The sequence below is a fragment of the Miniopterus schreibersii genome (genome assembly GCF_964146895.1).
Source record: "Miniopterus schreibersii genome assembly, chromosome: 1".
NCBI lineage: Eukaryota > Metazoa > Chordata > Mammalia > Chiroptera > Miniopteridae > Miniopterus > Miniopterus schreibersii.
The window spans coordinates 4,223,566-4,295,296 of record NC_138101.1 but is presented as its reverse complement, the minus strand read 5'-3'; the positions used below and the strand labels follow the sequence as shown (position 1 = coordinate 4,295,296).

The 71,731-nt window shown below is 50.0% G+C and overlaps 1 protein-coding gene across 1 annotated transcript; it reads left to right on the top strand.

Annotated features, from left to right (window-relative positions):
- Nucleotides 1-12,968: 12,968 nt before the first annotated feature.
- On the top strand, nt 12,969-68,678 carry CLNK (cytokine dependent hematopoietic cell linker; the record flags this gene model as incomplete). Its single annotated transcript, XM_081156742.1, has 16 exons — nt 12,969-12,996; nt 15,521-15,549; nt 26,631-26,772; nt 27,870-27,976; nt 30,009-30,054; nt 37,565-37,590; nt 37,802-37,821; nt 39,044-39,163; nt 47,867-47,894; nt 51,836-51,854; nt 53,643-53,724; nt 57,263-57,303; nt 60,884-61,014; nt 62,428-62,505; nt 64,665-64,820; nt 68,532-68,678. 16 exons carry the CDS (start codon nt 12,969-12,971, stop codon nt 68,676-68,678), a joined length of 1,200 nt encoding a protein of 399 aa, XP_081012868.1.
- Nucleotides 68,679-71,731: the final 3,053 nt, after the last annotated feature.

Here is a 71,731-nt window from a genome sequence, read left to right as displayed (position 1 = left end):
TGTATTGTAAATTTCCATATAGCTCATTGATTCTCACAAAATTATTGCATTGATTTTTGCTGAACTCTTACATCCCTAGCCAACCTCTGGTTGCAACTCACAAATGAGTACAGTTCTGATATCAATAGTGATTGATATTTTTCTGTACATTAGTGAGTAAAACAGAAGTAAAACAACAAAGAAGTGGGCCAGAACCTCACTAGTATGTCGGTGACGTGAGCAAATTCTTTGCTGATGCAGAAAACCTTTGAATCCTGGAAAAATGTTTTCTCTGTGTTTGTGCTAGTCACAATGTTACAGCTACAGACATAACACAATTTTAAATTAAATCTGCTTTATTAACATTCCCTCCATCATTTTCTTAAGTTAGTCTATCAACGAAGCAAAAAAATCACACCCTGATCTGTAGCATGTGCCAATTTCTATGGTGTAAATGTTCCCACACTGGCCAAACTCAATACCAGTGTGAGGTCATTGGATGTGGAGCCAGGAAGATGACAGTAGCATATTTCCATCATACAGACACATTAGACATAAACAGCACCCAGACAGTAGTTTAATGGCAAAGTGCAGTAAAATAATTAGGGAGTGGTGCCTGCGGAGTGTTTTATTGCCTTTAATTTTAATATAATTTATTCAATTGTAATTTTATATAATTTAATTCTTAACAACAGCTGTGTTTAACAACTGGCTTTCAATACTCCCGACATGTGAACCATCAGCTCTGCTGCGCAGTCTGAGCCACTCCAGCACACCGGTGACCCGGGGTCGACGGTCTCCCTCCCTCCCCTTGCAGGGATCGTGCTGAAGACCTGTCATAACTGACTTTCTGTTAAAAACCCCTGAGCTTTCCTGAGCACTGCCAGTTACCAGTTGACCTTGGAAAAGGTACTTGACCCCACGATTCATTTCCTTCTTTATAAAGCAGAGCTGGTCGTACCTTCGTCACAGCGTCACTGTGAGGACAGGCAGAATGATGACCACTGGGACTAGACGGTGCACCTGCTCAGTAACTACGAGCTCGCGCCCTGGTCCCCCATCATAAGTGCTGGGGCTCTACATCCGGGGCAGGTGCCCAGAACAGCACTGGCCCCTGTTCACTGCAGTTTCTGCCCTTACTGCACCCAGAGCTAACAGTGACCTGGTGGCCTCTCTGGTGAGCGAGCAGGTACCCAGGAGAAGCAGTTGTGAGTCACAGCTTTTCAGTGTTAACTCACCTCATTCTCACAGCAGCCTGAGAAGCGAGTGTTCTTACTGGTTTCATTTGGCTGACTGGAAAAATGAAGGAAATCAAGTGACTTCCCCAAGGTCATGTTAAACCTACCCCAGGTGACGTGCACACAGATCCCAGGGCCTCTGGCTCTGGTGCAGATTCCCGGCCTGCAGGGCTGAGGGGCTGCCTCAGAATCTGAATTTCTAACCAGTTCACAGATGATGATGCTGATCCAGGGACCACCCTTTAATGAGGCACTGGACTGCCTGGCAACTGTCAGTCTGACCTCTGTATCTGAGTCTGTTTCTGTTTTGTCTGTTCATTCATTTTGTTTTTTAGGTTCAACGTGTTAAGTGAAATCAGACGGCATTTGTCTTTTTCTGCCTGACTTGTTTTACTTAGCATAATGCCCTCTAGGTCCATCTATGTTGTCGCAAGTGACAAGATTTCAGTCCTTTTCCAGTTCAGTAACATCCCGTTGTGTATATGTACCACATCTTCTTTATCATTTAATGATTTCCACATTAAGCCGAGATTAATTCTGGGTAGCAGGGTCGGAAGAGGAATCAGCCCAAGCCTCAGCTGTTGTTACTGGGATAACAACGCCTCCCTGGTCGCCTCTCTCACTCCCCCACCCCAGGCCCCAGGCCCCAGCCAGCATCCACTCCTGCCTGGGTCAATTCAGAACCTCCCCAAAGGTCTCCCTGCTTCTGCTCATCCCCCAAGGGTCCCTCCATTCCCCACCCAGCAGTCGGGGAGATCCTGTGGGAACATCACCCATATGAGCATGTCCCTCCCCAAGACCGGGCCATGGCTTCGTGCTTCTGTGGAGTCCGTGGCCTCCCAGTAACTGCAAGACCTCACCCCATCTATCCCCACCCCCCCCAGTGCCCGCACTCTGCTGTTCAGCCATGCTGGCCCCCTCCCCTGACAGCTCCCCAGATGTGCTCCCACTTCCCAGCTTTGTCCACCCCACCCCCTAACCCCGACCCCACCATCCGCCCCCCTCCCCCCGTCCCTGGACCTGGGCGCTCTTCCTGCAGGCGCCCCATAGCTGGCCCCGCAGTGCCTCTCCCAGCTTTCGCTTGCTCCATGAGGCCCACCTGGACCACCCCATGGAACCGTCACCCCGCCGGCACGTTTTTCTGTTCATTCTGATTTGTCGGCTTCTCCTTCCCGAGCACCAAGATCCGTTCCTGTTTTATTCCAGGCAAGACTCTCTGTCTGTTCCCTGATGTACCCCAACCCCCAAGAACAATTCCTGACCCACCCTATGAACTCGGGGGGAGGGGGGGAATATATTGTTGAATTAACTGTGATTAAAAGTTGCAGCCCAGGTATTTATTGAGGACTTAGTATATTCCAAGCACTGTTCTTAGCATTTTGTACACATTATTTCATTTAATTCTCACAATGCTCTCAAAATACAGCAAAATCTCAACATCGCCAGGGTCTGGTGATGCTGTCAGAGACCCTGGGGAGCACAGAAGTGGGGGGGTGCTATAATGATTAGCTCTCCGGGTTTGATTTTGTTGTTGTTGATTATTTTATTGATCACCACACACTTTAAGAGAATATCTTCTAATTTCAAAATTATATTCTATTTTTTACTGACTTAAAGAAAATGCTTTGATAACTGCCTTGCAAATCGATGTCACCAGACAATATGTTAAGATAGTTCTGCTGTGGCTCAGAGCTCCTCATGGTGGGAAAGCAACTGGGTACCAAGAGCAGCATCTCAGCCCTGGGGGAAGCCTGGGATCCTGGCCAATCTCCGTTTCCATGACGCCCAGCATGATGCAGTAGAAAGAGGTGGACTTTGAGTCCAACAGGCCTGGTATTAAATTCTGGCTCCAGCACTTGCTATGTGGCCACAGGCAATGTATTTGGCCTCTCTGGGCTCCCTTTTCTTCATCTGTAAAGTATAACGTATCCACAGGAGTAACTGAGATGAGCGTTGACACCTAGTAGGATCTCAGATCACTGTGTCCATGACCCCTAGTTCTAGGGACCGATTTCAGACTCACACTCCTTCCTCAGACCATGGCATTGGACAGACCTGGTATGAAATATCAGCTCTGTCTCATCACATCTGTATTGAACCCTTCCCGTGGGCAGGGCCCAGTGCTAAGAGCTGGGAACACAGAAATACACGCATGTAATTTTTTCAATGAGGAACGTAGGCAGGATACCTGAGTTCTCCCAATCCCATTCAGTTGCTGGGAGGGGAAAACAAGATGCTCTGGAGTGAGAATGCTTGCGTTAGGTACTAATCTGTGGACCCCTTCATTGTAGGAACTCTGGGACATGGGGGGATATTCCTCGGCTGCCTTCTCTGCTTTCAGACACAGATCTGAGGGACCAGATCCACCCCAGGACAGGCCATTGGTGGTGGCTGCCATTGGAGTGCTAAGTGGGGGCCGTAGAGAGGGGACCAGGGGGAGAGGGACCAGACCATGGACAGCCTGTGGGCCATGGTCAGGACATGACTACGGCTGCGGGCAGTGGAAACGCCGGGTTTTAGAATGAGGCCTGGGCTGCAGCGTGGCAGGCAGGTGGGAGGAACTGAGACACGATGAGACTCCTGCCGATGGGGCTAGACGTTCCTGGAGGACGGACGGTGCAGCCGAGCCCGGGAGCTGGCCATTGCAGACCTGCCCCTGCCCCTCTTATTTCCCTTCCCTGCCTTGATTTCCCTTCCTTCCTTTGGACCTTCTGGAGGCAGAAAGTATTGGACCTGGAGATGGGGAAAAGGTTGTTGTCTCAGGGGCTTGTTCTCTGGAAGCCCCTCCTGCACATACACATGAGGCCCTCCCCAGGTCTCTGCAGACCATGGAGAAGGCCCACTGTCCCTTCACTCTTGTGTACCAGGCACGAACCAGGGTTTTTGTTTTGAGAGTTTTCTTAAAAATACGTATATGGCTTTTTCCATGTTGTTTTCCATCAGGCTTCCAGGATCTTTCAGGCATGACCATCTATAAATTAATTCCTCTTTGCGCACATCTATGGATCCATAAAAAAGTGGCTCACTGTTGTTATTATATTTTCTCGTCACATACACTGATGGTCCCTTAGAAGCTACATCCCTGACAGTCGGGACAGAGCAAAGGAAGGAGAAAGCATTTGAAAAGATGAATCATAAGGCTTCTGTTTCTTTGGTTCATTTGTTCTCTTTCACTGAATGAAAATTTAAACAGAAACATAAAGAGGAACGTGTGGTGGTGGAGAGTAACTAGACTTTGGGGGGCGACCACTTTGATGTGTATGTAGATGTCAAATTACAGTGCTGTCTGCCTGAAACTGTAATAAAGAAGAATATTAGGAAAGGGCAGAGGAAAGACGCTTTATGGGGCTTCTTGATGCCCGGACATAAAGGGTTCGGGGTTACTCTCTTGTTTTCTAAATTAGATTGTCGTTTGTCTTTCTTTCTCTCCTCAAGAAGATTAAAAGAAAAAGGAGAATTTATGTAGAAGGCCCATAAAAAGGCTCAATTAGAAGACGAGCACTGGGGAGGCCAAGGCCGAGTGACAGGGACCTGCAGCCCCACACGCGGAGGCTGGTCATTTCACTTCTCTGGGCCCAGGTTTTCTCACCTATGAAATTATCAGGCTCGGGCAGATGACGTCTATCTTTCCATCGAGCCCCGAGCTTGGGGGATCTTTAAAGCTCTAACTCTGGCAAAGGAAGGAGCTAAATTCAGACACCACCCTCCACTCTGCATCTGCAACCCGTGGGCAGAGCTGGTCTATTCTAGCATGTTCTGGATCCATTTTCTGTCTTGATAAACATGAGTCATCCCCTCAAGAGGTTCCTGACTCCACCTACAGATCTTCTCCTGCACAAACATGTCCTCGGCTGCCCTTCTGTGTGAGGGGGGGGTGAAAGGAACCCAGGGTTTGGGGGGACATGTGTACACCGAGGTTGACCATGTGGGTGGCAACCCCTGAAAACCGAAGCCTGATCCATTTCTATAGAGAAGCTGAGCCTCTCTCTGAGTCCAGCAAAGCTGGAGGAGGGACCTCAGAGGCCTGAGGGAGGGTCGGTGAGGGCTACCTCCCGGCCAGGTGTAAATCCAACAGGCAGCTGTCAGAGCTGTGCCCAAAAGAAGGCCAGCTCAGGGTCGGGTGGACGGGCCTGAAGCCTGGCAGCCATTGAAATTGGGAGTAAGCAAAGGTAGGACGCTGGGGGAAAGAAGCTGTGACAGAGGGGACGAGCCCCTTCTCGCTAGCGTTGTTCCCTCGCAGCTGGCTGCCGATTTCCTGAGAGTGGGACCTTTGTGCCCTGTCTACCTGTGTGCCCAGTCCTGGTACAATGTCCAGCGCATAGCAGCTACTCAACAACTATCTGACTTGAGGCTGGCACCAGGGTCTACTTCCCAATTTCATCTCAGGTCAGTAAAGGACTCAAGTCAGAGGCTTTGTTCCCAAGACCAGAGGCAGCCTTTCAGGGGCTGTTGACAAGGGCATGGAAGGAAAGGAGTCCAGGATGGGGCTGGGGGCTTAGAAAAGGGGCCATCACCCAAAACACCTGGGCACCACAGCCCAGCCAAGCTGACACATAGGATTAACCATCACGAAGGTGAGAATGGGTGAAGGGTGGTAATTAAAACATCTCATTGTGGTCAACTCATTTCTGAGTGGATGTTCCCCTGGGAAGAGTCACCAGCTCAAAACTTTGGGGCCAGTTAGCTCATATGAAAATGTAAGGCAGTAGGAGTAAGTGGTGGGGCTTTATGAGCTGGAGGAAATAAACCCTATGTGAATATATTCAAATTTAAACTTTTTTAAAAATGCATGAGGCAAGAAGACTGTGCATGCCCATCGATTTTTTCTGAGTTCAGCGGTGCAAACACATAGAAGGTACCCAGTATCCAGGCTCTGACACATCAAATTCCCAAGAAATTGAGCTCTGCTCAGGTGCTCTGGGAGAGTGCTAAGCATTTGCTACATTTTTAAAAAGCCCTGTACAGGAAAATAACCACTCATACCACTTAGGGACCAAACAGAATGAACCAAATGGATGTCAGTCACTTGGAGAAGTTGTTTGTGACAGCTGATGGGGTGACTATTTTAAGGGAGTTAGAAGTACAGCATTCGGCTGCAGAAATGATTATAATGGTCTCTCCTAGGCAAGAGTTGGAGAAACAGTTTATTCTGGTATTTGCTGGAATCTTCCAGAATTAGCTGAAAAACTTTCAAAAATTGGCCTGACATTTTTAGGAGTCATAGAAGGTTAAAAAATAGGCTGGAGAAAGGTTCCAGCTGATTTGGTTTGTAAATTTGTGCACACACACATACACAAAAATTTCTTAACCTCTGGATGTTGCAAAAGGATCATCTCTACTCATACTCCCAGTGAGTGTGTGGCAATGTGTGGCCCCCAATTATCTCACCTCCCAGTGCTCACATCCCTCCCTATGTAATCTCCTCCCCTACCTGTGAACTGAGACTGCTTCTAAACAATAGGCTATGGCAAAATTGGTGGGAAGTCGCATCCCTGATTGTTTTCCATAAGACTGCAACTTTACTCTTGTCTCCTTGGGGTGTGCATTTTGATGAAGCAAGTGCCCATGTTAAGGAGGCCTGTGTGACCAAACACAGGGCAGCCTGCAGCCAAGAGACAGCAAAGAACCGAGGCTTGCAGCTCAACAGGCCCTAAGAATCTGAATCCTACCAACGACTGAGGATTCTTAGAATCAGTCCTTCCCCAGGTGAGCTTTCAGATGAGAACCAAACCGTGCCCAACACCTTGACTGCAGCCCCCGCAGAAACCCTAAAACAGAGGACCCAGGAAAGCCTTCCCTATATTCCTGGACCCACAAGAACTAGGAGATGATAAATGTGTGTGGTTAAAGTTTGTGATAATATTGATACACTGCAATAGGTAACTAATACAGGATGGCTCAATATTTAGGGAAGAAACAAAAGGTAATGCGATGACTCTAAAGATGCTAAAATAACAATATATTCTTGTCCTTCTGAGGGTATGGTAACAGAAACTAAGAAAGTGGTAATCACAGGACTGATCAACCTGATCGTATCAGGGAGAAAAAATCCCGTGGATTTATAAAGAAGAAAATAATTCCATGAACTCTAAGTCTCATGGATTATATAAAGAAAAAAAAATCTCCTGGAGGCCCAACTTAAAGTTCATGGTGATGCTAACACAGAGAGTGACAGGTGGCAGCAGGTGGAGGACCATGCAGATGACCACGATACATGTTGGCTACGCTGGACTCAAACTGGAATCTCAGGAGACCCTTTAACACAGATGGTGCTGCCCCTTGTAAAATAAAGCTCTTACATTAAACAAAAAATGCAAAGTAATTGAATTACTTAAACCACAGATTTTTTTTAACTCTAATGGAAATGCAAAGACAAATGTGGAAATATGTATGAGATGTTAATTACTGAAATCTGACTAGGCAGTTGTTTTTATGAATGAAAGCACTTAATTTTTTACTCCTAGCTTCTATTTTCTGATTATAATCTATTTTCTTTCCTCCCAGGGGCAATAGAAGAGCAACGCCAGAAGGATCCAGTGACCTGAAATTCCAGAACTTCACTCTGCCCAAAAACAGGTGAGCATGTTTTCTTGTAGATTAATAGAGGAGGGGAGAATTGATTCGTGGCAAACAAGCTGACCATCTCTCTTGCACACACACATACACATACAAGGACACGCATGCATGCACACAGTCAATGTGATAGAACTGCATTGCTGACAGTGACCTTCGAGGTGACGTGAGGGGACTTGCTGTGGCTGACCTACCGGCACATGTATGATGCAGATGCAGGTGCAGGTTGAGAAGACCCCCAGCAATCATAGCATTTCAGACCAGGACTATTTCCATCACCCAGCCAGGGCTCTAAACAGCCCAAGAGGCGCCACCGAGAGGGAACCTTCCATTCTCCAGCCGATGAATGACTTAGATGATAGCTCATGGGTGGGTCAGGCCGAGAGTCCACTGCCAGGTCTCATGAGCAAGGAGACTAGAGCGAGCCGCCTGCCTATATGGTTCCTCTTCTTTGTCCAACTGAGCAAGACATTTACTGAGCGATTGTGATGTCAAGACCTGCACAGGCTACTGAAAATGCAGAGATGAAAGTAAGTCCTGGCTCCAAGGGGCTCACGGCCAAGTTAAAACTCGGAATGGAGGGCGAACGTGCTGAAACCATGGACAAGACACCGGTCCCGAAGTCAGGTCCAGCCCTGTCGTGGACCAGCCACCTGAGCCTGGACGCAGGGAGACCACAGCCCCTCAGCAGGGCTGCGGGAGCCGTCCGTGCCCAGAGCCGCCCGAGGCCTCCGTGTGCTCCACCAGTTCTCGAATCCTAACCTACCTCAATTCCAGTCAATCGCCAAACATGCGTTCATTCCCTACCGTGTGCTGGGCACAAGGAGCATTCTTGGGACCCTGAGATTTGCTGGAAGAAATGGTTTTCCAGAGCAGAGTGAATGGATGCCTGTGAGACTGAACAATGAAATATTTCCAGGACCACATTAGGCAAAGGAAAATTTGTGGCTGTTCTCAGACTTCAATGTTTACATTAAATCCATTTAAATAATGCATTTTAAGCCCATTTCTCTTATTCCTTGACAATAGCGAGAGGCAGGAGACGGGAGGGTTGGGAGCCATCCCTCAGTCGGAGATGGCTGCGGCGATTACATGCATCAAAGTAGTATTTACACTCGCATTCGGGAGGGGAAGGGAGAGCGGTGCTTTTTTCCGAAGCAGATTATTTCGGGATGTGTCACAGCACGCTCAAGATGTATTAAAAAGAGCAGCCGATGATGTTGCTGCAACCTGTTCCAAACCATTTATAAACCCAGTTTAAAAAAATCCCCCACATTCACACACATCTCTGTACTGCTGCGTATTTCATAATGAAAGTATCGTGTAAATACAAATTAGCATTTGAGGTACATAAATCAAATCAAAATGTCTGAAAACTATATATTTGGGTCTACAGTCTTACTTCAGTAACTGCTGAACCGATGTCCCCACCCTCCATACAGAGACTCATCCGTGTTTGATGGTGGCAACTGGCGGGGCAGGGGCCATGAGCCCAGGGCTTGGAGTAGGTGAGCAAAGAGAGCCTGGGGGAGGTGACATGTTTCAGTCCCAATCCCAGAGCAACAGAGAGGTTTGCATTCAGAGTCTAGCTCCATCGAGTCCCTTCCTGGGCTCTAAGCTATCCCAGCTCTATTCCGTGTCAGCGTGTCCCTGTGAATTTCGTTTTCTGTCCTGTGAGTCTCCCTGCGCTCGCGTCCACAGCCTCCACTCTGAAGGTGGGCAGGGGCCTTACACTCCAGAGGAGAGAGTCCACGCCCACGACAAGGAAGCCGCACAGAGGTGGCTCCTAGAGCGTGGTCCCTAAACCCGTGTCGGCGTCACCTGGGAACTTCTTAAAATCCGGATTCTCAGGCCCCGCCTGCCAATCATAATCTCGGGTGTTGGGGCCCAGGAGCCCTCCCATTTGCATTTGAGAACCTCGGCTTAGAGCATCGTTACCAAGAGTGCGGGCTTTGGAGCTAGAGGAGGAGGCCCCTGGACCCAGCGCTTGCTCTGTCCCCACCCTCTACATCACAGTACATGGGATGGACAGAGGAAGACAGAGGATGGGGACCAGGTGCGAGAGGGCAAGAGAGAGGTGGGGAGAGCATCCTCCCACCTGGGAGAGATCACTGTCCTGGGGACTGGAAGACTGGAGATGAAGACACAGCCCCTGCCATCAAGATACTCAGGCCAAGGCTTTGGGGGAGACATATAAAGAACATATAACAGCATGGATGGGCGTGGCTCAGCGGTTGAGCGTCGACCTAGCATCCAGGAGATCGTGGTTCAATTCCCGGTCAGGGCACAGGCCCGGGTTCGGGCTCAATCCCTAGTCGGGGGGCGTGCAGGAGGCAGCCGAGCAATGACTCTCTCATCATTGATGTTTCTATCTCTCTCTCACTTCTCCCTTCCTCTCTCTGAAATCAATAAAGATATATTTAAAAAAAAAAAAAAGAATATATAATGGATCAGAAGACACTGTGCGTGAGCAGTAACAGACCCAGACGCCGGCCCTGTGGGAGCCCAGGGGAGCTAAGGGCTGGCCCAAGTTCATGTGCTAGCGAGCAGCAGAGCCAGGGCTCAAGCCGAGTCTTCACATTCCAAGTGCGGGCCTCCCTCCTTTCCTGTTCTCCGCTGGCCGTGCCCTTGTCAACAGTATCACCCACACTTTGCACATTCAAATCCTTCCCAATGCATCACCTCATTGACTACTGATGTTTTCCTTCTGCCGCTAAGATCTGCACAAGAGTTCGTCCCAGGGGCACTAGGTGCAGGTGGCTGTAACTTCTCAGGGCCCACAGGGGCCAGTCCTCATCTTTTAGGAGCCTCGGCCCTGTTCTGTTCTGTGCACTAGGAGGCCCCCTGCCGGGCCTTCCAGAGACAAGCCGGTGGCCACGGCTGCTTGTCTGCTCTTGGCAGCTCTGGTTCTGCCCTGCCTGTCCTCCAGCTGCCCTGGGAATCCCTGGCACCGAGAGACCCATAAGAATCACCTCTGCTCCCTCTTGCCCCCCTCACTGTGCAGAAAGTAGTGTCCTCCTGAAGATCTCGCAAGCTGATGGCTCCTCAACTGGGATCGAACCCGCAACTTTTTGGTGGACAAGACGATGCTCCAACCAACTGAGCCACCCAGCAAGGGCCAAATATTTTTTTAATTAAATAGAAAAAAGGTTGTTGAAACAAAGGCAGGCTTCCTCTGACAAGGCATGAACCCAGCTGTTCACTTACGAAAGATGAGCCCTGACCCGATTCCACCTCGGTGTGAATTTCATCTGCCTCAGAGGAGCACGGGCTCAGAGACACTCTCCAATCTTGCATGTCACAAAAAACAAGGTAGAACCAATTTCTGGGGTATTTACGTGGGACGTGTGCACACATGTGGACCAGGCTCCTGCTGTGTGTGGACTGGAGGCCTTGTTGGGATAGGACAGGAACGTGCCAGACCCAGACTTGGTCTCCGACGCGCCTGTAGGCTCTCTTACTCTGGAGATGCCCCTCTTATCTTCGCTTCCCTGGACATGTGCATTCATTCATTCATTCATGCTCATAAAACATATTTCTGTGTAGGGGCCACATTCCAGACACTGTATTAGGTACCTGGTCTCCTTTTCAGGACCTGGGGGCCCAGGGCAGGAAGTTTAAGAAACCCCAATGTACTGTGTTCAGATTACGTGGGTGTGGGTTCCATTGGCCAGGTGCCAGATGGTCAGAGGAGGCTTTGGTGGCCACACTCACTGTCACTGGGCAGGCTGTCACTGCTTCTTACATAGACTGTTCCAGCCCTGCCCTCTCCAGGGCATCGCACCTGCCCCTACATTACTTTTCTGAGCTGCGGCTCTGAGCATCCCACACTGCCCACAGGCGGGCACAGTCCTCTGAGCTAATCCCTTCCGCTCCCTCCCCTCTGAGCACACCGCACATTCCCAAGCCTGAGCTCCCACAGCTCCCTGCTGCAACCCACCCCACCCCTGCCCGGTGGTGGAGAGGAAGGAGGGTGAGAAGGGACCCCATGGAGATCTCCTCCAGCAGGGAACCTGGGCCTCCATCCGTCCACCTGCAGAGGGAAAGGTTTAAGTCCTGGTCCCATTTGGTGCTGCATTTACTCCATAATGCCCTGAAATTGATACCACGATTCTGCCCACCACAAATCTCCAGGAGGGTCAGGTGGAATGGCTTCCGGTGCAGACATTCAGGGACAGAGATGAAGGTAATGGACTTATATTAAAACTGAGTTCGGCAACTCTCAAAAATATCCATTGTCTTCCAAACATTAGAAGCTCTTATTCTAAAGTAGTGTTTTTATGTCAGGGGCAGGACTGATGAATATTCTAGCAGATGAGACACGGAACTGAGCCAGTTCACCTGGGAGGCTCGGGAGAGGGAGACAGTGGCAGGGTGAAGTCACCCTGGCCATTTCCCGAGGGCTTTGCTGGCGCATCCTGGACCAGCATGGGTGCCTGGGGAGACCCAGAGGGACCCCACGCTCTACACTCAGGGGGCAATAAGAAATTGGTCCCCATGCTGGGACAGGGACCCTGGAGACAGGACCAAGTCCCGTCTCTATGGGGCTGGAACAACACACCATCCAACTTTGTTCCCTGGATAAGTAGAAGACACCTGCACCGGCCTGCTTCTGCAGAGTCAATTCTCCTAGGCAGCGGCGGGGCGGGGGGGGGCGGGTTAATTAAAAATAAAAATTATTGCCCGGCTGGTGTGGCTCAGTGATTGAGCATCAACCTACGATCCAGGAGATTGCGGTTCAATTCCTGGTCAGGGCACATGCCCGGGTTGAGGGCTCCATCCTCAGTAGGGGGTGTGTAGGAGGCAGCCGATCAATGACTCTCTCATCACTGATGTTTTTCTCTCTCTCTCTCCCTTTCCCTTCCTCTCTCTGAAATCAATAAAAACATATAAAAAAATTTAATGAAAAATTATTAAACATTAAATTACTATGAAATATTAAAAATTTTAAATAATTCAGAAATTAAAACTCTTTATTTGTAAGGAGCCTTAAATATTGAAAGCCACCAACCTCTGGAGGTCAGCTCTGTCATCTTATATCCTGTGAATTCCCTGCCAAAATGTGGACACGAGGAATACAGAGGAAGACCTGCCTCACTGAGGCCCAGATGTGGAGGGAGCAGGCGGGGAGAGAGCTTTAACACCGTCCAGCTGTGGCCCGTGGCACGTGACCGCGTGATGGATGCTGCTGAGGACAGCACCCAGGGTGCGCCCCTGCAGTTCCCGGGCAGGAGGCAGCCACTAACACATGGGCCTTGCTCGAGCACAGAGAAAACATCGAATGTCCATGACGTTTGCTAGCAGGATCTTTCATTAATCACCCCAGGCTGTCAAGCTGCAGAGTGTTAACACAGAGCCTCTTCAGAGAGTGTCAGCTGCACTCCAGCCAGATGCACCTGCGGAGCCCAGGCTGCCTCCGACCCCGCCCTGTCCTTCCCAGGCCTGGGTGCAGGTTCGGCCTCTCCTTCCCCTCCCACCTCCCGGGCTCAGCTGGGATAACACCGTCCTCCCGGCTTTGCTGACACATGGGCCTTGTGTCATTAGCTGCCTCTGCTAATTCTCTGGCTTGCACTGACGCACAGAGAGCCCTGGGGTGACAGTCCCCGAGGACTGACCTGTGGATGAGCGCCGTCGCTGGGGACCCCACCTCCTGCCACGCGGGCGGCAGAGTGGATCAGATAAGCCACTTTCCATCAGCCCTGACAATCGGAGTCTCTGGGACTCGGAGGCTGCTGCCTAAGTAACTGCTTGCTCTAGGCTTGTAAATAATAAGGGATTTAGGGTCGGACAAATCCCGCTCTGCCTGGAGCTCACTGTCCCACTTTAGGGAAGTCACTGCATTCTTTTAGCTTTAGCTCAGCTCCTTCTGCAGCGTGGGGTCCCCCCTGGAGGAGCCCAGCCTCCCCTCCTGTGGACAGCTCACTCCCCTCGAAGCCACTCCGTTTAGGGGTCAAAAGACCCCCCTTCTGCCTCCAAGAGCCTAAAACTGGGAAGAGGGAATGGAGCCGCATTGTCTCCAAGGTGCTTTCTAGCATAATGGTCTTTGATTCTAAACACCAGGTGAGGCCAAGATAAGAAACCGGACGGAATCCTGATTAAAGGCTGCGGTTCTCTAGGGCCTGAGAAGACCTGGGCATGGCTCACACCAGGCTCCCGCCCCCTGTCCCCAGCCCCCCCACATTAGGCTCACTGCACACTCACAACCTCATCATTTCTGTTTCACATGCATGAGTTGCAGGTCTGGGGGCCTTCTGAGGCCTTAATCAAAGACCAGGATGTCCCGGACAGGCCATGTGTTGAAAGCGTCAGAGAGCGCTCCCAGGCCCCGGGTGAATGACCGGCTCCTCGCTGGCCGGTTTGCTGTTCACTTCTGCAGAATCTCAGGCGCCTTGGAAGGGGGCCAAGAGTGGACCACAAGGGCCCCAGCCCCGTGGCTGCGGGGTTCCCAGGAAGCCAGACTCCCCACTGCCTGCAGGCCGGGGAGGGGAGGGGGCGAGATTCGGGGCTGGCGTCAAATCCCCCACTCTCCCCGGGAAGGGGCAGATCGTGGGGCCTCCGAATCCCCTGTCCCCTTGTCTGTGACCTTGGGACAGTCCTGGCTACCCGGCAGGTCGTTCTGAGTATAAATGGTGAATGGAGGGCAACCGCGTGAGCTGGAGGTTGGACTCGGGCTGAGGTCTCCTGGTTACCAACACCTCCCGGCTTCGCTGTTCTGTGCCCAGTGTCCCCGCCGCCAACCAGGCCTCATAAATATTTACACCGCGTGCGTTGCGATGCTCAGTTAATTGCTCCTGTGACGCACTCTGGGATCCTCGGAGGACAGGAGGATGCCAGGGCCCGTTGTTAAAGGCACAAAGGCGCTCACAGAAGCCGAGTCCTTCCAGCTTCCCAGCCCCCGAGTCGGGGAAAAGTGCCGCCAAAGCACACTGTCCAAGGCAGGGGTGGCGGCCCCGCAAAGAGCTCCCTGGAAAACGGCAAAGACGCGCCCATGTGACTTGTCACAGAGGAAGTGCAAATGGCTCAAAACCGTTTCAAAGTTATAACGGTAATAATAATAATGATAATGGTAATGATACTAATTCAGCCTCACTGGTCATCAAAGAAGTGAGACAGGAACGAAGTGCCAAGTGCGCGAGGCCGTTTTAAAGACGGGTTTCACGGGGTGAGGTGCGGGAGGCCCCTTCCCACCTGTGGACTGGGGTAGGACCCGCGCGGCCCCGTAGAAGGCACCTGGCGGGTGATGCGAACGAGGGGTTAGCAGGCCCACAGCACCGTCCCCTTCGTTGCACTTGACAGGGTGTCTCCGTGGAAATACTCAGCAATGAGGTTAAACACGCAGGCGCGGACGCACGTGGCAACCATGTTCACAATAGTGAAAACTAGCCAGGCCCTAGCTGCCCCTCCAGATACAACAGTTAAAGATACACATGTTTGTAACACCGGGACCCTGCACGTCCTGGTGTGTGCTCACACGTCGGCATATTTGAGGGTGTGTGCCACCCTCGTATGCGCGGGCACCTGTGAAAATTCGCCCAATCACTACCCATGCTGCCGATTGCTTTCCTCCACGTGCGTTTTCTACTTTCTGTGTTCTCTGTCATGAGCTGTTCCTTTAGGTCTAGAGCAAGGCAGATATTGAGAAATCGCTCCTTGATAACCGGCCCCCTCTCGGGAAGGTCTGTGAACCTGCAGCTGACTGACACTCACCCTGCTTCTCTGTTCTGCCCTAGGTCCTGGCCTCAAGTCAGAAGTGCCCCAGGTGAGTCAGGGGCCCGTGGTCCCCGAGGCGGTGGGAATGTCAGCACCAGCCTGTCCAACTCTTCCTGTCTTCCTTGTCTTTCTGTCTGGTAAAAACCACTGGCCTGTTCGATGGCTGTTATGGCCTTTCCCTGGGCCTGCTCCCAGGGGGCAGCCTGGCTGTGACTTCCACAGCGCTGGGCCCTGGCCGAGCCGGTGAGAGCCCTGTCTCTCCACCTGGCAGCTGTGTAGCCTGGGGTGGGGCACACATCCCTCCAGGCCTGAGTTCCTTGTCTGTAGAGTGGGTAGGAGTCTAAGTGCCAGTATTGCAGCTACTCGTGAGTGTTCGCTCAACTGGACTCGGTGTGATGGGTTCTCCCCAGAATACGTGTCAGGTGGGTGAATGGGTCAGAAACCACACTTTATGCTCCTCTGGTGTCTTCTCAGAGCCTCGCTCCTGGTACTTGGCACCTACAGGAGCTCCTGCAAGTGTGACTAAGAGGATATACTGTTCCCCTTGGAGCATTACAATTTCAAGGAGCCTGGCTGGAGTGGCTCAGCTAGTTGAGCGTTGTCCTGTCCACCAAAAGGCTGCAGTTCGATTCCCAGGTACATACCTGGGTTGCAGGTTCAATCCCTGATCGGGGCTCGTATGTAAAGCAACCGATCTATGTTTCTCTCTCACATCGATGTCTCTCTCTCTCTTTCTCTCTCTCTTCCTCTCTCTAAGCGTGTCCTCAGGTGAGGATTTGTAAACAATGAAACATGTGTGTATATAATTTCAAGGAAAGTCCCATAGAACTTCCCTAGAAAGCTGGTGGCCAGAAATGACGACTGGCATGAGACAGGAAAAAAGAGAAACCGACGTGAGGAAGTGTGTGAAGCCGAGATGGGATGACAGGGAGTGATGCAATCAGGGACTGAATTCGAAAGGCTGCTTATGGTGCACGTTGAGGCATTTTACCGGCACTCAGCATGTCCCACGTAGCAGTGGGGAGAACAGGGGAAAGTAAAATAAAAATTGCAAGTGTGAATTTACATGAAAAACCGGCACCCAGCTCTGAGCCCTCCCACAGAACATGCTCTTATCAAGCTTCCCAGCCAGGGCCTAACAGAGGTTACATTTTCTCAGGTCAATGCTTCCAAATTGTACTGGAGTTTTGGTCTCAAATATGCCCCATCCCACCATCTACTTGGAGTCCTGGGGCGGGGGGAGCTGTAGAAAATGCTAAAGGGGGTGGCTCCTGCTGTGGCTGCTGAATTATAAACGCGGGGCCTGCACGCCTCTCCCTTTGACCTTGCTGTTCACCTGCACTAGGTAGACAGAAACTGGCAGGTGGCTATTCCATCTCATCAACAACCTTCTAGAGACACGAACAGGGAAAAGAAAACCAATCTAAACCCCCAAAATGTCCACTAAAATACAGCTGCTCACCCTGCCCACATGCACTGGAGTCCATGCCCTGCCCAAGGCACTCCGCCCCGCCCCGCATGCTTGCCAAGCACCGCGGGTGTCTACTCAACTCTAGCAGGACTCATACAGCTAGGATGCACATACGACTGACATGAGAGACTGCTCGTCACGGGGATATTTATGACGTTCCCAGGTTCTTTTAAATTGTCTGTGATTTTTTTTGCCATGGGATTACTTGAAAATATCGTGGGGCATCGATATGAGAGAATACTGTGTTTTCATTTTTTGCTTACCTATATCTTAATTCTTCTACTGAAAGCGATCTATCTAGCATATATGTTTACATACTAAAAACCATCTATGCAAATATGAAGAATGCTCCAGGCCCGGAGCAGACAGACACGTACTCAGACTTGACGACCTGTCGATGCGGATCCCTCTGTGAGGCTGACATACAGAGGACAGTGCCACGTGTTTCCATAAAGCCAACTCAGGGGCTTCCTCCTCCGGCTGAATAAAGAATGAAATCGGAGAAGATGCCCTACTTAGAAACTGGGCCGTCCTGTCTTCAGTCGCCAAACACAATAAAAACGCTGATGACGTGGACTCACACAGAGGAGAGGCTCCGTTTTGTCCAGAAACACTTGTTTTGTTTTGCTTTTGGTTTTCTGAAGAAAGCGGTCTTGAAGGTTGGGGGTTTTTTTCCCACTTTTAAAAGAAAAATGAGTAGGTTTTGGAACTAGGGGAAGAAAGGGCAGGTCGGGAATATGTGAGCAGCTGGTGCCTCCTGCTGGTCCTTCCTGGATATCGCAGGCCCTGCTTTAATGGGCAGAGGCCTGTTCCCAGCAGAAACCGGTGGGCAAACAAACTGAGAAGCTGACGGTTGGAATCCTGGGCAAAGGTGTTTCCCCAGTTCTGGTGAGCACAGGAAAAGATTGCAAATCGTGCAAGATTGCCAAACCCAAGGATTAAGAATGGTATTCAAAATTCAGTGTGTATCCGAATCACAACCGTTAAAAACACATGTTCTCGCCCCGCCCTGGCTCCTGCTTCGGCAGGCTTATTCCAAGATCAGGAATCTCTCATTTTAACAAGATCATTCCAATTCAGGTGGTTCTAGGGTGGTCTTTTAAGAACCACTGCTTGAAGCAAAAAGAAAGTGTCAAGGCTGTCCCCACCAAGTAGCTGCGGTCAGTTCTCCAGGCAACAACTGTCTCGGAAAATCTCACTTGAATTTCTGGAGATCTCCCATGAACAAGAATGACAAGCAGCTGCCTTACCTCTCGCCATTCATGCATTTATCTGTCATCCATCCATTCATTCAAGCAGTCGGTAGTAGTTCTTCCTGTGACAGATACTATAACCAGCTTTGGGTACAGGTGTATGTGGGGGTTTTTGTTGTTGTTTTTTTCAAATATATAGATTTCAGAGAGAGGAAGGGAGAGAGATATAGAAACATCAGTGATGAGAGAGTCATCATTGATTGGCTGCCTCCTGCACGCCCCCGACTGGGGATCAAGCCCACAACCGGGGCATGTGCCCTGACCTAGAATCAAACCACAGTCTCCTGGATCCTAGGTCGATGCTCAACCGCTGAGCCGCGCCTGGCCGGGCTAGGTGTGTGTTTTTAAAATGAAGATAAAAGGTCCCGAGGACTCGGCAAGTCTGAGATTCTAAGACCACTCTTTCCAGGCAAGGGGATTAAGAACTAGAGAAGGGAATTGAATTCTCAAGGGCCACCCAATGAGAACATTAATACTGTTCCCCCAACTCACCAATAAATGTCTCCCATCTAGCTATTTCTGTGAGTTTGGACTGTTAGTGCTTGAAATTCACAACTCACAATCTTCAGATCAGGAGACTGTGGTTCAGTGAATGAAAGTGAAATACCAAAAAGAGCTAAATGACTAAGCTGGTAGAGATGGATGACAGATAGATAGATGATAGATACATAGACAGATGATAGATAGATAGATAGATAGATAGATAGATAGATAGATAGATAGATAGATAGATGATAGAGAGATAGAGAGATAGATATAGATAGATGAGATGATAGATAGATAGATATAGATAGATGAGATGATAGATAGATAGATAGATAGATAGATAGATAGATAGATAGATAGATAGATAGATAGATAATAGATAGATAGATATAGATAGGCAGATAGATGATAGATAGATGATAGATAGATAGATATAGATGTAGATATAGATAGATAGAGATAGATAGATATAGATGATAGATAGAGAGATGATAGATGATTGATTGATAGATAGATAGATGATAGATAGATGATGATGATAGATAGATAGATAGATAGATAGATAGATAGATAGATAGATGATTGATAGATGACAGACAGATGGAAGACACAAACAGATATGTAGATGCGCGTGTATCGTAACAGGCATATGGAACAGACACACGGATGTGTATAACCCGCAGCATCTCTACTTCTGTCTCCTCTCCCCCCTTCCTTCGCTTCCCTGCTCTCATTTCTCTCTTCCCGAGTACAAGTCATGCTGCCAGGGCTCATGGACACTATAACCTTTTACTCAGAGACAGCGAAGATGAACATAAAGGAGTTCATTCCTGCCTCTACCTATAGCCATAGACTGATGGCCTAGGGCTTGGGACCTGCCAGGGTACAGGGTGTGAACGATCCCAGTTCTCATCATGGTGAGAGGAGATCAGGTTGATGCCTCTGTCCCCAAATACCTTTGATTCCTAAAAGGTAAAAAGCAAGAAAGTCCGCACAGTGTGACTTGAAAGAACCAAGTCACATGAAAGAACCAAGGCTGTGAGTCCAGAGTCCAGAATTTGAATGCTGGTCCTCTCATGACATCAGCAAGTTCTAGGGCCTGAGATGGAGAGGAAATGGAAAGCAGCTAACATCTTTCGAGTCAGGTCCCTAGCGTGGGCCAGGCGTTTGACACCCTGGTGTCATTTAGCTGCCGGGAGGTGATTTTACCAAGCTCACTGCATAGATCAGGTAAACAGAGGAGAAGCCAAATCCATCACAGCACACGTGGTGCTGTGCACCAAACATCTGGCCTCCCTTCTGTTCATCTTTAAAATGAGAAGATCGCCCTGGCCAGTGTGGCCCAGTGGTAGAGCGTAGGCACAGGCATCGAAGGGTCTTGGGTTCGATTCCTGATTGAGAGCATGCATCTGGGTTGCAAGTTCAATCCCCGGCCCTGGTCAGGGCCCATGCTGGAGGCAGCCAGTCGATGTGTCTCTCTCACATCGATGTTTCTCTCTCTCTCTTTGACACCCTCCCTTCCACTCTCCCTAAAATAAATTTTAAAAAATAAGGCCAACCAGATGGTGATGGTCCCTGACTCTCTGAGCCCCACAGCTGGAAGGGGCCCCAGCCTGAAGAACCCGTGCAAAGAACGCAACAGGTGCATGTCCACAAAGTTCAACGTTGAAAAGGATTCATGTTTTGTTTTAAAATGAGCATTAAATCGCAAACAGTTTCCTACCACAGATACGAAAGCCGAGAGAACTAAGAATCTGGACTGCGTGAAAAAGACTTGGTCGTGAAGGTGACCTGAAAAGACGTGAAACACAGAGCACAGCAGTTCATTGGCGGGGCACTGAGCCAGGGACTTCCATTTTTAAACTTCTGCACAGCTATTTGGGGTAGAGACTGTCATCCCCATTCCACAGGGTAATGTTAGTTGACCGAGGCTCCTAAGCTTGCCCGAGGCCCCACAGCCAGAAAGGGACACGCTTGGGATTCGAACCTGGAACTTCTCACTCAGCTTCCCTGAAACGTGGGCTCCTGCCTTGGATCAGAGGCCCTGCCACGCTCTTGGTGAACTCCAAAGCTGGTAAAGCGCGAACGGCGGCAAGACACTTTAGAAAGGAAACCGCGAGGCCTCAACGTGGCGGGTGTTTATTTTTGTTCGCGTGTAAGTCGGCTCTAGCGGTTTGCAGTCCGAGGCTGTTGGGCGGTTCTGCTCCTTGAAGTCCTCAGAGCTCTCGCTCCCGCCCTTGCATTGTCCTGCAATGGGATTGTGTCCCATGGCCTCCAATAGTGACATCCGTGACCCGGACAGCAGGAGAGACAGGGGAGAAAAGGAAGGACTGGACAGCACACAGCTTCCCTTAGGGACGCTTCCTGGAAGCTGAGTTGATGCCCCACCTCTAACATGCACCCCAGCTGGACCCGCGGCCACGCGTAGCTGCCGGGGCATCTGACGTGTGAGACCTGCGACTCCAGGCAGCATGCGCCCAGCCGGCCTCGGGGGCCTGGTGCTGAGAAGAAAGGGGAGCGGGTGGGGGCTCGGCTGTCGGCCGCGGAGCGCTCGCGGCGGGCACCTGGAACTCACGGCCTTTTGCTTTCACCACCTATTTGAGTAGATCCAGCTGGGGGCGTCTGGAGTTGGGGGGCCGGAACCCTCCCGCACTCTCTCCCACCCCTCCCTCAGAAGCCTTGTGAAGAGAGGAAACGAAAGTTGGTTCTGCTTGGGGCATTTCCCCCAGTGTGACCGTCCCATAGCTCCCTGGCCCTGACCGGGTAGCAAATGGGCGTGGAGGAGGCACCGGCCCTGCGCCTCGGGGGCTCAGGTTCACGGAGTGTTGACGGTCCGAGAGTCTCTCTCTTCATGGCCCATCTTCCAGTGGGAGGGACTCGGAGCTTCCACCTCAGTAGTTTTCAAACTACAGTGTGACTATCACGTAGGAACGTGGGTAGAAAGCAGTTTATACCAGGGATCCGCTTCTTCTCATTTCCTTTTTTTTTAAGCACCCAAGATGAAAATGGTCAGGGGCCTTAACTGGACCGGCACTGACCATGCGCCTCTGTGGGCATGAGACGGGGCGTCCAGGTTGACGGCCGAAGCCTGGGCCCCGTGCTTCCTGCCCGTCGGGAAAGCCCTGAGCCTCACAGGACACGCATTCATCTTCGTGTCCCTCTTAACAATACCGCTCAAGGGGACGCTGTCGTTTGTAGAGAGGCGCTTCCTGGAGGGGCACGCGGGGGCCGCTGGTGTCGCGGTGATGGATGGCCCTGCGCAGCCACAGCCTGAGCGTAACTTCTCCAGGAGGGCGACGTGAAAGCAGCTCCATTCATCTTGCTGGGAAACGGCTCTCTGGGAAGCCAGCCTGTCCTTCACTTCCGGGGAGACTCGGAGACTTGGGGGCGTTTGGGGGTGCCCATTCGGTGGGACCTGGGGTCGGGCAGGAGGAAGGGTCAAGCTCCAGTTGATGCGGCAAGGGGGGGAGGCAGGTTGGGCCTGAAGCTTTGCGGCTGGTTCCAGCTCGGGGGTGTTCCCGCCGCACCCCTCCCTACAATTCCCAGCCGACTGTTCATTTGTCCTGCGCTTAACGATGCGTAGGAGCCATCAAGAGCCGGAGACCTCCCCCCCCCCCCCCCCCCGCCTTGGGAGGCAGGCCCCCGGGGCCGGGAATGACGTATTTATTGGCTCTCTCGGTCCCTGCTAGGGAGAAACTGAAAGGCCTGCACGAATCGGCGGGGCTCGCGTCTATCACGCAGAATCTACAACGCTAGTCGCCTTAATAAAAGAAAGGCTTCTTTCTGGCCCACGTCACAGTCCAATGTGGATTAAAGGAGGTCATTTTCCAAACACTCTCCTTTAGCCCAGTGGCTTGCGTTAGCACTAAGGGCTTTGGGGTCCTCTGTCTCTGGCCAGCCCCTGAGGCCAGAGCGAGAGCGTGGAGTGTCCAGAGGGCCAGCCTATTTCGATTCAGGGGACAGTACAAACTGCTACTCCGAAGGGCCTGAGAAACCTGTAGGTTTCTTTTCCAGGGACCTCAGTGGGGGCGTGATCCTGCTGGGACAGATGTCATTAGTGCCCCAGGGTGGTGATAGCTGCTAGTCCTACCACCAGGGGGCGCTGCACCTCCCATCTCATCAACTCCAGGAGACTCGCTTTGGCTCATTTACACTCCCCCGCGCAGGGTCCTCCAAACCAGAGAGCTGCGTTTCCACTGAGCCCAACTTTCCCCAATTTACACATTCCGCCCCCCCAGAGACTGGGGAGTGGTGACACAGGCACAGCTCTGAGTTTCATCCTTTGGTTTGGCAGGAGAATTCAAGGTAAAAGGACAGAGTTTTTTAAAAATGATGAAGCCAGACCCAGATGTAGAAGTACGTCATACCCCAGTCCCTTACAGCCCCTGGACGCAGGCCAGACATTTGCCCTGAGGTTTTTAGCAGCCAAGGAGGAGGGGAAATAGAATCTCTCACAGGGCTGGTGTTTTCCATTAAATCAAAGCAAACCAGTTGCTAAGAAGCGCGCAGCTTCTGGTCCTGACACCTGCTAGAAACTTCTCACACGTGCGCTAATAAAAAGACTGTGATAAGAACATTTTCCGCATATAATGTTCCTAAAGCAGACTAACAGCATGAAGCTGGAGTGTGATTTAGGAAAATGAAGTCTATGAGGAAGCAAAAAAAAAAAAGCCTGCAGGCCCTGTGAGCACTGGGTGGTTTTGCACAGACTGAGGGTAAAATGTAAACCACAGGACACTGCGTGCACCGGGCGACCTTCAGGCACCTTTCATAAAACAAGTCCAAGTGAGGGAGTGGCCTGTCGAGAAGCTTCCACTGAACAATATTCATTCAGCAAACGCCTATCAGGAACCCACCTGGTCAGTATTGAGCCTTGTGCCTGGGGCTGGAGACGCATACATATGACCAGGCCCTCAAAGCATTCGGGTGCAGTCTGTCTAAGGGGACCGACGTGTGGACAGATAACTGCAAATGCATCGCGTTGTGCCTTCAGGGGAGGGGGGAAGGGGAGACAGCCCCTCAGTGGGCTGAGATGCTACTTCAGGGGCCCTCGATGGGGGGAGGGTCCGCCTCCTTCCCTGAGGATGGGAACCTGCTGTGGATGGAAAGGGGGAGGCCCCTTTGTTTGGGTCTGATTTCCTTTCCTCCTTTCCCATCGCCCCTGTTTTGCAAGAGCAGCACAAAGAGTGAGGACAGTAGGCGCTTCATTGTGAGCAATTACAGTCGAGGAAGATTAATTGGAATGAGCACTGGGTTTGTGGGGGAACCAGGGGTTTCACGCTAACGTCGCCGCTCTGTTCTTGCAGGCCCACCGCTGACTGCTAACGAGCCTCCCCTGGACTGCGTAAGTCGGCTTCCCTTGCCTCCTCTCTGCCTTTGATATTCACAAAGTAACTGGCTTTCTTCAAGGTGCTGGGTGGATTAAAAACAAAGGAAAGAAATTTCAAAATGTCTCATTTCCAGTCAGGGAAAATTGTATTTCCATTCTTGGGTATAAAACTGTATGCCGACTTCTCAGCTATAAAAGGGAGATAAAATTAATTCATGGGGCCACTGTGAAGACGGACAGGTAAAAATACCAACACCCGGTGCTGGCAAGTGTGCGATGAGAAAAACGCTGCCTTGCCCGTGGAACGAACTTTCTGGAAAGCAATTTCTTAATATTCACCAAGCAATGGAAGAATGTCCATTTCCTTTGGCCCAGTAGTTCCGTGGTCGGGAATTTAAACCAAGAATCTAAGCTCGAATTCGGATTAATATTTAAACACACTCATTTATATTTCATAATGATATATCTTAAATGGTAGCACAGTGGAATCGTGCTAAATATGCAATAATATAACAGTAGTTAAATATATTATATTCACAGGATGAAGCCATTAATAATATTTGCAAAGAATGGTAATGACTAAAGAAAATTTATAACAGAACTCAGATAGCTAATATTTATAAGTGATTTTATTGTAGAATTATATATGTGTATTATTTAAATAGTTTTAACTAGCATATCTGTAGATGATGTATGGAATAGATTGGATGGATGGATGGATGGATGGATAGATAGAAACATAGGCAGATAGACAGACAGAATCTACCTGTAAAATCATCGCTTCTTTCCTGTTTGAAAGACTTCTTTAAAAATCTAATTCAGATGGAACATCACACCAGGACACACACACATAAAAGCAATCAATCAATCATTCAATCACAAACTATTAATTTTGAGTTTTATGGATAAAGAATCCTGGATTTTTAGTGAAAAACCCCTGAGATGGACAGTAGATAATAAATAGGTTAATAGATAAATAGATGTAAATTTTATAATTAAAACAAAACTCTGTCTCTTTCCCTTCCTGGAAAGAAATAAACCAAAATATTTCTATGCAGTCCTGTGGGCAAGACTCGAGGGGTCTGGTGCAGATTCTCCTTAGATGGGGGGGGGGGTTTGCTGTTCCTCCAGTGTCCCCACATGCCCTCCCCGTGACCCAGCAAGGCAGCTGGACAGAGGTGGGCTATTGACTATAAAACAATAGTCAGCGAGTCCAGAGAAAGAGTTGGCGTGTCCCCCCCGCCTCTGTGGCTCGGCTGTGATCGGCTGAGAAGAAATGAAATTCTCTCTGCAGAGAAACAATTCAGGGCCCAAGCCCAGCCTCGCACTGTCTGCCACTGCCATCTGATTAAAAGCCCAGATTACGGATGCTGCACACGGAGCACCCAGAATCCCCTGCCCTCCATTCTTAGGGTCCAGAACAACTTTAAATATATATTTAATCCCAGTCGAGGTGTGGCGGGAAGACCTGGGTCTGCCCTCCTGTGGCACCTAGAACCTGCGTGGCTTTCAGAAGTCACCAGTCCCAGTTCCTATACTTGTAAAAGAAGGCTAGAAGCTCTTGCTTTTGAAGGCCAGGTCAGGGAACATGCATAAAAATCTCTTGTACCTGGGCCTGTTATTTCTGGCCGTGGCCATTTGACACCTTAGGAGAAACTTGAAGACGTCAGAGATTTTCCGAGTGTGTGTCACAGGCTTCTCCAACCGCCAGCCCCCCCAGCCCAACAGTGTCACCTGAAGCCACCCGCATCCCACCTTCCCCCTCCGCCTGGAGAGGACTCTGTCTCCTCCCCCTGAGCCCTTGACATCACAGGACACTCTGCTCAGATCTCTCAGAACTTCAGCGTCCCTGACCAGTGTGACGCTTGGGTTCTCTCTCGTACCCAAACAAACACAAAAACCATTTTTATAAACGAGGCCAGAGGTGAGCATTCTGAGACCCAGGAAGGAAAAGGGATCGTTGATGTGCAGACGATCACTCGGAGGAGTCTGCCTGCTTAGACGTGGCACAGCACCTACTCCGGATCCCAGCACACGGGTGCAGACCCAGAATTTCCATGACGATCGTGGCCGTTGTTCACGGCTGCCCAATCCTGGTGCTCCTGGTGCTCAGACCCGGAGCTCATTACTAGTATCTAGAAATGTAACTGAACTTTGTATAGTGATTCTGTATCTTGCCACCTTGCCACATTGTTTATTAGTTTTCATTAGAACTAATAAGTGGTTTCCTTGGGATTTCTGCACACAAGATCCTGCCGCCTGCAAATAGATCCCCTTTCTGCGTTTAAGGGCTTAGCTAATCCAGGATGATCTCTCCATTTCAAAGGCAGCTCATTAGTCATCTTAATCACATCTGCAATGTCCCCTCACAGCGGCACCTAGATAATTATGCGACTGAATGACAGAGGATGGGAGTATTTGGGGACAGTGTTAGAACTCCACCTACCACGAGAGTTTCACTGCCCCAGCACCCAGGCTCTGAACTCGCCCCTAAGAGAGCCTGCCCCACTCCGCCAGCCGGCCCTGTAGCCTGGGATCTTTATCGCCGCTGTGCGCTCCCTTGACTCGCTCGACTGTCCCCTCCTGCTCAGGAAAGGAACCTTGCCGAGGGCCTGGATGGAGCCCAAGACCCCGCGAATGACGACTATGAAGACCCCACGCTTCACGTGGCAGAGGCTTGGCAGCAGATGAAAATCCTGCCAGCCAGGCCTATAAAGGAATCTGAATATGCAGGTAAGGGTGGGGCCTAGCGCCCCAAAAGGCTCCATCAAAGCTGCGGGTTCTGCTTAACTAGCTCCCGGGGGAATCCTGCCTCCGTGGCTTTCCAGAGGCGTGACCTCGGGCAGGCCTCTAAAACTCCGCTTTCCTGCTTGAACTAGGGGTCATCACAGAACTGATCCCAGAGGGTTCTGAGGAGGGGCCGCGCATGCCGGGTGTCGAGTCCCCACGACAGGACCTGGCGGAGTCGGGCTCCGTAGCTGTCGGTTATAATCGCGGTGCTCGTCCTGGCCCTGGGAATGGCCGGCGAGCAGGGCAGAGGGGCGCAGGCAGAGATGTGGGCACCACGGGACAGCTGAGAGGGTTGGTTTAGAGGCGGGGAGTGAAAGGAAGGCTTTCCCCTGGGCCAGTGCATCTCGGGAGCCAGCGTGGGAGCAGCGGGGAGCGTAGCGGAAAAGCCCAGCTTGTTCCGAGGAAGGACCCAGGTTCCAGCCGGGGCCTGCCTCCAGCTGGGGCCCACACACCCTCTGAGCCCCGGGGGCGGCAGCTGTGATTTCGGGGGACCCGGCCCCAAAATGAACCTACATAAGTTCTTCCAAAGAGAACCACCCTGGAAAGAAGGGCGCCATTCCTTGGCTCACTCACCGGGCATTCGCTGAGGCCTGCCCTGTGCCAGCTACCGTGCCAGGACCGACCGAGGGGCGCGAAGACAGACAGGGCACACCCAGGGTCCCAGGAGGGCACAGGCTAGAGGCAGAAGCAGAAGATCAACAGATACACGTGCTAGAATGTGCTGCATGTATAAAACAGAACGGAGCGGGTGGGATCTAGGAAGATCTTCACGGGGTGTGCCACAGCCGGGCCTCGAAGGCTGCGAACCCCGGGGCCCAGAAGCCAGATGGGCCAGTCCTGCCCCCGGCGTTCGCGTGTCCGGGCGGAGGGGGGACTTCTCCTCTGCGTGCCTCAGTCTCCGCATCTGTAAAGTAGGAGCACGATTGCTGGCCCCACGCTTTTGTTCTGGGGACTCTGAGCTTGCAGATGTGCGGGAACTGTATGAGTTGCAATGTGCTGAGTCCGTGTAAGGTGTGACTTCAGTTTTTCTCTGTTCGCAGATACGCGCTATTTCACGGGCATGGTGGACACGCCCCTTCCCTTGGGTGCCGAGGTGCCGGTCCCTGCGGAGGGGCAGAGGTGGGCCGCACAGACCGGGCAGGAAGAGGTGAGTGAAGGCTCGCCCCTGTGAGCCAGACACGTGTGGGGCACTGCCTGGCAGCCAGGAGCACCCCTCTCTCATTCCCGGGCACCTTGTTGGGAACGAGCCTGTCTAGCTCCCGTGACTGGTGGGACCATGGTCCCATGGAAGGGAGGAGAGCTGACGTCTGTTGAGGGTTTTCCGCGACTATCTGCCATCACTGAGGCCTGCATCAGGGCCCGCCCGGGGGCCAAGGACACTCAGGGCACCGTCACTGGAGCACAAAGCATATCCAGGCAAAGATAAGAGCTCCAGAGTGACGGGATCAGAGGCTCAGGACGGAGGCTGTGGTCTGGTGACCAAGCAGCAGAGAATGCTGACCCCAAAAGACCAGTTTTTCTTTCCCTAGAAATCACTGTTCATCAACACTTTACATGTAAGTCAGCCGTCAGGAGAATTTTTTAGATAATTCTCATTTGATTTTTTTCAATAACTAGGCCAGAATGTAAGCCTCCATTCTTATTGTTTTCCATTCCTTCAAAATACCTTTGTAGCTTTTGTTACAACACAGATTTTCTTCGGCTAGACCCTTAGCAAGCGGAACTATGATCTCGGCACATGAAGTCCATGAAATATTGTGAGGGAAAGGGCATGGGGGCGTGAGCACAGCTCTGGCCGGGAGGGAAACTGTCCGTAAACTGGAGAAGGAGGCGGCCTCGGCGCGGATGGACAGGGAGATCCACTTGTATAATCAGTGTTTGAATAACCAAGTTTCATGAGAAGCAGGTTACATTTTCACTGTCACCTCATTCTCAGGGGCTAATTCCTGTTAGTTCTGCACATTTATGTTGAGACGAAGCGATCTGTGAAATGGGTCTTCAGGAATCCTCACAGAGGCCAGATTTTATCTAGACTCCTTGGCTGGTTACAATCGTCCTAAACCACGAATCTACTGCCCGGGTTTCCGTTTATTGAGCACTGACTGCGTGCCCGCACTGTGCTCAGCGCTGGAGATGAAAAGGGGAGGCAGCAGCCAGTCCGATGGAGGAGGCAGTGGCCCAACCTGGCAGCTTCAGAGTCACGGGAAATGCTCAGACAGGGCACAGAGAGAGAGAGATCTAAGCCATGTCACTCAGCCCAGCCACGGCTTTGGAGGAGCCTCTGGAGGAAGCAGGCTCTGACACCAGCAACACAGTGCTTTAATCCCTGGTTCTCATGCAGGGTGACTTGCTCCCTAGGGGACACTTGGCAATGTCTGGAGGCATTTTTTGGTTGTTAGAACTGGGGGCATTACTGCCATCTAGTGGGTGGAGGACAAAGATGCCACCGCGCATGCTACAAGGCACCGGCAGCCAGCCCCCCACCCCAAAGAATTCTCCAGCCCCGGCTCCGACAGTGAGTTCTCCGAGACTGAGAACCCTGGGTTATAGTGACACCTGGGTTATAATTGTATAATGTGTTGGAAACTCAGAGCTGTGTACGTGCCTGAATCCTCTTGAGACTCCAATATGCCCCTCGTTTCCTCATAGTCCAGCATCATTGCAGGTGTGCTATAATAGGTTCTAATAAATATTTATTTGATAGAAGATGGGAGTCGCTAGCACACCATGGAGGTGAAACCCCAACCCAGGCCTCTGAGAGGCACACGCTGATCTGCCTGCTCACTTGCCTCCGGTGTACTTGATCCTGTACAATGGTCTTCGTAATAACAGCGACAGGAACGGACCGAGTGTTGTCCCTGGAATAAAGACGGAAAAGCAAAGGCTTTCAACATGCTAACCGCCTTTCCTAAGTTTCACGGCAACAAGAGTCAGGGTTGGATCTCAGACCCAAGTAGTTTTATGACCAATACCACCCACAGTCGCCACACTCGTCGCTGGCCCAGCGGGACACATATTGACACTCACTGACTGACTGCGAACCGTACACAGTGGTGACCTCTGAGAGTGACGAGTCCTATGCCCTGATGCTTGGGAATCTAACCATGCGGAGTGGCAGGACATGAGACGGCATCATAGCCACAATTTAAGAGATAATGGTGCCCCATTGTCTTCTACAGGTGGACAAACCCATTTCCAAGAACATCAGAGGCCAACCTGTTCAAGGTAAGGTCAAACCTGAACATTTGACATCTAAGCATAGTTCTTTGCTTCCAAAATCTTCTCGCATTTTTGTTTGTGGCCACGGATTTTCTCAAACAAGGTGATCTAGGAACTTTCACCCTTCGCGAAATAACTAACTTTAGAAAGATTCTCACACATCTTATGCCTTTTTATCACCTTACTTTATTGATGAAGAGATTGTGAAAATTTCAGAAAGAAATTGTTTTAAACCATATGGCTCGTGGCAAGCATATAACTAAGTTATTTTTCTAAGCATACTCCCAATAAAATCATGACAAGATAGAAATCTAATTTTAAAATGTTGATTAATTAATATGAAAACAGATATCAAAGCTTTAGGCAAAGCAACTCAATTTGGAGATGAAGATGCAGGTGGGAGGCAGAAGGGAAGTAATTTTGGTAGCGCTCGAAGCAGAGGGCAGCAGAGAAATTTAATAGGATCGAGTCCATTGTAACCTCTCCCATTATTTTCCCCGCACCCCTGTCTTCTCTTACAATGTCCGACTGGAAAAGATGGCAATCCCATGATTTACATTCCCCACCAGCGAGACATAGCAGATTCACCTTTTATGTGTCTGCTGCTCTAGTCTCACATATCACTAATACCACACATTCTCTAACGGGACAGTGTAACAGCGAGGGTCCTAACAGGAAACGGGGGGCACGCCCCAATCAGGGTAATTTAAGGAAGTTTACTTACAAAGGAACCACTTACTGAGGCACGTGGGCGCAGGGGAAGAACCAGGGACGGTGCCAGAACTGGGGCTAAAGGCAGGGGCACTGTCACCACCCCCCGGCCCAGAGCGATGAGGGGACAGTCGCTGAAGACCAGGAGGAGCACGATGCCTTCAGAAGAGCAGCGACCGCCGGTCGAGGGACAGCACCAGCCCAGGTGGACCTCATGAGGTGGCAGCCAAGCTTCCCTCTGGTCTCCTGGGGCTTCCCAGGGGCTGAGCCCAACCAGAAACCAGAGGACAGGACGGCCCCGGCGTGGCCCATACCGCTTGGTGGCCAGGGCGGAGAGTGGGGTGCAGGGGGTAGAGGAACCTGGAGGAGCAAACAGCAGATCTCTGCAACGGGAAACACGTGGAAGGGACAACGAGGGCAGCCAGAGCCCAAGCTCTGCCACAGTCCTGCTTTCCTCTCAGACGAGGAGCGAGCAGGGCCTTTATGACTGTTCAATTCCGTCGCATCCGTGGAGGCAAGGACACTGTGATGGTGGAAACAGTAGTTGTTCCCTGGTACATCTCTGTCTCCATCCCACATAACCTCACAGATCCCCACCTTCCTTCCACCCCATTCCTGAACCCCCCAGAGTGGGGGCTTTCATATCAGCCCTCGTCAGTCCTTAAATGTGGCAACGATGTTCGGTGTGCACAGCATGCGACTGGGAGCTCCTCTCCATTAAGATGGATTTTACTCCTCAGAAGCACTAACCCAGGTGAATCGGTAGAGTATTTTCATGCTCTTGACCCAGGAGGAGACCAGAAGCAGAGAGAGGTCCCGGACCATGCCGTGAGCATGTGATACAAACGTTCCAGGTCGTAACTGGACCTTCATGGAGGTCCACTGGGAAATGGGTCCTGGGGAGAAACCGGACAAGAACAGGACTTGGCAGTTCCTCTCTTTTCTTGACAGTTCTCTGTAGATATCCACCTTGGCTTCTCCGACTACAGAAGCTTCTTTGGGCATTATTTCCCTGTCAGTATGTCTGCTTAACTGGACAGTTTTGATCCCAATTTCTACACGTGGTTGGGGTTTCTCACCCCGCACCACCAAGCGATTCTGAGACACCACTGGTGTCCTACCTGTCACTTCAATTCTGACACTATCTACCCAGACGTAACCTGAGATTCCGCTGGCGAAGGGCTCGGTCCTGCCAGACCACCTCCGCGACCTCCACTGCAGACGCCAGTCTCAAGTCCAGGTCGCCACCTGCTTCTGACCGACCAGCTATACTGGTCAACTTGATGAAAAACGTCACCATAAAATCCGACCAGGTTGGAGGTTCCCACGACCCCCTCCGTGGATTCCATGAGTTTGCTGGAGCGGCTCACAGAGCTCAGAGACGCATTTTACTTACTAGATTATTGGTTTCTTATAAAAGGTTAGAGCTCAGGAATAGCCAGGTGGAGAGGTGCACAGGACAAGGCATGCGAGGGGAGGAGAGTCCATGCTTCCTGAATCCCCACGTGTTCACCAAGCCCCATCCTTTGGTGCTTTCATGGAGGCTTTGTTACATAGACAAGAGTAACTGAATCGTTGCCCCTGCGGCCGAGCTCCATCTCCAGCCCCTCTCCCCTTCCCAGCTTTCAGTTGGGCCGAACAGTCCAACCCTCTAATCACACGGATGGCTCCGCAGGCAACCAGCCCACGGTGGGCGTGGCCTAACACTCGCCTCATTAACGTAACAAAAGACACTTTTATAGCTTCATTATTTAGGAATTCCAAGGGATTTAGGAGCTCTGTGCCAGACACAGGAACAAAGACCAGTCTACATTTCTTGTGATAAATCACAGTATCACAATTATCCTTTCATTTATTTATCTATACGTTACCTTGTCTCACAAAGATATTGGAGTAGCTAAGAAAAACTTGCATAGTAAAAGAGAAGAAAATTAAAAATCGTAGAAAAACCTACATAGACTATATAACAAAGATAAAATTCAGGATCCTCAGGTGCACATCACTACCTTCCAGTAAGACTGAGATAGTCATTTGCCTCTGAGCTTCCCGGTAGTCTAGGCAAAAAGGGGATTATGCTTCTTTATGTGTATTAATTGCCCATAGCACAAAAAGCAAACAAAGTCTTCAGGGAGAGCAACAAGGACATATCCCTCAGAGTTAAGTTAGTGTTGTCAGTTTTACAGGGGATGCTGGCTGGTATATGGGTACCACGGCTACAAAAATAGGACTGATTTTAAAAATAGATCCCAGTGTAAACTGAGGCCAAAGCTGCAGAGAGGACCTCAGTGAAAGCGAGGCTTACAGAAGTTTAAGCTTGGGCGGGGGGGGGGGGGGGGGGGGGTGTTGGAAAACTTCAATAGGAATTATTTCCTGCGCATCCTCGCAGGCTCCCATAATTGATGGCCCTCCATTAGCACCCAGAGCTCCAAGGTACTACACAGGGAAGGAAGCGGCAAGAGGGGAAATTGATATGAATGCCCCCGTTTCCAAGATCAGGCATCTTGCTAGGAAATGCTTCAATGATTTATGTGTTTATTACCAACTTCTGTGTTTTTGATGCAAACACATCCTCAGATAATTTATTCATTCTCACCAAATGTCATAGAAAAAAACCTATCGGGTGGTTCCGTAATGGCAGGATTTTATGGTGATGTTTTTCATCAAGTTGAGCAGTTATAGATTTATGTTAATGTACATTTTGTGTCATTTTTCTTACAATCATCTTCTGACATTATCTGGAAACTGTCAGATTTTAAGAACTTATCTTCCCTGAAGCTTGACTTTATTTTCATTGCTAAAAATGGATAAAAGTTTTACTTGAGGGCAAAGTATGTATATACATAGTGTAAGTTGTTTGAGAGGAACCATTAGCGTTAACCACAGATTCGGAAGTCATCGTCTTTTCAAATGAGGAGAGCTGTAGCATTCGAATGTGGTGTGGCTTAGCTTCTTTTTCTTTTATTTTATTTTAGAGAGAGAGGAAGGGGGAGGGAGAGAAACATCATTGATCGGCTGCCTCCCGCAGGGCCCCTGCTGGGGATCCAGCCCGAAACGCGGGCATGTGCCCTGACCCGGAATGGAACCGTGATCTCCTGTTCATGGGTCGACACTCAACCATTGAGCCGCACCGGCCAGGTGTGGCTCAGCTTCTTAACACTGAGAACAAAGGAAGCTAAAATGAATTTCTCTTTGCCTTGGTTGTACACCAAACACAAGCTCTGCACCAATCTCCTCGGAAGTGACAGGCAAACCCTACACAAGACTGGATTTATAACAAGACACACTAAGCCACCCAAGACAAGAAAGAGAATTACGCAGAGGTGACTAAACATGCAAATCCGGAAACACCAGCTCGCTTGAAAAGAAGCAAAACGGAATTCCACGTGATGCCGTCCAAAGACCTTTCTGCCAGCCGGCTTTCAGACAAGTTTAGATGCCAAAGGAATTCGAGTCAGAGGTGACATCGATGTGAACCTTGTTCAACTCCCTCGTTTTATGCAAAGAGGTCCAGCAAGAGGACTGGTTTGCTCAAGGTCGCCAAGCAAGTGGTCACAGCCAAGACCAGGACCCAGTGCTGTGTCCACTGTGGCAGTGGCTCCAGAGCTCTCTGTATGTGCTAGTACCTGAAATGTATTCTGCAAGCCCCCCCGCTGCTCCCTAACCGGAAGCCCACTGATCCGCACCGTGCAGGTTCAGTGCTGAAGACAGGAATTGATGGGGGGGCGCGGCCCCCCCCAGTGGCGGAACACAGCAGCACAAAATACCCCCAAAATGATGGAATTTGCCATCCTATATATCACATCCTTAACAGGTCTAAATGTATTTCAGACACGACCCCTGGCTCAAAAGCAACAGACTTTAATACAATACTCAGTTCAAAGTTAAGGCTATAAGCTTTGTAAAACCACTCCTCAGTGAGACTGCAGGGCAGCTGGCTGTCTCGCCACCACCCAGAGAAAATCAGGCTCGGAGGAAAGGAAAAGCGTCTGATAACTGCTAGATGCAGCGAATGTCTTTCCTGATAGAGAAATATAAAGTAGCCGCAGCTAGAATTGAAAAGCAGACAGTGATAGCACTGCGATAACTGCCAGGGCAGAAGGTCACTTCGTTTCGAGTCCTTTCGTGCCAGGCCCTGGCGGAGCCCGCAGTCTGGCCAGTTCTATATTAAGCATGTGGGAAAACAGGGGACACTGGCCTGAGGCGAGAGACGGCAGCTTCAGGAGCAGTTCAGCATTATTTCTGATGCCCAGAAGCAGCTCACATCTGAGAGTTGTGTAGACGATGGATCTGGGGCCTGCGTTCCTTCCCGCCTCGGATTTATGACGCCTTAGAAGAGAGACTCACTAGGTACTCCGTCCCCAGCTCTAATAAACTGTTACAAGCTGCTCGGACCCGACACGGTCTCACGATACTTTTGTCTTCTCGGGAGGTTTTGCTTTAACTTCACCGCGCCCTGTGAGGCTGGAAACTCTTCATGGTCTCACCCCAATAAGTCAGAGGTACCGGGCAGGCCGGGCCGACAGATCCCGCGGCCAAGCCTCTGAACCGAGCCGTCTCCTCCGACTCTGGAGCCCGGGGGCGCTGATGACACACGTGGCCGCCAGGTGGCGAGCGTGCCGGCGGCCGTGAGGCTGCTTCGTTCACTTTCCAGACGGGAAGGACCTGGGAGAAGGAATATTTAGCCTTCTTGCGTGACAGACGTGAAACTTTGCACAGAGCCCGAGAATATCTGTGCACTTCTCAAGAGGGGGAACTGCCGCATCGCCTCTGATCTTCCATCGCTCACCAGTGTCAGTAACGAAAGCCGGGGACCCAGGGCCCCAAGTCACTTACTCCACATGCAAATTCCCAGGAAGTGCGTCGCCAGCCCACCCTCCGGGGAGAAAGCTCGGCCCCTCCAGTCCGGGGCTTTATTTCAGGGTGTTTCTTGAGCACCTGCCGGGATTCCGCCCGCAGTAAGCAGCAGAGCCAAGGTTCAAACCCAAGGAAGTCAGCTCCAGCCTCACCCTCCGCCGGCACCCCGAGCACCTGGCCGGGTTTCACCTGGACTGCCCTCAGAGCTGTGTGGCCCAGCTTCCCTGCTCGCGGGGTCCCTGGAGTTCATCTCCAGCTCTTAGCTTCTTGGGTTTCAGGGATCTAAGCCAGCGATTTTCAACCGGTGTGCAGCCAGAATTTTTCAAACACCTACCTGACTCTTCAGTCAGGGGCACCGACCACTCTTCCCTTAGACTGTCAAATAAAAAAATTGGCAGCAGCCAACCCAACAATAGCCATCAGGTGTGACTAAATCAAAATTATACCTGTTTTTTTGTCAGATTGGCAAAAAACATAATATTTTTTTGGTGTGCCACAGAATTTTAGTAATTAGCTTTGTGCTGGGAGATGAAGAAGGTTGAGAATCGCTCCTCTAAGCCATGAAGAGCAGAGCGTGAGGCATAATTACCGAGAGCAGGCGTGTCTGATGCAGCTGAAGCCTCGGGCATTTCTGTTACTGTCGCTGATAATAGCATACCCAGATTTTTAAAGTGCGGGGACTACGAAAGGAAGCCAGAGAAAACCCGACATCCTACATTACAGTGAAGACACAGAGCACTTGGCCTGCGTATCGAAAAGATGCGCCGTGGCTCAGGCAGAGTGCTTACCACAGCCTGTGAGAGCCCTGTCACCTGGGCACCCCCCCTCCACCACCAACCCCCTCATCTCGCCTCAGGGCCTTTGCACTTGCTGTTCCCTCTGCCCAAATATTCACATGGTGCGCTCCCTCGCATTCCCCAGGCCTCTATTCTCATCACCTATCCAGGGGGCCTTCTGGGGTCTACTGAAAACATACAGTCCCATCCCCATCCCTCCCTCTCCAGGCCCGACTATCCCTCACCCAGCTTCATTTTTATGTAGCACCTTGTCCTCACCTGTCATCATATACATTTGTTTGTTTGTTTTCTATCTCCTGCCACTGAAATGTAAGTTATGTGGGAACAGCAGCTTTTTTTTTCGTATTATAGTCCCCAATAGCTGCATCAATACATGTGTGAAACAGGAATCCGTGCCTGACCCATGCTATGTGCTCAGTAATGTCACGGAACAAAAGGAGACAGATCGCCTTTTCTAAGCTTCCCGTCACTGGAGCAGAGATAGATGTCTCTGAAACCTTAAATGGAATGTTCCTACGGAATTCCTGACTCTCTGCTCTTTACTGAACTTGTTTCCAGTGAATTGAATTGACCCCCCATGGACAGAGCGGTGGCTGTGAGAAAAGACCTCTAGGACAGCCACTGTCTGGCCTCACTGGAAGGTCAGCGGCACCCAGGGAGCCCTGAAGGGGAAGCCGATACACAGTGAAATGAGGGCGAGTTCATTTTATGTTGTCTAAATAATTTTGTGCCTTAAGAAAGTATCATGGGGTCTAAGCTTTTGGGTGATGTCATTAAAATAGCCAAAGATACCACATTAGCTTGGTGCCGGGTACCTAATTAGATAGCAGTAAATGTTGCCCCGGCCAACGTGGCTCAGTTGGTTGGAGCGTTATTCCGGACACCAAAAGGTGGTGGGTTCGATTCCAGGTCAGGGCATGTATGGGAGACAACCTATTCGATGTTTCTCTCCCCCATCAGTCTCTCTCTCTCTCCCTTCCTCTCTCTCTAAAATCAATAAACATATCCTGGGGTGACGATTAAATCTTTAAAAATATATTAATTGACATGATCATCAAGATCATTCAAATGGAAATGATTTCCGTGTGACTCTGTGTAAAAATAGCCCGATGACATTTTCTGTAAACTCACTGTTGTTCCTTTTTACGTTTTAGGAAACAAACCCACTAAGAGAAACAAGGTAAGAAGGACCATAAAAACGTGCTTGCTACCCACGCCTTGCTTCCGCAGCTCAGGGGCGTGGGCACTGTGAGGCTGAGGCATCACTTGAAAGCTATAGCCTGAAGGATTAGCTGGGATTTGTCATTTCTGTTTGTAAACCGAAAAGTTATTAACCATTAGCTCAGCTCTACGACAATAAATCTCACTTCTGATTCTCTCTCTTTTTGCAGACTCCTTTACCACCTCCTCGGTAAGACACTTTAAAATAGTATTTCGTTCTGCTATCATCAGGGGTGGGGAACCTTTTTTCTGCCAAGGGCCATTTGGATATTTCTAGCATCATTCACGGCCCATACAAAATTATCAGCTTAAAAATTAGCTTTGAAAAAAGCTCCTATATTTCTTGAATTTCAAGTCCTACCTGAGGTTGCCTTGGCAGGGCCAGACCAGATGACTTCGAGGGTCATGGCCCACGGGCCGGGTGTTCTCCGACCCTGTGCTCTATGCTTAGATAATAAGTTCCAGAATTTGAAAAGCCCCAAAATTTATAAAAGAGAAACACAGAAAAATTGACAGTGAAAAATTAATAAGAGTTGGCCGGTGAGACAAGGTCAAACAAGCCTTCCTTCACGCGTTGAACCCGCCACTCACTCACCGCTGCTTGTCCAGCGCACCCTCCTCCTCATTGCTCCCTGTTCCTCCCCGTTTCTCTCCCTTCCAGTCCAGACACCTGCCGGATAGGACTGGCCCTGGGAAATGCCTTCACGGGACTTACAGCATATCAGTTTACATTTATAGAAGCAAATATATAAGTACGAATATTATTATATTTACCAGTACATAGGTATGGAGGCGAGAGAAACAGGCTTGACCTCCCTGGCTTTGCCCAGGCAGCCACTCCCGCCCTCCCTGGGCCCTGGGAGTGCTTCAGCCGTCACCCTCGCTGGGAACCTTCCTGTCACGTCTCTCGCCCTCCCAGAGGGAAGTATTGAGCCAGCGACTGAGCCTTTCCTCTCCGCATCCCCAGCACCTACCAACAGTGCCCCGTACGCTAGACAGCGAGTGAGTGAACGGAGACTGCATGGTGAGAGGCAGTCATTGACTCTCAGGCATTTCCCCGTTTCTCTGGGGAGTGTAAACAGCTCAGGTTTTCCTGCCCGGGACAAATGAAAGGCTCTTATGATATTTAGTCCCCGGGCCTCCTAACACTCAAACAGGTGGCATATTGAAGAACCAAAGCCAGCCTGTAGAAAATGACATCAGAGGACAGAACCTAACCAAAGAGCACATTGCAGGGAGGGAGGTGTAGGCTCCTTGGAGAATGTCCTGGAATGGACCAGGCGGAGCGATCAAGTAGCAACACCCAGAAACTGACGTTTCCCACCCAACGCTGGGGGCACTGAGGGCAGGGCTGTCTGAGGAGCCACCTGTGCTGCAAAGCTTCTCACTTCCCCTTGTGACTCTGCACACAGGCTACCTGTTATCACTCTTCCAAAGAAGTACCAGCCCTTGCCCCCCGAGCCCGAGCCCGAGGGCGGCCCGTCCCCCTTCCCCCAGAGGCACACCTTCCCGGACGTGCAGAGGGGACCCAGGTGAGAGACTGGTCGTGGCTGCTGGTGAAATGCCCAGGGGGATGGGTGGGCTGGGGAGGGTGACAAGGGCAACCCAACAGTCACCCCTCAGAACAGGCTCCCTAATGCGGTGAGGAGGGGCCAATTGTACCTTGAGGGAAAATAGTCTTAGAAACTGGTAGTTTAATTCTTTTTTTTTTTTTAAGTATGTTTTGATTGATTTCAGGGAGAGGGTGGGAGAGGGAGAGAGAGAGAAACATCAATGATGAGAGTCATTGATCAGCTGCCTCCTGCACCCCCCCTACTGGGGATCGAGCCCACAACCCGGGCATGTGCCCTGACAGGGAATCGAACCCCGATCTCCTGGATCCTAGACCAATGCTCAACCACTGAGCCACGCCCGCCGAGCTGGTAGTTTAATTCTTTAACTGAAAACACAGCTTTTTTTGTAATGAAATGAGTTATTGAAAGAATGGCTCGCTTGAGACCTGAATTAGTTATTAAAGAAAATGTTAAATGCCAGCACAAAATCAGGACCTTTTATGTAAAAACCAAAAGGTGGTTCGGGCTATTCAAGGAACACTATTGGTCCCCAGCTTCCCATCAGCCGTGAAATATACTCGTATTTCACATGAACATAACCACGTATGGAAATCCATTTGTCAAAAACATTACCGCCTCTGTGACAAATAAACATTACAAAACCGACCCTCTGGTATTAGTGCTGATGAGGGACCCTCATTCCCTATCGTGTGGGGCATTGGCTGCCAGCTCTAATCACAAAATGTGACAAACCTGAAGGGGCGTATTTTTCCCCCAGAGTTGGACTGTCAGAATTACCTTGTTCTGGAAATTAGAGCAGAGATTAGCGTTTCCCTCGCATTTCTCACAGAAGGAGCGATGCTGTCTCCCTGAAGGTTTGAATCAGAAGTCAGGACACTGGGATTATTTACCAGTGAGTCTTTCTCACGGATACAGAAATTCAAAATATCAGGCACACTTTGATGGAAAACCCATTTATCACTGATGGAGGCAGTTAAAGAGCCTAAAATGTCATTTCTCCCCACTTTATTTTGTGGTGAATGTCTCTTCATCTTTTTACATATATGTGTGTGTTTCTATTGATTTCTGAGAGAGGAAGGGAGAGGCGGAGAGACAGAAACATCAATAATGAGAGAGTCATTGATCGGCTGCCTCCTGCACGCGCCCTACTAGGGATCAAGCCCCAAACCTGGGCATGTGCCCTGACTGGGAATCAAACTGTGACCTCCTGGCTCATGGGTTGATGCTCAACCACTGAGCCACACCAGCCAGGCTCTCTTCATCTTCCTTTCCGTCACAGCTTCACACAAACATACATCTTCCAGGCCACCACCCCTCCCCTTCCCCCTCCCCCACGCCGTTTCCTGTCTCCTCTGTCCCCTTGGCAGTGGGCATAGCATGTGGGAAGGGACATGAGTTCTCAAGACCTTATTCAAACTGCCCAGGTTGAAGGTCAGCCCTCCTTCTTATGAGCTGGTGGTTTGGGACAGGGGACTTCAACCGGGGGTGACTGTGTCTCCAAGGAGTTATCTGTGCCCAGAGACATCTGGCTGTGACAACTTGGATGGCGGGATGCTCCCGGCATCTCGTGGGTAGAGAGGCCAGGGATGCTGCTAAGCAGCAAAGAGCAGTGAGACTGAGGAGGCCAATGTACCAAGGCTGAGAAACTCTGCCTTCGGGGAAATGGCTAACCTCCCCTGAGCCCAGGGCTTCTCTCAGGGTGAAGTGAGTTGACCAGCTCCTGACCAGCTCGTGACAGCGCCCGCCCAGTGTGTGTTTATAACCAACACTTACTTGCTACCATGGCCTTGAGCCCCTTCAGCCGGGGCCCTTGCCTTCTCATAAATATATTTGGATACAAGTCTGTCTCTTCCAGCCCAAAAGGAGGGACTATCTCACTCCCATGTGCCTATTCCCGGCACAGTGCCCGGCACACAGCAGATGTCTGATGAATAGGTATTTCCTTCTGCAGCCTCCGAAGGGTCCCAGCCAGGCCAGGAGTCACCGCGTGGGCTCTGCTTTGATTTCTGTTCTCAAAGACAGAGACTAGGGGGCAGCGACAATAAGAGGCCACCAGATCCATTAAGCGGAGTCATCAGAATTGGAAATGTAAAAGGCAGCACCCCTAGAACTCCCCAGCAAGTAGGCTAGGAGGGTAAGCCCTGGTTGAAACCCGAGAAGTAGGAGATAGATAGAAGGTAAGACGGATCAAGCATCGATGGTGACGAGCCTGTGTCCTGTGGAGAAAAGGGGGTGTCCTTTTCTCTCTGTGTTTTGTTTTGTTTTGATGCTGGAAAGAGCAGGATGTAGGGACCCAGCAGGCCGGGCCTGGCCCCAGCGCAGCCACTTCCGCGGGGTAATGCGGGAAAGCTCCGGGACGGCTGCGCACCGCTTTCCTTGACTGTAGGAAGAAAATAGCCGCGGACGGGACGGGATGTGGTGAGGGGGGCTGGGACTTTTCTCAAGTGCCCAGGACAGTGTCTGTCACCTCCTAAGAGAAGGAAAACAGGCCAACAGCATCCCCCAGCGTCCCGGTAGGAGTGGGCACCCAGCACCCTCTTTTCCCTGACGGAGCCTAGGTGGCCTAAAGCAGCGCTTCCTCCCCGCTCCACGTTAACCTAAACCGAGAGCTTGCTGGCGGCACTGTCCCCCGTATCCGCGGGGCCCAGGTGGCCTAACGCAGCGCTTCCTCCCCGCTCCACGTTAACCTAAACCGAGAGCTTGCTAGGGGCACTGTCCCCCAGATCCGCTCCCACTGCCTGAGGGGTGCGTGTGATGGGCAGCAGGGTTAGGCACCCAGAGGGGCCGGGTTCTGGGGGTGCATTGCCGTTAGAGCTTGGAGGGTCCCGGCCGCACCGTCTGCGCCCCGGCTTTGGTGTGTGAACGCTGCTCCACGGAGCCCCACTGAGCCCCTCTGAGCCCCTGGCGGCGGGTCGCGCCGTCCGCGGTGCTGCCACCTGGTGGTGCCGGAACCTTAGACGCTCGCGCGCCTCTGGTGCTTCTGCCTCCGTCCTTGACATTTGTTGAGTCGTTTTCAGCTGTGATGACAACCGGCCGGGTCTCCTCAGGGCCAGCACCTCCAGAGCAATGACGTGTCACCCCACGGCCTCCTTCCACCGGCCAGCCGCGTGCGGTTTCTAAGGCTCCGAAGGGCAGAGTGCCCAGCCCGGTGGAGGGCACACAGTGGGTGCCCGGTGAAATGCCACTGCCCTGTCCACTGGGCACAGAGGGTCACTAAGATTCAGAGAAGTTAGGGGACTTGGTCAAAGCTACAGGGGTGACTCCTGAGGAACAAAAACCCGAGGAGCCCTGTGCAAGACCCTGGGAAGGGCCCTGCGAATAAGAGAGCGTTGCTTTAGGGAGACAGCTTTCAACCCATTTTCAGTCGGGCCTCATGCTGGCTGTCAGGTGGCCGTTGCTGATGGCTCAGGTCACAGGCACACACACCCCGGGGCGGCTGATCGGCTCACTCTCTGAAATCAGAAGGACCGCTGGAGGTCTGAGCTGCTTCTGCCAAAGCAGGAAAAGGAGCCCCGCCCCTTCCCAACAGCCCCCCCCCCCGCCAGGGGGCCGGGGGTGAATCCCCAGCCCACCCCCAGGAGGCTGTGATCACCTCCGCCAGGGCCCTGGGGGGCGAACCCCCGCCCAGGCTGAGATTTACATCTGGCAACCTGGGGTGAATGGGGGCGGGGCAGCTGCAGCCTTCACAAAGGCTCTGCTCCCGGGCCGTGGCGGTGGGTCCAGCCATTGTGTCGCAGCCGGTTGGCTCCACCAGCCCCGCCCTTGTCTCCTCTAAAGCTGGGCTGCGGCTCCTCACAGAACTATCCCGATGGCAGCCGTTCAGATTAGGGACGGGCCGTTTAAATCATTCATTAGCGACTTAAAACTGGAAGAGGGCTTTGAAGTTGGGGCGGTTGGTTAAACATTCTCGGCCCATTACAAACCATTATCATGATGTTTACAATTTCCATGAACTTAATATTTTTTGCTCATCTCTTTTTTTTTTTTTTAATTCATTGATTTTAGAAAGAGAGCGGGAGATCGATGTGTTGTTCCACATAGTCATGCATCATTGGGTGCTTCTTGTGTGTGCGCTGACTGGAGATCGAACCCACAACCCTGGTGTATCAGGGGCGATGCTCCAACCAACTGAGCTACCTGGCCAGGGCCTCATTTCATTTATATATATGTATATTTATTTATTTATTTTACTAAAGTAAATTGGCATAAAGGGGAAATATATCACCGTAAGTAACTGCAACACAGACAGTTGCAGACCAAAACTTTGAGCCTGGAGTTTTCTCCCTTCAAAGGCAAGTAGCCATCAGGATGGGGCTGGGGCTGAGACACTGAGGCTCCTCTGGACATAATTAGAAAGAGATTTAAAGGCAATGGCTGTCTAACTGTATCCATTGTAATGTCAACACCATGGCACATGCACCAGATAAAACCATCCTGGGTAATCAAGGAGTAACGGGCGCTTGCTGAGCGCTAGCTACACACACACACACACACACACACACACACTCACACTCACACACTCACATGCACACGCACACGCACATGCTCAGGGCTGGCTTTGGAGTCCTCGGGGTGCATTAACTCCACCCCACAGGGACTCTGTGCAGGAAGCAACGTCACAATCTTCTTTGGGTTACTAAGGACACAAAGACACAGAGAGGTCGCCGAGCCAGGTGCTTCCTCTGCTTCAGCAAACTCAGTGGCCCACATGCAGGCTTCAGCCGAAGTATAATTTAACAAAGAGCCTGATTTGAAGGAGCAAAACACCCGTTTGCTCAACCACAATTTTCCCTTTTCAATCAGCAATGCTGGAACGCATCCATTCAAGCAGTGTCAGTGGCAAAAAAAAAAGTATGTTTTGATGACTTGAGAAGTGAAAAAAGAATATAGCTATTGGGAAACCATGACCCTTTAAACAAGAGAGTGTGTAGATTATGAAGAAGACCAAATTCCCGTTTATGAGTGGACACTGCTGATGTTAGAGTGTGAGCTTGACCATCACGATAGTTGTGCCCCATGTCGCCATCAGGGAAACTGAAAGAAGGGCACGCAGGATCTCGATGATCTGTCATTTCTTACACCTGCCTGAGACCTGCACTTATCTCAGAATAAAACGGTCTCATTTAAAAGAAAGCGTTAAAGGCCTTCTGCAGATATAAGGTGTTATTTTATCCCAAATAGCTTCCACATGTGTTATTTCATGAGAACCTTAATCAACCCTCTTTGTTGCCATTTGGATTTACCCACTTTACAGGTGGGGAAACCAAGCTTCGGAGAGGAAATTTTCCTTGTCCAGAGCGATGGAGCTCATGGGTGACAGAGCATGGATTCAGATCCAATTCATTTGAAACTGAACTAAAAACTAAGGGAGGCTCAAGAAGGGCTATTTTTAGAGTAAAAGGTATAATCCTGCCCTGGCCGGTGTTGCTCAGTGGTTAGAGCATCAGCCCATGCACCAAAGGGTCACGGGTTGGCTTCCAGGTCAAGGGCGCATACCTGGGCTGCAGGTTCTATTCCAGGCCCTGGTCAGGCCGTGTTTGAGAGGCAACCAATCCATGTGTCTTAATGTTTCTCTCAGATGTGTCTTGATATTTCTCTCACATCAATGTTTCTCTCTCCCTTCCACTCTCTCTAAAAATCAATGGAAAAAGTATCCTTCAGTGAGGATTAACAAAAAAAAAAAGGTATTATCCTCAAACACGCATTGAGCACCTACTATGTGCAGGAAAGAATGTGGCAACACTGACTTTAGGTAGCCACTGACCACGTTGCATTAGCCATCTCCAGGCACGAAAGGTGGGCAAGCACAGTTCAGAGATGCTCTCTGAGCGGCAGTGTGGTGCTGTGGGGAGGAGACCAGAGTGCCCACCTTGACTGCCCTTTTGTGACTTTGTGCAGGTCCCTCTGTCTTCAAACATCTCCTTTAAGAGAAGGACCCCCCCTCCACCCAAAGCCAGTTGCCTTCATTTTATAGGTGAGGGGAGCAGCTAACGTGTGGGGTCTGTCAACTCGGCATTTCAGTGTCCAGTGACGGTTGCTGTGTACGGAGGGATTTCTCACAATTACTTGGGTTCTCACTTAAAAATCCAATATTTAAAGTTGCCAGTTCTGAAGCCTCGCTTTCCTGAAGCCTCCAATTGCTTCTGTTAAGTACACTGCTGTTTTTAAATCTAGTAATTTTACCCAAGCAGAAAGACAGTCGCTCTGCTTGTCACCTTAGAGAGGTTAAGGGATCTTAGACAATAAGGCTCATTTACAAATAGAGTAAAATCTCCTTAAACATTTGAAATATTTAATATGTTTCACTCACTTGATTTTTAAGTAGTTCTTAGGCTAACAAGCAAAACTTTCTCTAACAATGAACTTCTGTAAATCTATTAAAGTAAATGTATGACTATGGAAAAATTTAAGTTCTCATAAACTGTTCAAACTCTTTACAAACGAAGTCAAACATCGGTTTATTGTAGGAACGGCACCGGGTGGTAGTCTGGTGGGGTCAGACCGGACTCGGGTTCGGCAACCTCGGTACTTGGATTCTGTCTAGGAAAGAATTCAGAGCCAAGGCCCTAACTGTAAGAGAACATTTATTTTGTTAATCACAGGGGCATAAAAAGTAATTCCTAGAAGAAATGGGCTTAGGAAACAAGTTATAGAGGCAAAGGGCCCTTGGAGCTTGGGAGTGAGGAAGCTGATGGTAATGCTAAGGCGTGCGGGGCTGGGGCCAGGCTCGGGGAATGCTCCCAGGAGGAGGAGCCCAAGGGCCCTCCTTTGTAATGGTTTTAAGGGAAGAGATTTTAGGGGAGGTCCCAGGGGAAGATCTTGGTAGAATATTCAGCAGCTTGCCAGGTGTGTCCTTTCAGGGTCTGGGTCCCCACTGACTGACTGGCTGGCGCCAGGGCAGGGGGTCATTATCCAAGGCAGCTGGGCCTGAGGGCAGCTGTGACTGGTTTAGCTGCTTATCTAGGCCTGGGGCTGAAATACAACTGAGGCCTAGATGTTATCTCCAGGGAGGAAAGGTCAGGGGGCCCAAACCGCCCGTGATATGCTAGGGGTGGAAAGGTCACCCTGGAGCGAGGTCCCACTCTACAATTGTCCTTTGCTAGGCACCTGGGGCTTTCCACCCTGGTGACCTCCTGTCCCTGGCCCATTGTCCTTGCTCTGCTCCTGTCTAGCTGCCCACCACAGGTTGACTCTTGAAACTTAAAATCACAAGACTAAAGTCAATTACACACTTTAAATCGAAGCCATGTGGCCAATCTGTCAGTATTTGAAACGCCAGAGTCTCTTAAGCATGAAAGATTAGCCTCAATTTAACCCAAAAGTAATTAACATTATGGGTGTTCTTTCTACTTTATTACTTCTAGTCACATTTATCTTCTCACTTGCCCCAGTAAAAGGGAGAGGCGGGGGTCAGTGTCCCATCTCAGAGGAGCCCACGAACCGGGTTAAGGAACGCGGAACCGCCGCCCGGGTGCCTGTTGCTTAGACATCTGAGGCCAGGACGTGGCATCAGCCCGGATGCCTGTGAGATGATCTAATCTGATGCATACAACCTGATGACTCCAGGTGCACGGCCTCCGGCTGAGGTCCTGGGCAGCCCTAACCTCTGCTCTTTCCCCAGCCCCGTCTGCTCGCCAGCAGGCCCTTCTAGATGGAATGTGCACGGCTCCATCCTCACAGTCTCCTTATCTGACTTCGAGCACATTCTAACTCCGAGCCCACTAACCACCCAACGTTTTCATTTTTATCTCCACCAATGCTCACAATAACCCTCTGAAGAGGAATACACTTGCCCGGGCAGTGTGGCTCAATGGTTGAGCATTGACCCAGACCCATGAACCAAGAGGTCACTGGTTCAATTCCCCGTCAGGGCACATGCCGGGGTTTCGGGCTCTGTCCCCAGTAGGGGGCGTGCAGGAGGCAGCCGATCAATGACTCATCATTGATGTTTCTCTCTCTCCCTCTCCCTTCTTCTCTCTCTAAAATCAATAAAAACATTTTTAAAATAATAATAAAGATGAATACACTTATAGACACCTTGCAGGTAAGAAAAATGAGGATTAGAGATGTTCATTGACTTAACTGTGAATATAAATGAATGGCTGGAGCTTCTCTTGAGACTTGTCCAATGTCCACAACAGCATATCTCAGACTGAATCCTTCCCCTATCGCTCAGCTTCGGAGTTTTCCGTCTCGGGTCTCCATACATCATTGGCATCTTTCTCCCACACGTACCTTCCTGGGATCCCGCTGTACTTGACAATTTCCTATTTAAAACCCTTTACGCTCCCTCAGAGCAGAAAACTAAGAACCAAGGGAATACTGGCAGGTCTGGCTGTGGTGATGAAACGTGCCACGGAAAACCAAGTGTCAGGAGGAACAGTGGTGTTATTTAAATTCTCCTGAAACTAGAGGCAAGTCTATTCATGTCCTTTCTGCTACCACCGTTTTTATTGGCTCATCACTTCTTCTTTTGCTTAGAAAATTATGAGAAAAATAACCTGGCTTTAGTTTTATAGAAGGTGATAAATATCACACTGGACTACGGGCCACTGATTTGACAATAAAAATGTAATCAAAGGTTCTTAAGGGCTCAGAATGGTTTTATTCTGATCATTATGAACTGTATTTTGTGTAACACTGTATTTCTTTTCCCTGCAGACAGATAAGCTTAAAGAACTTAAGTGAGGTAAGTGGCGACTTTGTCCCAGGAAACAGAGAAGGGGAATTTGTGTGCGTGAGGGGCCTGCAATGGGCCAGATGCTCTTGGCTTTAAATACTCTCCTACACTTCAGCATAACAGCCATGCGTGATATGTGGTGTTATCCCCATTTTAAAGGTGGGAAAGCTAAAGCAAAACAAGTTAAGATCCAGATTTTAAACCAAGATCCTATTGCCACCATAGTCAGTGTTTACGGGGACAGTGACAAGAACACGCCTAGTTCCCCGGAAGCCTCCAAGTCTCCACCCCGGCTTCCAGGCTCCCGCATTACAGAATGTTGGAGCGTGGGTTCTCCCCTGCCACGTGTTCCTCACAAGAAGGACAGGACTGCAAAGTAGGAGAAATACAAGATACAGAGCCACACAGGCCTGGGTCTGAAGCTGCTCTGCTGCCCACTGCTTCTGTGAACTTGGGCAGATCTCCCCCCTCACTCCACCCGTGACCACCCCCACCCCCGGCCATGAAAGAGGGGTGGGCGCACCCAACTTTGCAAAGTTGTGACAAAGTCAAAGTCAGAGTGGGTGTGTAAATGACCAGGTGAGCAGTAGAGGTTCAATAAATGGCATGAGTATCACATAAGACGGAGACATCTGAGAGCCCCCTTGGACGTTTACTTCCTTAAGCCCCCAGAGGGGAAGGCCCTTAGGAAGATGGTGGTGAGTCCACCGTGACTGGTGGAAAGTGCCTGTCCAACAACATGAGTGTCCTCCCTTCACTCCCACTGGCCCCCTAGGGGACTGGCTTCCTGTCTTGTCACAGGCCGGTGCTATTACCTCGGCTGCAGGGGCTGACGTTCCTTCCTTTCTTTTCTTTCTTCTTTCTTTAATGGCATCATGCAAATGTTAAAGTCAAGTCACAGTTCCAGCTGGTGACTCCAGAAAGATGCGCATTACCTCTAATCCGTAAGACAGTCGTGTCAAGGACACAGAGCTGCCGAGGACAGGCCACCCTGTTCCACTCAGGACTTGGCCAGCTTCCCTCTTCTGGGGCACGAACTTCCAGGTGCCACCAGGAAGGAGAAAGTTGGGGGTGGTACCCACCCCTGTCTTCCTGAGAGTCGGATTTATGTGTCCCAAGTAGTGGATGGCTGCCACTCACAGTGACCTACAGGCCATAACTCGCTGGTCAGCCTGAAAGGACAGTAGGCCCCAGTCACTAACAAATGATAAGAGCGGGTCAGCCTTGGGGCAGGGACTGTGCGGGTCTGTTCGCTCTCCTTGCAACTTTGGTCGGTATTTTGCTAGAAGTTGGCATCATCCGAAGAGCGACAGGGCGTAGCGGAAAAGCACATTCTCCCTCCTTACCTTCTGCCCAGATGTTTCCCCATTGTTTGGGGCCAGCATCAAGGCCATTTCTTCATCACAAAAGCTGATGTGATAGGACAAATGTCACGCTTGTGTGCGTGTGGCCAGAATCTTGGAGACCAGAAATGACGGGCTACCCACCCCAACTCAAACTCACATAGCACCTTATAGTTTTCAAACAAAGTAGAGACTCGTGGTCCCATTTAATTCTTGCAAAACCCTAAGAGAAAAGAAACCTCAGAGAGGTGGAGAGACTTTCCAGAGCTCCCCCAGCTGGCAGAGCCCCTGCGAGCCCCACGTCCAAGCGTGTCCCCCACCTGAGATTCTGCACCTGGAAATGCAGACACCTCTGAGCTTAAATGGAAACAGGGGAAAGGAAAGGAATGGGGGGGGGGGACATGCGGAAGGCATTACTATTTAATTTGAATATGTTTATCTTCTAAAATCAACACAAGAAGTTAAAGTAGAGAAACTAGAGTTTCCCTTCGCTCTCCTACTCTCATTAAACTTAAATGCAGAGCCCTCGAGCTAAAAGTTGACTGGGTCTCAATTAGATAAAACATCTGCTCCCCCAGACGGCCGGCTTCTCAGCGTGCTGGGCTCGGCGCCCCTCTCCTTTGACAAGCCCGAGAGCCACGCTGCCTCCGATGGAGACTGAACTGCCAGGTTCAAAGTCGGGGGAAGACTGGGTGGGGAGGCTTTCAAGCCACTCGTTAGCATGGACCCACGGCCCTTTTCGCTTCGCCAGTGGATCTGCCTTCCTTTGCTGTCCACCATGAGATGCGTGTGCCCCTTCCGGAGCCCTAGGGGCCGCCGTGGCCTTTGAAGTGAAAGAGCTGGTCTGTAGGCCAGCTTCAGACACGACTTACGGTGCCTCTCTGGGCTGTTTGTTGCTAAGGGTTTCCTGCCTGTGAAGTAAATATGTGAGTCCCGAGACCTGGGTTCCAGGTGAGCTCAGCCACAAGGTAACTGGGAATCTGGGTCAGTGGCACCACCTCTCTCTGCACTTCATCGGCAGATCACTGGCTTAAACTTTTCATGGACCTCAGACCCTTTTGAAAATTTGATGAAAGGTATAATAAACCATCCTAAACCCCCAGGAAAAAAAATGCACATGTGTATGGTGGAAAAAAATTTAGCTTTTCATTTCAGAAGACTCATGGACCCCACTAAGTCATCAAGGGCCTCTTCCAGCCCCCAGGTTAAGAAGCTCTTATCTAAATGATACCTGAGCTCCTCCCCAGCTGCATGAAATGGACTTTAGAACATTATTCAGCCCTAGCCTGTGTGGCTCAGTGGTTAGAGCATCAGCCTGTGGACTGAAGGGTCCTGGGTTCGATTCGGGCCAAGGGCACGTACCTCAGTTGCAGGCTCGATCCCCACCCCGGCCAGGGAGCATGTAGGAGGCAACCAATCGATGTGTCTTTCTCACATGGAGGTTTCTCTCTCTCCCTCTGAAAGGCAATGGAAAAAATATCCTCAGGGGAGGATTAATAAAAGAAAGAAAATTATTCTCAGTTACGTAAACACTGCAGCAAACACTGCACTTCTTGTAAGTCCTCTGCTTCTTTAAGAATAGAATGGGGCCCAAGGATGCACGTCTGATAACTTAGGTTTTTATAATGAAGGGTGGTCAGGAACTCTATCACTGTTAAGGAAAGATAGACGAGGAGATGCATGGGAAGATAAATGGCTTCATCCAAAAAGAATACCGTGCCCAGCCGATGTGGCTCAGTGGTTGAGTGTCAACCCATGAACCGGGAGGTCACGGTTCAATTCCCCAGCAGGGCCGTGCAGGAGGCAGCAACCAATGACTCTCTCATCATTGATGTTTCTATCGCTCTTTCCCTCTCCCTTCCTCTCTCTGAAATCGATAAAATAATAATAGTAAAAATAATGTGAATATTTTCATGCTCATTTTTTTAATATGAAGGAAAGTAACCATAGCCTCATTGCTTACACACAACCCCTATTGCTATTTTGTCCTATCTCTTCAAATCCCTTTTACACACACACCCCTACGTGTATGTATGTCATGAGTCCAGTTTTCATCGGGGACTTTTATGTGACACCGAGGCACACTCAGGGCGTAATCTTGTTCCACACTCTGCGCAAATACTCCCAGGCCATCTGGAATATCCCTGCAGCTGGGTACAGGGCCGAGGCGAGCCTGTCGGCTCCCACTTAGACGGGCACGTAGCTTGTCTCCAGGGTTTGGACGGTGTCACTGAGGGCATGCTGAATGGCATTGTACATGGAACTTGGGCTGGATTTTAGGTTGTTTTCTTAGAAAAAGAGCCTCACCAATGGAATTACTGGCATAAAAATAACAGTCTCTCTAAGGCTCTTGATAGCTGTGGTTACATCGCTTTCTGAAGAGTGGATGCGATTTCTAGTCCCGTCTGCACACTGTATACCTGCCTGTTACATCGCGCAGAGAGGATACGATTGGTTTGTGCTTTTGGAGTGTTATTTGTAGATTTTTAAAATCTCAATACTAACAGAAACGTTGCCCAAGTCTACTAACCAGCTGCTCTAAAAACACATACTGTGAAGCTCTCTATCACCAAGTCACTCAACTTTTTTTTTTTTCATTTAACACAGGTCCTTGGAACAGAGAAAGGTAAACTGTTTATGTTTTTCATTCCCTAATTCCATTAGGTTAAGTTTCTGTTTCCACATTTACAGTGCTAGTCATTTGTTGAAAGGATTGACTGTATCGGGGCGGGGGGGGGGGGGGGGGGTGCATGTGTGTGGTCACATGATTCAGGTGGACTCAGGACTTCACAGTCTGTTCCAGGACGCTCTGGTCGAAACAAGGGAATTTAAATTGGTGCTGGGCTCGTGGTATTTCTTCACACAAGCTGCTGACAAGGAGGCACAGGTCACCTCCTGCCACTTTGGCAAGAAGTCGCTGGTCCACCGTCCCGGAGAAGCTCTTGGTCTCTCCATCTCTGTCACCCGCACACACACACCCTGTCAGCGTATTGCTGTGGACATACGCGGTCCAACACGCACTGGCCAGCCTGCAGGGTGCCCAGTAGATAGTAACTCCATGTCCACCTGTGACATCCTGCTCACCATTCACTTAGAAGGAGGAAGTATGTCCAGAGCCACGGGCCTGAGCCTGGGCCCAAAGAGTTAACACGGCAGTGTGGTCGGCAAAGCAGTGGAGGCCTCCACTGATGCCCTAGGGCCTTGGACAGCTTGCATGGCCTCCACGGGCCTCTAGTATGCTCGTGTTTATACTGACGACCTTAGACTTGAGCGAGCCCTCTCTGGGGTTGTATACCCCTAAGGGCCCCAATGGAGGAGTGGGGGTCTGCCAGCAATCTAAAAAATTCAAAACCTAAAGGAACCCGTGCCCTTTCTCACACTGAAGCGCAGCACCCTGATGGAAATGTTCAGGCATTGTTGCCTTGGGCTCCAGGGATTGTCAGTGCAGCCGTGTGACATCGTTCAGCTCACGAGGGGCAGGTGCTCCGAGTGGCTGTCGATGACGTGAAACACTTGCATAGGACGTGTGACTAGCAGACCAGTCACTGACTCCTGTCACATTTCAAGTAATCACAGTCCCTCAACCAAAAGTGTCCCCTCGGTGAGCAACCTCGGGCAGAGCACAGAGTAGCAGCCCAAATGAAGACCGGAGGTGTCCGCCTGCGTCCTTAACTTTAGGACTTACAGCCGGAACTGAGCGTTTTATGGGATTTCATACTGTGGTGGCACTGTGTGCCCTTGGTACTTCTGGATGGCTGGTTAAAATCTATCCATGATGAAAAGGCAATAAAAAGAGGCAAGAGCGGTGGCCTATGTAATTACTAAATAACTCCAGTTCATACGGTTGGCAGAGCTTTTCAGAACTTGAAGACCAAGGGGAAGTTCTGAGAAAATGCCGCCTGGTGGACCGGGTTGGGAGCTACCATTCTCCATCAGAGCCCCGGGGCTCTCCGGCCTGTCACAGGGGGATGGGAATGCGGGGTGTGGGCCAGCACTGCGCATCCCCATGCCCTACACTGCAAAAAGCAGTTCTTGGACTTCACTTTTTTGTTTATGTTTCTATGTAGTTTCATTTGAATGCAGAATTCCACTTCAGTTCTCTTCCACACCGAATACCTTCCAGCGTAATTAATGTTCTATATTTTGGGGAGTTCGATGATGAGCTCCAGATGCAATATTTTCGATAACAGTATTGAAAGTTCAATATTCAGAGGAAGTTTTATAGCCTCAAGGAGAAGCCACTCCCGGAGCCAGGCTGGCGTAGAGCGTGGGTTTCAGTTCCTGCCGCCACCAGCAGCCTGCTCCTAATCGTCGTAGATTATTGGATGAAGTTAGAGCCGCTCCGGTGGCCTCTGAGGGTCTCGCGCCAGTTTCCCTTTGCATCCTGACCCAATCGTGTGACTCCTTCACACAGTTCCTCGTCACCTGATGAAGCCCGAGGCCTCTGTCCAGGCACAACATCAAAGTGCTCCTGCGATCCCTCTTGCCGTCACCAGGTAAGGAGCCAGGAGCACCTTGTGGGGTCCCAGCTCGGGGGTCATGTAGGATACTGACCCTCCAAAGCTTCCTGAGAAAGGGGAAGTCCTGGGCCTTTGATAAGGAGGCCTGGACCACAGCTGTCATTGAAGCTAATGGCACCATTTCTTCCCGTGCTTTGTACTTCCTGAGCGAGGACTAGAGAAGTGCAGGGGATTCGAAGACCTGAATATTAACCAGATCAGATTAACTGGGACAGATGCCAACTAATCGGGGAAGAAAAGTTGGCCTTTCTAACTAGACTCCATTGAGGACCACACAGAAACTTAGTTTCGAATTTCACTTTACACATGGCCATGAGTTAAAACTGTCATTATCTGATTAAATACTTTCTTGATCAGGTTATTGTGACAACTCTCGTCCCAACTAAAGAGTCGAGGAAGCAAAGGCTCGGGCTGTAAACCACTGTGAATTAGTGTGGCTTCCTTAAAACAGAATCCAGAGCCTCTAAATTAGTGCTCTAAAGCCTATGACCTAGGTCTGACCAGTGGCTTCAGCCTTCGTTCATGCCACTCACCCACCTTCCATTCACCATTGTCAGCTACCACAGGACATTTGCACGCACAATTTCCCTGCCTATAACACTCCCCTCCATTACTCCCCCTCTCCACTCTCTCCATACTTGGAAAACTTCTCTGCATTCTTCAGGCCCTAGCTTAAAGCCACCGAAACCAGGAGATAGTTCTGACCCATTCCCCAGAGGGAATAAATGAGGCCCAGACAGACCAAGGCCCTTACCATTGAAGTCAAATTCAACTTCACTTGTCAGCAGCCTACAACGTCTATATTGACGATTCTAAAACTGCAGCCCATGAATCCCAGCTTTCCCAGGAGCCTGCCCAGGGTGAAAATGCTGCCAATATTTACCTAATGAATACTTACAGGGAGTACACCCTGTCTGTGGAGGAACAGAGCGGTGGTTAGGAGGAATCCACTGGGATGGCCTGGCTTCGCCACCAGCGAACCAGTGACGCTGGGCAGCATCACTCATCTCACACACGAGGCTGAGAGCAGAGCCAGGCCCGTTGCAAGTGCCCAGTACGTGCGAGCTCTCGTCGCCATGGCCGTGCCCTGTCCCTCAGGGTGGCGGCCACCCCCACTCCCTGCCCCCTCACTTTCCTGCCTTGTCCTATTTCCCACCTTCAGTAACTTTGGTCTTAGTCTTTGGCCTGCCGGTGTTAGTGTTAGGACTCTGGCTTCATAATTCTCGAGAGGCTCTTTTCTGTTTAAGGCCAATCTGACACAAATTCTTGCGTGTAGCACAATATAATACCCTTTCTTAATGTAATTTTCCAAGCGGAAAATAAAACCATCACATTGGTTTTATTTTTGTGCAAAGATAATGAGCTCTTAGTCACACCCACATTTGTAGTAGTTATTGGCTGTGGTTTGGCTTCTTTTGTTTGTTTGCTTGTTTAATTTACTGAACAGTCTCCTGACTTTTCTTCCTCCATTAACTGGCTTCTTCTGGGCTCCCTTCTGGGCTTTTTCCCAAGCTGACCTCTAAGTGCTGGTATCCTCAGGGTTCCTCTGAGGTCCTGGTTTCTCCCACTGAGAGCCTGGACAGTTTCACCCACCCCACAGTGGTGAACGTCAGCCTGTGCCCATAATTCCTAAACCTCTATCTTCAGCCGAAACCACGCTTCTTAGCTCAGACCCAATGGGCAGTTTTCTTTAAATAGGTGACAGGCGTCTCAAACTATAGTGTTGAGGCTGAGCTCCTCATTTCTACTTTCATTCCCAAACCACCTCTTCCCTCCTACAAACTTTCTCACCCCAGTAAATGATGCGTTCTCTCCCTCACCTTCACTCTTCCCATCCAACCCATTTCCACCTCCCAATTCTATCTCCAAAACATGTCTTAAATCTACCTGTTTCTCCCCATTTCCCCGCCTCCCAACACGGACCAGCCACCATCGATCTCGCCTGGACTGGACTGTTGCAGTAGCCTTTCAATGATACTTAGCATCTCCACGCCTTACCTTCTATCCAGAAGGAACTGCTTTCTGGTCTGTTGCAGAATAAGCCATGTTTTCTTGCCTCTGAGCCTTTGCACCTGCGGTTCCCTCTGCCTGGAACACGCGCTCACACATCACCACCTCCTATTCATCTTTCAGGGCTCAGCCCAGTTAGCACTCCCCCCAGGAAGCCTTTCCCGAGATCCCAAGGGATTTTGGAGTTCGTGTGGGTTAAGTGACCCGCAGCTCCCGCAGGAACTCCTGCTGTGCACACACCTGTCGTGGCACTTGCCCCGCATTGTGATTGTGATACAACGTCTTCTCCCCATAAACGGATCTGCTCTGGGACAGAGGCCTTGTCGTACTCACATTATAGTCCCTGAAACATGCCACACACCCAGTAAGTACTCGACACACGTTGGCAAAATGGAAGAATCATTACTTTTATTTTTGTTTGTTCTGTGTTTGTTTCCTCGCTTCAATCCTTATAAACTCGAGACCTAAAATATCCTCAGAGGATGTTTCTGGTCTCTCAACGTTTTTTTAAAAAAGTCCTAAAAAATTAAGGCAGAGACATTTTGCTGTACATGATTTTTCCCCAGACATTTATCAAAATTGTACGCTGGCTCCCGGTGCGGGACTCCTGGTGTTGACAGAGGCAGTGTCTCGGGTGCCAGTCGGGTTACAGCGAGTGCGGTGCCTGCATAACCTGCCAGCATTTTTATCTAGAAGCACCCGTAAGACCCCGGTTCCCACGAGATAGCAAAGGCCAGGTGCACGCTCGGGCGCGTCCGTGGCTAGAGAAGGGCTCGGTTTCATTTCACTGGCCCGGAGGCTTTAGTCCATGGCACAGTTGCTGGTGTGGAGCGGGTGCCATGTAATTAGATTTAACTAGTCGCGCCCGGCGCTCAGGGAGACGCTGCTGGGCCACAACGCAACGCGAACCAGGGGAGCAGCGCTGAGGGTTGATAAAGCTGAGCACTCGGCAAAGCGCTAACCAGAGCCACCGGTGAGCGGTCCCGGTGACATCATTACTACTGTGCTTAGACATGCATGTTGGCTTTTCATTGTCTTTTATTATATTTTTTATAATCCCTTTTCTCTATGGATTTTCTTACGGTTTTCTCACCTGGCTCACGTTTCAAGAAGGAATAAATTACTTTCCATACTCTCAGCTGGTAAATAATCACTATGGAATAGGAGCCCTACCAGCACGTAGCATTTTCTAAGTGACGGTGGTTGGGAGGCAAGTCTCTAAATCCACGTCATCTAAACAAAGAATCACGATTAGCGCTCATTGAAATGACACGAAAAGAACTCATACGGGTCACTTGTTCCATATCTAATGTTTGCCGGTCGGGAAAGGGAGAAGAGCCAGCCTCCTACTGCCTTAGGAAACGGAGGCTTCTGCTCGCTCATCCAGTACAATACAGAGCTCTTCACATGCGACTTGGGCCACTGTCATTGGCCTTGCCGTTGAGTGGAATCCTACCCAGCATGGGAAATACTTACATCCTTTCCTTTCTAATGTCTTCTTTAGCTCTTCGTTCATGATGAGCAGCCACAGGATGCAAAGCAGAGGTAAGAACACTTTGCCTGATAATGGTAATAAACAGGTAAGTCGTCACACTACAATCCCTGCGCTGTGACTGTTTTGGAAACCTCAGCATTGCGGAGCTGATGCGTATAAATGTCATTAGCTTGTGTCCATTGACAGGTAGCATTCCACTGTGTTGATATAATAAATTTTACCCATAATTAAGTAAGATCACTTAGGTGTTTCCATTTTCCCTCTTTTGAGCTGATGTTATGAACAACATGACTGGTGTCTTCCCACATCCGTAATAGGTACGTATTTTCCATGTACAAACTCTTCAGTTCTCTCTCTAAGTGAAGTTTATAGGCCTTAGGATGCTCCTCTCTTCTCTTGTACTAGATGGATTTTCCCAAGTAGGTGCATCCTTCAGTCTCACTGACAGCTTATGGATCCCCAGTGTGCCCCATCCTCTCCTGCAGTTGTTTGTGACAAAACTTTAAGTTTTTGACAATCCATTGGGTATAAAACAGATTTCCCTTAAGAAAATCTGAGAAATGGAGAAAATAAAACCGACCTCTCTGATTGATTGTAAAGGTAAAAATCAGGAGGCGATTGTGTCTGCGGCGAGATCTGAAGTACGATATATAGTGATTGCTGTGGGTGATGGGTTTTGACATTACTAGGATTATTTTGCCCAAACTAGATGTGTCCCGTTGTTTTGTCTATTTTTTCTTCTCCCTAAATGCCAGGGAGATCTGTGATTAGGTCTAATCCGGCGGTCCCCCTGTCTGTTGAGCCATGAGAAGGGGCTGAGACCCGGAGGAAGCAGGCCCCATGGACACTGTGGGAGGGATGAGCGAGCGCTCCACTGACCAGGGTCCCCACTCCGCCTCTCTCCCCACAGTGGCGTCAGTCCCCCATCCATGAAATTTAAATAATGATGTTAATTCGCAGGGTTAATACACACACAGCCCTCTGCCAGACACACAGTAGACAACGGACCCATTTTAGTATTTCTCCTTTTGCTCTGCATTCCCTTCCCTTCTCCAGGGATCCCCCACCCAGTTGATTCCCTTGGACCACGACTTTCCTCCCTGGCCTCCATCAGTCATTTCTCGTCTGCCCTATGCATCTGGGCCTTATGTTGGAAAACCAATCGAGAAAACTCCTTTCTCCTGATGGACACACTGCTAATAAGAGTTTCCCCAGAGAGGACTTTTTTTTTTTAAAGGAAGGTGGCTAACGGGGGCAGTGATTTACCACATGGGCTCAACCCCTTGGAATCAAATGACAGTTGTCCTGGAGGCCAGATGGCTGTGTATGAAGATAAGGCTCTGCATCCAGGTGGAAGGTCCAGGGGCTGAACGGGCCCAGGAAGGGCATTACTCATGGGGTTTTGAGAGTATGTTGCAAGGACGGGGAAGCAGAATCATAGCTTAAAGAGGAATCCGGAGTCTTAACTTGAAAGGCAGAATCTTGCACAAATAAAAAAAATAAAAATAAAATAGAGAGCGATTGAAGAATGGAGCAGTAGTTAGTGACGTGGATGCCTTCACAGGCCTGAGTCCAGCCGGCACCCTCGGGCTGGGCGTAGATCATTTGTGCTGGGCTCCAGCAGCTTGTTCTCTGTGAGCCTCATAGGAAAGCAGGTGCTCAGACAGCCTGGGGTGGACAGGGGAAAGGTGTCGGCCTTCAGCACCATTAATTCCTCTTTTAGTCAACAAATATCCACCAAGCATATGATTTGTACCTAAAATTGTTTCCCAAGAGAAACAATTGAGAATTGTTGGGCCCCAAGAATGCAAGAGAGAGAAGCCCGTCCTTCGACCAGTGTTGAAGCGCCTGCCATACCCTCCACCGACTCAGGGCCGCGGTCATCCTGCCGGGCAGCCTCCGCGCCCGGATCACAGAGCTCGGGGGGAACGAGGCGCGGGCTCTGCGCGAGTCGGTCCGTGGGCTCTCCACGGCTCGCGGGCCCAGTCTGAGCGCCCCAGGGGAGGGCGGCGGTCTTCACGCAGAATCGTGAAATCCCACCTGCACCGTGAGACTTCCACCTTTATTCCACATGTGAGAAGGGTTTGGGAATGCTCAGTTACCCTTGAGAGTTCAGGTACTCTCTGATAAACAGCCCCGCTCAAGTCTCTGACACATGAATTCAAGCTAAGCTCTTGGGAGCCTAAGCAGGCGAATCTCGGGACAAAAACAGAATTATTTTGAGATAATAGAAGAGGACCTCGGTTGTTTGGGTCACACTCCAAAACAGCAACGTCGCTCTCCGAGTTTGGAATTGTGGATGATTTGTTTTCTTTTTGTGTTCAGTTTTTGTCCACTAATGTTTGTCCACTTCATTTCATTCCTTAAACTATATGGCTTTTTTTTCTTATAAGGTGATTTTTAAATTGTATGTAATGGTAAGTTAAAATTTGCTAATAAATATGGATGGATGGTTAAAATAAAATGCTTTTCTTTTAAGTTACAAAAGACCTAGAGCTATGTGCTCCCAATAATGTTAACATCAGCAGTAGCATTTATTGAGCTACTAATATGGGCCAGGCACTGTGCTAAGAGCTTTATATATGTAAGAACTTTGAGATATTAGTGATTACTGATAACAGCATGATTTTGCAACCCATACCATTTTAATTCAGCTACCCTGCCTCAAATTTCATTGGCCACCTACGTGTCCTCCCAGTGTTCTACTTACCCTGAATCAAGCTCTTCCCTTCTGTGGCCTTCCCTCCTCCAAGTAGGAAAGGCCTATGTCATGGGGTATAAAACGCAAATGCAGTGTTTTATGTAAAGAAAACTCTCCAGAGATTAGTTGTCATGATTTTAGAACAAAATCAATCAGTCAGTTGTAGTGGATTATAAGCTCAGGATTTTATTTATTTATTAAATGAAGACCCAGCCAGGCCTTCAGGGAAAACTGCATGGCCAAGTTGGGCTTTTGTTTGTTTCCTTTCGTTTAACTCATTCTGAATACACTTCGAATGCATATAGCTGCTTCCCAACGCTCTTCTTCAAGCAGGACTTTTTAAATATTCAAGCAAGGCACTGAGAGCTAAATCTAATAAATCGGTTGCCCCAATATAATGAAAAATTCATAATCACGGAAGACTATTACGTACACTTCACAACTGATAGGAAATGCTGATCAGGGTTATTTTCTTCTCTCAAGAATGTTCTTATTGTTTCAGTCTGTGTTGAAAGATAGTTGTGGCCATTCCAGTAATAAGCCTCTATGTCTTGTTTCACTGTAATTTAAATAAATTTTTAAAGTCTTTTTTTAATATTACCATAGCTCTTTTAGCTTTCTCTTGGTTAGGATTCGCCTGGTATATAATTCTCCATCGTCTCATTATTGAGCTCTCTGTGTCATTACATTTTAGATGTGTAATTAGCCCATAACTGGCATGTTTAAACCAATCTGCATCGAATTTTGTTTTCTGGGATTTTTTAAACATTTTTTTAAATGTCCTATTACAGTTTATATTTAATATTGCTTTGTATTAGCTTCAGGTGCGCAGCATAATGCTTTGCATCTGATCTGTTGTGTTGCTGTGGGAGGAAGTCAATCTGACGCAGTCACAAAATCCTATTTCAATGTGCTTTTCCTTTTCCCAGATCATAAAGAAAGCCTGCAGTCCCACCCGCCTCAGACATGTCCGTCTCCGGCCAGCTTCGACCCTCGGGAGAATTCTCACTATAAAAACATGAGCGAGAGAACACCTGGCCCCCCGAGGGCGGATGGAGAGGTAGGCACGTCTCTGCACTGCCCTTCTGGCTAAACTTGGCATCTCACTACAGCTCACCTGAATGTGGCCTCACAGGGGCATCACGGTTGACTTTCATTCTTCCTCAATATCACTGGGTGTTAATATTTTAAAGTGTTTTTCTGGATAACGTTTTACAGTGCTCTTTCACCAGATTCTTTAACTTGTATGCAGCTGTCCCCCCTATTCACAGGGGTTGTGTTCCAAGCCCCCCGGTGGATGCCCGAAACCACAGAGTGCCGAGCCCTATACTTACCATGTTGTTTCCCATACGTGCACACCCCTATGATAAAGCTTCATTATAAATTAGGCAGGATTAACAGCAACTAATGGTAAAATAGAACAATTATAACAACAAAAAGTAAAGGGCTTTATTCCAAAGGGCACTTCCAGTAAGAGAGGAGTTTGATCCCAATCTTGACGAAGAGAATGTCAGACTGGGAAGGAGGAAAGGTGAGGATAGGAGGGGCTCCCGGCAGTAGGGCCGGCTCATGCCAAGCCCTGAAGCCATGTGTCCACAGAGCGGCAGGCACATTTCGCTGGCCAGACTCTTGTGCCCAGGCTGGGGTGGCAGGAAGTGAGGTCATGGAGTTAGGGGGAGCTGGCTCATGGAGCTCACACATGCCTGTCCTTGGAAAGATCAGATTTGTGTTGGGAGGACCAAAGACCCGATGTCACATCCCTAGCACTTGCGAACCAGGTGACAGGTGTTGACTTCCTGAGCCTCCCCCTGGCCCCCATCCTGACATGCCCACCTGCCAGGGCTGTTGCAGGGATGGACTGGGACAGTGGGCAAGGAGGGCCTCCGACGTGGTGGGCTCAGGCAGGGGCTCGCTGAATTTTAGAATCCTTGGAACTGCAGGTCGTGGTGCATCTCTGATTGCGACTGCCCTGTCTTCTCTCTGTTACGGTGGATTTTATAAACCAAAGAAGTCAATTGTTATAAGAGAGTAAGGCACAGGGCACAAGCCAGACAGACTACGGTTCAAATCGCAGTTCCACTGCATGTGGCTTTAGGCAAGTGGCCGAAAGGTGCTCTCAGGCCACCTCTCTTGCCCTCCCCTGCTGCTGTGATGGTGACGAGGGCAGCTCACGCTCCACAATCAATCAGCACCCCATCTCAGTGAGCCCGGGCAGACGGAGCCCGTGAGAGCTGGAGGGTGAGCTGGAGGGTTAGGGCCTTCCTCAGTAGGTGGAGTGGGGGTTCTCGTTGCTGTCGTGACAGTTCCCTAATTCCTGAGCTGCAGTTACTTCTGTGCCCAGACCCAGGGACAGAATTTCTGTGCTCTACTTCTACTGTCAATCAAACTGATTTGGCACTGGGGGAGCAAAAGCACATTTTCAGTAATTAGTAAATAATTCATTCCTGAACGTTCGTCATTTACCGTCCCGCAGGACGCCCAGCCCCACGACTGGTACGTCGGGGAGTACAGCCGCCAAGCGGTGGAAGAGGCCTTGATAAAGGAGGGCAAGGTAAGGCCTCCGGGGCCCGTCAGCTTACGGCTTCCTGCCCACAGGCCGGGGCCACAAGCCCACTTCTGCCTTCTCTCCCCCCAAAACAGTGAGAAAACAAAATCTCGGTTGAATGACTTCATATTTTCCTTTTCTATTAGTCTCACTTGTGTCAAAAAGTGTTTCCCATTTACAAAGATAATTTACTTTAAATTGCAGGAGTCCCCAGATTCACTGTGACAAACTCACTGCACAGTTTAAGGTGATAAACCCAGAAACTGGTCACACATCTTGGCCTCCTGTCCCATTTGATCTTTGGCCATGTTCTGTGCTTGAGTCTTAAGGCTTCAATTACTGTTGAATGTTTTAGGAAAATAAGTTCCAAAAAATTTGTCCATCCCACTTGATGTTCTCAGAGGCTGGTATATTTACAGAGCAAGAAATCGGGCTTGACTTTTAGGTTTTCCTTTGACGAGTTATGATGTTTTAGGAGATTCACTTAAACTCTTGGATCCGAATTCCTTCACCTGTAAAACGGGGATAAAGCAGCTCCAAGTTTTATGTAAAGATTAAATAAAATAATGTGTGTAGAGTGCTTGATACCTTGAGGGCAATTCTCAATAAACCTTAGCTGCCAGCATCGTCAGAACATCACTATAGTTTTATAGTGTTAGTTGTAAATTTCATATTTTTAAAGTATTATTACAGAGCAGTGATTTTCAACTGGTGTGCCCCAAGAATTTTTGAAACATGCAATACCTGACTCTTTAGTCAGGGGCGCTGACCTCTTTTCCCTGATTGTCAAATAAAAAATGACAACAGCCAACACAATAGCCATCCTGTGTGAGTGAATCAAAATTATACCTTTTTTTTTTCCAGATCGGTAATATATATATTTTCTGGTGTGCCGCAGAATTTTAGCAATTAGTTTATGTGCCATGAGATGAAAAAGGTTTGAAATCACTGTTATGTAGTATTATAGGCATCATGTAAATCTATATCTGGATTACAAAGATTAATCACACATAATATATATTGTAATTACACATAAATACATACATATTAAATATAATCTAGAGAGAGAGATATACATATAACAATTATGACTATAAAGTATACATAACACCTACTTTTATAGGTCATTTACAATGATCTTTGCAATTGCAGTCAGATTTTTCGTCCTATAAGTGACATGCTGTAGCCACAGAACTAAGCCAGGGGGACAGGGGTGTCCACCTCCAGGCGGCTGCTCCATTTCTTTGCCGTCTACCTGGGACCTTCATCCTGAGCCGTTCCCGGGGGATTATTTCTGACCCAGTGCCTGCCACAGCCCTCAGGCGTCACACAGCCGGCCTTCTGGGAGCCCGCGCTGTCTACCCGGTGGCTTCTGCGACGGGCTTCTGGCTTCCTCCCCCTGGGACAGGCCTTAGGCCCTTTCCCGTCTCCTCCCGTTTGCCCTGCGCTTGCCTTCACCCCACGCAAGGCTGTATTGTCCCCCCTCATACAGCCTCTACACTCACTTTGACCTCGATGACCTTGAAGCCCTGCATCTCTTTCGGGGACCCTAGTCCTGCGCTGACATCTCCCCACGCAGAGGCCCGTTTATCACGCTGAAGGCCTCTGCTGCTCAGAGCCTGCGGTGGCTCCCGCCTCCCTAGTCCCCACGCACCAGGCAGATCAGGAAACCTGTGGACACAGCCAGGCGAAGGGCCCACGCGGGGAGGGGAGGGGAGGGGAGGGGAGGGGAGGGGAGGGGAGGGGGGCTACTCCATGCAGCCCAAGAGCAAGATGGGGCCTTTGGGAAACGGTGGCTTGACTGGAGCCAGGACCCAGGGGCAGGAGACTGCAGGAGCCACGCAGACAGACCCACAGACAGGCCGGTGCACTTTTCCCTGAGCCCACGCTGAGGGTGGAGGCGTGGTGCTGAGTTAGTGGGGGACGCTGGACAATCTGGAAGGAGGGTGTCCTCTGATTGGTTGAATTCTCAGAAAATAACAAGAACCTAGTGCCGACTGTCACTCCATAAACACGTACCGAGTTAAAGAACTAGTTTACCAAACACTAAAGCCCTTGCTGGGGGAACCTCAGGCCCGCCGGCGCCTCTGCTTCCACGGGCGAGGTGAGGTGGGGTGGCGTGGGACGGGCGTGCCAAGAAGAGAACCATCCCTCCTCTCCCCCAGGACGGCACCTTCCTGGTCCGAGACTGCTCGGGGAAGTCCTGCGCAGAGCCCTACGTGCTGGTGGTGTTTTACGGGAGCAAAGTCTACAACGTGAAAATCCGCTTCCTGGAGAGGAATCAGCAGTTTGCTCTGGGGACTGGACGCAGGGGAGAAGAGGTGGGTATAACTTAATGGCTTCCCTTTCCCAGGCTAAAGAAAGAGGGGAGAGCGTGGGGGTGCTGGCCAAGGCACCGCCCCTCCCCCGACTGCAGGGGGCAGGAAAGAGCGCCGCCCTGGCGGTGGAGAATGTAGCTGACTCCCAGCCCCTTGCACACGCTTCCCGGCGCTCGGCTTACCCTGCTCTGCCCATTAGAGAAAACTCGCTCTGCCAGCCATCTAAGTTCTGCCTCCCAGAGCCTCCTCTGAAGCCACGTTAATGCCACGGGCCTTCCCTGCCCAGCACTGAACTCCCACGGCAGGCATTTCTGACACACCTGTTAGCGATGGGAATCGGCAGGTTTGTGTCCCCAGCCTGAAGGTGGGCTAGCACAGCGTCCAGTGCCGGTTCTCTGTACAGATGGGCTGGCGGGTGGCTGGAGAAAGAATGACAGTTAAAGCATTCATTAGTAACTATCGATGAATCTAAGAGAAAGGGAAAAGGAGAGCGACTTCCACCGAATACAGTTATGAGCCTGCTCTACCTACATTCGCATTTTATTTGTCAACAGTTCTTTGCATAACAATTGTTTCTACCTTAGAGGGAAACTGAGGCTCGGAAAATTAAGTAAATGCTAGAGACATACAGGTAGTAAGAGGGTAAGGAGAGGCTGCTCTTCCAACTCTTCTTGGGAGGGAGGGATGGACGGAGGGAAAGACTAGGGTTCAATTTCTGGGTCACCATTTACGAAGGGTGTGAGCTCAGGCCAGTCACTTCTCTCAGCTTCCATTTCCTCAAATATAAATGTTCTTTCCAAGTCTACATTTCTGTAATCCAGCGATTCCAATTTGGCATCTCTAGACCTCAATATTATGGATTGAAATGCGTCCCCCCTCCCAAATTCATATGTTGAAGTGCTTAAGTAACTCCCCAGTACCTCAGTATTTGGAAATATGGTTTTCAAGAGGTGATTAAAGTGAAATGAGGTCATTAAGGCAGGTCCTGATCCAATACGACTGGTGTCCTTACGAGAAGAGATTAGGACAGACACACACAGTGGGAAGACCATGTGAGGACACAAGGAGAGAGGCCCCGGGAGAAACCAGCCCTGACACACCTGGGCCTGGGACTTCCAGCCTCCAGAACTTGAGAGGACACATTTCTGTTGTTTAGCCCCCCATCCCTCCCCACCTGTGGTACTTTGTTATGGAGGCCCGAGCAGCCTCGCACAGTGATAAACCAGAACTTCCACCAAATATCTTCATCCATCAACAGACAGCAAAATTAGGAATGTTGCCAGGGCTGCCGGAACGCGCCAGGTGAGAATCCTACCCGCAGCCGCCTGAGGGTTCCAGCTTGGACCCAGTGTCTGACCCACGGCCCTCGTCTGAGAGTCAGCACCGGCCAGGCCACCAGCCTTTGCTACAGCTCAGGAAGGTTTTGGCATAAATGAGAGCCCAAATGATCAAGTAGATTAATACATAAATCCGCCAAATGCAGCCAGATCAAGACAGCGTTCCGTCAAAACTTAAGTGGCCAGTTTTTCCTTTTGTGCTGAGGATGAGTGAGTTAAGAAGTGGAAGCCGCTCAGCACTGCTGGGACATATCGAGCCCCGATAAACGTTACTCTATTTTCATTACTGTGACTGAGTCATTGTGACAACTAGGAATTAGTTCCCCAAACTAGATCCATGGTCAATGGACTTTCCAGCTGGACCTTCTTTCAGCTCATAAAATTTCTCTCATTTAAAATATTCAATTATTTTTAAATGCTTAGGATTAAGGACTCCTTTTCCTTGGAGGGCACAGAAAGGGGAAATCGGGCCCTGATGTGCCACAGAGCCCTCTGTGAGGGGCTGTTTCATTTGCTCTCTTGTGTGGTCCTCAAAAGCCTCTGGAAAGGACCCAATATCGAACCTCTCAGTGAGGAAACTGAGACCTGACAAGGTTATAGCTTTTCCCCCAACAAGCCATACCCTGGGCTGCTAATAAGAGGGGGGAAACGGACACACGGGGATGTCTGTGAAAACGTCCATCGGCCAGCCAGGGGCTCCGGGCTGCTCAGCAGGTCCCAGTCCTCATCTCACAGCTCAGGTTAGAGCCTCAGCCTCCAGAGCTGCTCCAACAGTCAGCCAGGGCCCCTGAAGGCCTCCGATGCCTATTTGAAGAAGCCCCTTTTGCTGTGATTAAGGCATTTTCTCCTCTCACACATCTTCCAACACCCATTTGCTCAGTTACTGGCCAAGTATTAATTTTATGCCTACACTACGCGAGAGCCAGTGCTCCATCTGGGGACACAGCAGAGTCGAGTCCCTGCCACCCCAGGGATACCTGCGAACCTGTGCCCACCTATGCAGGCACTCAGGCAGGGGGCGAGACTGGAAATATTTAGCAATCGGTAGAATGCCAACCCGGCCAGCCAGCCAGGCACCTGCCATTCCTACCTGCAAAGCGTTACCCCTACAATTGTCAACCAGTTTTGCCACCACCAGGAAGCCACCTCCTGAGGACAGGGACCTAGCTAATCTCATTCCCTAAGGCCTGTGAACATTTCTGTGCAGACAGAAGTGGGAGGAGCAGACAGAACTACAGCGGAATCAGATGTCCCCACTGTGACGCCCTTCCTTCGGGCTGTGTCATTTCTATCCTGGTCTGTTGGGATGCCAGGGTCACAGCCACAGGCAAAGTTGTATCAGGAAAGAACTGACAGGTGTCCAGAAAAACCAGGTTCCATCCCTGGCCCTGGCCCTGCAGCCGCACGACCTCTGAGCAAGTCAACCCACTCCTCCGAGCTGCAGTGTCCTTGGCTCCTCCAGGGAGTCACTGCTCCCCTCACGAGGTAGCCGAGGAAGATCGATGTGTTCAAGGCAGAAGGCAGGTGGCGGAGCCCTTCCCGATCCTCCCGGGGTCCCCTCCCGGGGTCCCCTCCAAGCTCAGAATCGGGCAGGTGTGCGTGCTCCCAACCCGGCCTGCCTTTTCCTCCGCTGTACTATCCTCAACCCTCCCTGTCCACGCATCTGGAATCGCCCAGAAGGAACAGCCCGTCTCAAGTCCGTCTCTTTGACAAAGCACTTCCCGATTCCCCTCAACTTGAATGAAATTATCTTCCTTCCCACCAAGTCTCCACATCTCTAGAAACATAAAAGTGAAAAGATCTGCTGTTGGTTTCACAGCAGCCCAGGGAAGGGAGCCACCTTGGCTAAGGGCTACCAGCGCCCCGTGGCCACCGCGGTCGTTCTGACTGCGCCAGAGCTCAGAACTCATTAGAACGAGAGGGGTCTGCAGCGGGGCGAGGTCACCGCAGGCCTCTTCCACCAGTTCACTGAGTGAGGGCCATGTCTTGTCTACATTTTGGTTTGTCACAGGTAAGGGAGGCACCTCGCAACCCCCGGGGCTGGCTGCTGTGTAACTAACCACCTAACTTGTCTCCGGTGCTCACCTTAGGGACCTGTGGGAACAGTGACGCTTGACCCGGTGGTCAGACGCAGGTGCCCACCGGCGTGGGAAGCTCAGCTGCCTTAGTCACCTGCGGTCTCCCTTGTTACCTTACCACTCCTCCTCCAAGCGCTTGACTGCCACACCCATTTTCTTAAAATGAGTGTCAGACTCACCTTTACAAGCCCCCCAAAATGTTAGCCAGCTCTGTTTTCCAAGTAAAACTTCACATCTGTACTTGTACCTACAAGCAGGAAGGAAATGTCAATTTCCATTCCCTTTCTGGTCTGTTTCAGAAGTTTGATTCGGTGGAAGACATCATCGAACACTACAAGTACTTCCCTATTGTGCTCATTGACGGGAAGGACAGAACCGGGACACACAGGGAGCAGTGCTTCCTGACTCGGCCGCTGCCTCTCGGCAGGCTCTTCTCGCCGCGGTAGCCCGGCCTGTTTTCCCTCCTGTTCCCTGGATCCAACGCCTCCATTATTTTTCACGTATTTCCAAAGATGATTATCCTGTGGCTTTAAGGGATTACGTCTTCGACTTTGTAGAAAAGAAAAACACTCTAGGTATAATGGAAATTGGAAACTCAATCATGGTTTTGAAAGCTCAAACCACAGAAGAAATAGGTAGAAGGTGCAAAAATCACACCTAGCTTTTAAAAAATACCTTCTAAAGAAAGAACTATAAAGATGGTTCACTGTGCCACCGATGAGCAACAGAGCTTACTAGAAACTATTGCTTAAATGTTTGCAGCTGGCACATGGCTGGCCTGGGTGAGATCCCCAAATCTATGACGTTTCTAGGACCTGGTGCGGCCTTTATTTCAGAGATGTTTGGACTTGTGACCTTACAAGGTTTTCGTGATTGCTTATGCCAAAGGTGTTGGTGTTGGTGAATGTTAGCTCTATTTTATTTGCAATCCTGGAAATTCAATTATAGAGAAGATGGTAGGAGAACAAGAACACTTGTGGACATTATTTGAAAGACAGAAATCAGAAATGCCTTCACTGTGGTGCGAAATGGCCAGTCTCCAGCATACTGTTTAGAGTCGCTGCGAGACTCATGGAATTAGCAGATTCGTAGTGAGGGAGGGAGTAAGCTTAAGCCTGAGTGAAAATAAAATTATTTTCAACACTCCAGCCGTGGACTCGCATTCAAAGGAAGAGCAGTCCTCGGGTTAGCGTGACGTTGTGGGAACAGTGCACACGTCCCGCCCAAGGCTAGGAGGGTGTAACTTTATTCGTTTCTCAGTACAGACGAGGAAGCGGGCTTGATGTGAGAGCCCAGATTTTTATCCACTTTTGCCTGGCTCCCTCCAAGCACATCTTCCAAGGCATCTTTATTCCCCGCACTATGAAATTTTACAGAAAGAGAAACAATTTGAAAGTACAGGGTTACCTACCTTAAAATATATAAATAAATAAACTCATGTAGAGAATTTTTAAAAAAAAGTTTCAGCTGAAATTAATAGTACAGAATGACTTCAAACATTATGAGAGACTATATGTGAAATTTGTAGAGAATTTATGTAATTGTAGCTTCAGAATAGAATTAAACGGCAAGAGATGCCAAGGAAATAATACACACAATGCCAAGGTTATCTCTTGTTCAAAAAGCAGACAATGTGCACTGAGAGGAGCTCTTACATTTACCAACCAATGGAACAGGGGCACAGGCTCTCCTTTCACAAGGTCAGTGTGAGGTAAGGCTTCTAGGCTAGATCAGGAGCTCAGGAGCGTTTGATAAAGGAGCTCCTCGTGAAGCTGGAACTCAATACCCACCGGAGCCTGTCGTAGAGTGTCCTGCACAGGATGACATGTGAACCAAGAGAAGAGTGTTTAACTTGGAGCCCGGCTACTAAGGAGCAGACTAATCAGAGCTCAAGGCAGTATGGTGGCTGGTCACGCTCAGCTGGGCTTCAGCAAACCCAGGCCAGCGTGGAAATGGACTCCACGAAGAGACCACAGGCTCGAGGGCAGAAAGAATCTACCCCTCACTCTAAAAAGCGATTGTTCACAGCAGCATTATTTACAATAGCTAAGATCTGGAAGCAGCCCCAGGGCCCATCAGTAGCTGAGTGGATAAAAAGCTGTGGGGCATTTACACCGTGGAATACTACGCAGCTGTGAAGAAGGATCTTGTATCCTTCGCAACAGCATAGACCTAGAGACCACGATGCGAAGTGAAATAAGAGAAAAATATCAAATGATCTCACTTACATGTGGAATCTAATGAACAAAATAAACTGACAAACAAAATAGATCCAGAGACATTGAAGCATGGAACAGACTGACAGATCTCAGAGGGGAGGGGGGATGAGAAGAGATTAACCAAAGAATGTATGCTCATAGCCCCTGGACACAGACGATAGTCCGATGAAGGCCTGGGGGGGGGCGGGAGCCGGGCAGAGGGGGGAAAATGACAGACATCTGTAATACTCTCAGCAACAAAAATTTAAAAAATAAAAAGCTATTGGGAGATTTTACTGAGATTCTGATTCACTTATTCACTGAGGCCATGCCATTCCATGCTGTGTTCTCAAATGTTCCTGAGCCTCCTCAAGCGTCATTCTTGCTAAAATAGATGGACATCGGGTGGTGTCTAGCATTTTTAGGAGGTTTATGGTTTTTAAAAAATGATTCATCACCTCTTACTCGTAAATGCACGATACGATGCTCTGAGGAAAGAGAAGCAGAAATCGACCATCTTAAAATAAAAAGCCCACAATACTTCTACATGTGAAAGATCTCTGAAAAGAAATAGCCCCTGTCAGTATCTTGTTTCCTTAGATGACTGGGATGTGAGGGGCCAGGTTAGTTGGGCCTTTTGGAACTCAGATGCCAAGACAGGAGTTAGAAGTGCAGACACTCATTGGAAGAAATACCTGTGAAAGATAAAGGGGAGAAGGGACAGAAGGCAGGGGGAGCCCTCAGGCTGACACAGGTCTGACCGTGTGGGAGGAAGGGGGGGATGAGTAGGGGGAGCATCGGACGCAGACGAAGCACTGGGAGAGGCGCAGCCAGCCCACTGGTAGGACCCAGAGCAAAGGCTGCCCACAGAGCAGAGTCCCATCCTGGGCAAAGGGGCCGGGTGTCGGTGCCAAGGGCTGTCCAGGAAGAACATGACCTTCAGATGCCACTGGACATCCAGAAGGCACTGCAGCTGGAGGCTGTCAGAGAACCTGGCGATCAGCCAGTTCTTCTTTCAAGGGAGGTGCAAATGGCCCATCTCCGTGTCTGCCAAAGGGCCAGTCTGGCTCTCAGGGTTGATTGTAATGACATGTTGCTTATAATAGATCACTACAGGATAAAGATAAATAAATTTAGTTGTACTGGATAATTACAACAGTTCTGTAAAGACGGAAGGGCCAGCCAGGCAGGCGTGGCTTAGTGGTTGAGCATCGACCTAGGATCCAGGAGATTGTGGTTCGAGTCCGTCAGGGCACGTGCCCGGGTTGTGGGCTCGATCCCCAGTGGGGGGGCCAGCAAGA